Source organism: Rhinolophus sinicus, linkage group LG01 (assembly GCF_036562045.2).
Source record: "Rhinolophus sinicus isolate RSC01 linkage group LG01, ASM3656204v1, whole genome shotgun sequence".
NCBI lineage: Eukaryota > Metazoa > Chordata > Mammalia > Chiroptera > Rhinolophidae > Rhinolophus > Rhinolophus sinicus.
The window spans coordinates 121,671,234-121,743,322 of NC_133751.1; the positions used below are offsets into that span (position 1 = coordinate 121,671,234).

General features: G+C 36.0%; 1 protein-coding gene and 2 pseudogenes across 1 annotated transcript; 2 read left to right on the plus strand and 1 right to left on the minus strand.

The window, feature by feature from the left end:
- Window positions 1-3,302: 3,302 nt before the first annotated feature.
- On the plus strand, window positions 3,303-4,765 carry LOC109456140 (PRAME family member 27). The gene is given in 4 exon segments (XM_074327571.1): window positions 3,303-3,442; window positions 3,444-3,961; window positions 3,964-4,539; window positions 4,542-4,765. Coding segments are annotated over 4 exon segments (1,458 nt in total).
- A 27,980-nt stretch (window positions 4,766-32,745) lies between these two features.
- Window positions 32,746-33,233, minus strand: LOC141567253 (large ribosomal subunit protein uL23 pseudogene; annotated as a pseudogene).
- Window positions 33,234-52,626: 19,393 nt separating this feature from the next.
- LOC109456141 (mitotic spindle assembly checkpoint protein MAD2A) lies at window positions 52,627-53,244 on the plus strand (annotated as a pseudogene).
- The last annotated feature ends 18,845 nt before the right edge of the window (window positions 53,245-72,089 follow it).

The following is a 72,089-nucleotide window of genomic DNA, read 5'->3' on the forward strand; positions in this document are numbered from 1 at the left end:
TAAAGTACTTGTAACAAATATAAACTTAAATATACAATGCAATTTTTAATAATTGAGGTACAGTTAATTATGATATATTGTATTCATTAAATATAAAGGTTATGAAGTCTATATAAATAATACATTTATATGACATGCTAATAAAAATTATGATTTTACATACATACATAAAGCCTGATACAGAATAGCAAAAATAATTTTGTCAGGATTTTAGTGATGATTTATCATTTTAAATATTTTAAATTTTTTCTTGAACTTCCAGTTTTAATGGATCATTATATGAGTAAGAATTATGTATTTTAAAACCTAATGTGCCAATTTGAGATGGGAGGCAGAGGGTAGAGATATAACAAGATTGGTCTGGCCAGTAGTTGATTATTTGTAAACCTAGGTAGTGCATACATAAGCATTTATTTTACTCTTCTCTGTGCTTATGTTATGTATAAAATTTTCCATAAGAAATATGTAAATAAATAAAATTGAATGGTTTAAGTTGTAGCTTTTCTAAGCAAACACATAATAGTAACTGAAAGAGCTATGCCTCTGAAATTAAACACCTTTTTGTCTTAATTTACCAATTATTAGTTTAGCTATGTGAGATTCATCAAGTTATTTATTCTCTCAATCTTTATTTATTCATTGGAATACAGGGAGATAGTATATGATAAAGACTTAGGATAAATTACACACACACACACACACACACACACACACACAGTAAAGGTCCTTAGCACCAGTCATGAGACATTAGATATCAATGAATATTAACTCTTCTTTCTCTCTCTATCTAGCTCTCTTTTATCTTTCCCTCTCTTTTTCATTGGCAGTTGTCCTAAACTAGTCAAAATAATTAAAATATAATTCATCCATTCTTTTTAAAAGTCTAGAGAAGCTCATGTAATTCAATTTGAAGTAAATTATAATTGGATTTTTCTCATTAATTATCAATAGAAACAAGATGAATAAAGTACATAGCCATAAATTACTGTATAACTTTACTAATAATAACAAGTAGTATTTATTGAATACTTGCTATATGGAGGCAATATTGGTACTTTGGAAGTACTAACATATGGAATCCTCCAAAACAACCCAAGAGCTAGCTGGAGTTAATAGAACAATTGACCCTCTTTTACAGATGAGGAAAATTGAAAGGTTAGGTAACCTGGCTAAGTTACAGGTATAGAGGGAGGTGATGGGACAGTATTGGCCTCTAAACTGAAAGATGATAGCTACAGCCTGTCAGGCAAATCTGGCTTATCACTTGTTTTCCTGTGAGCTATGAATTAACAATTATTTTTGAAATTTTAAATAAATGAGCAAAAATCAAAAGAAGAAGAATATTTTGGGATATGTGAAAAGTATGTGAAACTTAAATTTGTGTCCATAAGTAATGATTTATTGGAATAAAGCCACACCTTTTCATTTACATAAAGTCCAGGATTCACGGTCATTTTTGAGTAGTTAAAGACACCACCGTTTCTTTAAGGCCTGAAAAGTCTAAAATATTTACAATCTGGTCCTTTACAGAAAAAGTCTGTCAACTTGTGCTCTAGGCAGTCTGACTCTAAAGCCAATTGATTAAATCCTTTATTCCAAACTGACCCACCAAGTTCTAACATAATTTATCCTTTTGAAATTTATGTACCAATTGAATAATTGAACAAAGAAGAGGAGGAGGAGCCTAAGTAAAAATTGTGTGGTGTGGATGCCCCCCTACATTTTCAGTGCTTGTGGCAAGTCTGGTGTAATGTTCTCTTTCACAGAGAAGTAAATACCCAGATTCAACAGTGAAACTACCATTTCTAGTATCAAAGTTAAACCATCTTTCACTAGGAAAGTGCCTGATGTTGTTTCAGAAAATGTTGCTTTTTGTTTCTGCTGTTTTTATTTTTAATTCAGGAACTTTAGATATAAATAATATAGGTAGATATAGATGATATAGATATAAATATAGATGTAGACGTAGACGTAGAGGTAGACATAGAGACATAGACATAGATATACAGATATTATTTGTATGTTTCCAAGTGGAAAGAGAAATTTGCATGACTAGTTAGATTTACCTTGAGGACAAGAACATTATAGGTAGCGAGATTGCTTCCTGTGCAACCTGTTACTTTCTCTTCCTTTGTTTTGTGTGTTGCAAATGCAATCACCATAGTTAAATGTGATTTTCATTTGAGTGTCCTGAGGCAAAGCCTTTAAAAATGTTCTCCTTCTGTTCACTCATAGAAGCCTAATGGAATGGATGCCACCTCTTGGGGAAATCCAAGATCACTTTGAGGGTTGTTTTTTTTTTTTTTTTCTGTTGATTAGCCAGCTCTGGAATGTTAAACAGCCTTTGATCTAGTGACAGCTGTGTACATAGGAAAGGGGGAAAGTAAAAACAAACAAAGAAAATAAACTTTACTCACTTTTAAATGAAACATATTGGTAGTTTCGTTTCTTCACCATAGCTCAAATATTACTGTTAGTGACTCTGCTTCCTTTTAGTATCTTTGATGGTTTCAGCTGAATGGCTTAGAGTTCTTGTGGGGACAGAGCTCCAGAAAGTAGTTTCCAGGCTCTCGTCTTCACATAGAAAGGTACTGGCTCAGGTAGTAAATGGCCATCAACTGTGATTGGATGGCCATCAGCTGTGGCTAGTTGGCCGTCAGCTGTAACCAGTGAGCCATTGGCCACTAATATAACTGCTGTGGCTACCCTAGCAAAAAAATGGGGGCTAGCAAAAAGATGATGGATGAGCTAGCAAGAGCGGATTGCAGAGAGGCGGATGCCACCAGCAAGAATATAGTGATATGACTCCCCTACTTATGGCTCCGTGGGTGTTCCTTTTTGGCCTCACCGTATCCTGCGTGGGGAGCAGGAGCAGAGACCCTGCAGGCCTCCCTGCATGACAGTTCTGCTTCATGTTTTTAAGATATTAATATTTGTTTTATTTGCATCTCTATTTTGATTTGATCCTTTTACAAATTCTGTGTGGATCTGCTTTTATGTACTCTGTAACAAGTCTTGTGAGTAAGGCTGCATCATTACCCTGTTGTTTCAAAACTACCAAATACAACTGTCCATGTTCAGATCCTGCTTCAATGCTCAAGAGTAAAAACAATCTTCTGACAGATTGTCCCTAAAAATGAGAGAAAAAAACTATCTGGTACTTGAGCAAAACAGCATTTGCTGATAGAATACTCTAGCTCTGGAGTCACTGCTTGGTTCCCTCCCAGGTCTTAGGCCTGAGCACCTAGCCAACCGCCTCAGGGCAGATGCTTCTGCAGGATTCCCTTCGGAGCAGACTCAAGATGAGCATCCAGACACCACCCAGACTCCTGGAACTGGCGGGAAAGAGCCTGCTGAGAGACGAGGCCTTGGCCATCGCATCTCTAGAGTATTTGCCCATCGAGCTCTTCCCGCCGCTGCGCATGGAGGCGTTCTGTGGGAGACACAGAGTCCCTAACGTCGATGGTGCATGCCTGGCCCTTCGCCCACCTCCTTGTGTGTGTGTGTGTGTGTGGGGGGGTGCCTAATGCAAATGCCTCAGAACAAGCTACATTGAATGGGCTTCACATCCTGCTTGCCCAGAAGGTTCGCCCCAGGAGGTGGAAACTGCAGGTGCTGGATTTATGAAATACTGGTCAGAACTTCTGGAGCATGTGGTCTGGAGTGAGGGCCTAGGTGAGCTCACTGATGGGACCCGTGGCTGAGGCCAGTTCCAGGATGAGGAAGCACTTGGCCCCCTTGGACGTATTCATAGACCATAGCTGCAGTGTCAGGACCCGGGATCAGTTCTTCACCTACCTCATCTGATGGGCCAAGCGGAGAGAAGCATCACTTCACCTGTGCTGTAAGACGCTGAAGATTTTTGTGGTGCCCATCGGGATTATTAAGAAGGTCCCGGCTATCGTGCGGCTGGACTGCATCCAGGAGGTGGAAGTGAATTGCACCTGGAAGCTGTCCACCCTGGGGTGTTTGCTCCTTACCTGGGTCAGATGAGGAACGTGCACACACTCTTTCTCTCCCACATCCACATGCTGACCTCCGAGGAGAAGGAGCAGGAATGGGATGTCTCCCAATTCACCTCTCAGTTCCTTAGGCTGCACCACCTCAGGAGCCTTTATATGCAATCTCCCTCCTTCCTCGAAGGCCGGCTGAACCAGATGCTCACCTACCTGCAGACGCCCCTAGAGACCCTCTCAATAACTAACTGCCTGCTTACTGAATCACACTTGAAGCATCTGTCCCAGTCCCCAAACCTCAGTCAGCTAAAGGATCTGGATCTGAGTAGCATCACCCTGGCCAATTTCAGTCCCAAGCCCCTCCGAGCTCTGCTAGAGAAAGTTGCAGACGCCCTTCAGGACCTGGACTTAGTTTATTGTGGGATCCTGGACTCCCAAGTCAAGGTCATCCTGCCTGTCTTGAGCCGCTGCTGCCAGCTCAGGATCTTCAGCATTTCTGGGAACCCACTCACCATGGCCATGGTGGAGAAGCTGCTGTGTCACATGGCCCGTCTGTGCATTTTAAGCCTAGAGCTGTACCCGCCCGGCTGCAGAGTTACAGCTCTGAGGGGGCTCTTGAGATGCGGAGATTTGCCCAGATTCAGGATGAGCTGACAGAGATTTTGAGGGACTTAGGACAGCCCAGGACTGTCTGGCTGACCACCAGACCCTGTCCTCACTGTGGCAACAAGACATTTTATACCCCTGTGATAGCCCTGCTTAGAGCAGTGCACCTAGTAAAAACTTTCTTCTGGGCACTTGGAAACTGAAACCTAGGATCGAGGTGCATTATAAAGGGAACACACGCCCATGGTTTCAGACATATGCTCAGTGCAAATGGAAAAAGGAAGGTGATCCAGCTGGGGTGCAGGATTGTAGGGGGAAATGTTGACTAGGGAAGTTAATGGGACCTTAGGGGACAAGTGTCCTAGAGAGTCAGAAACATGAGTCTGAATTGCTGGAAGGGGATCCGGGCTTGAGAGGCATAGGTGGGAGTTATCCTGAAGTAGATGGTTGTAAAGGAATGTCACAAATAAAGGAAACTTCAATGGAAAAAAAACAACAACAAACAAACAAAAAAACACTTTTGCTCATGTTTTCTTAATATGCTGGTATATTCCTGCTTTGGGTGTCTCATTTTTGCATTGTTTACAGACTGATATAGCTTGTGTCCTATGCCTCACTCATACCTGGGTCCTTCAAATGACTTTTCACAATATACTGCTTATTCCTAGATTGGAGATGGGAAAATGGTTTCATTGTGGATGTCTGCTTTGATCAGTTGATAATGACTTCTTAGTATATTGTGTTGTGAAAGCTTCTGAGATCACAACTGGACTAAGTAGAAACATTCCATTATTATTATTATTATTTTTTGATGTCTGCCAGTATCAAGCCTTTTGAAATAGCAGAACTCTATCCAGACATTTGTCAGTCCTGTCCAATAGAATGTTTTGAATTTTCACGTTCTAGTTTTATTCATTCTTTTGTTTTCAGAGAGAAGAAGAAAACCCTCTTGTCTTCTAAGTTTAGAATTCTTAGGATACAAGAATTATTTTTCTATTTCTTTGATGTTTTCCTCTTGCCCAATCTAATTCCTAGTACTTAGGGCATACATGGCTCTGCACAGAGCAGAAAGTTAATGAAAACCGAATGAATGGGAACACTTCTCTGAGGCAATAAATGTGCAGCTCGAAAAGGAAATATTAATAACTTAAGGATTACTGGGGGCATTTATTCATCACTTTTCATGTTTTCATATGGAATGTATTATTCATGGTACCATTAGGAAACAGCATACACACAAGTGGGGTTTGAGACATAACAACTAAATCCAATACATGATTCTAGACTGGAGCCTGTAGTAGAGTTAAAGGACCGCTCTGAAGGCATTATTGGAATAACTGAAAAATAGAATTAATATGAACTGTAAATCACTGTTTCAATGCTAAATTTCCTGAATTTAATAACTGTACTGTGGTTGTGTAAGAGAATAGGTTTATTGCAAAGAAGATATGTTAAAGTATTACAGGGAAACAGTTTATAAAAACTAATTTTATAAATATCTATCCATATATAAGTATGAAGGGAGGATATGATAAAACAAATATTGTAAGACAATAAAATTGGTGAATTTAGATACAAGAACAAGATTTGTCTGTATCAATTTTTATGTTTTCTATAATTTTGAAATTCTTTCAAAAGTAAAGGCTTATTGAAAGGTGGGTAGAAGTGAACAGAGCTTAAAGAAGGGATTGACATGTTGAAGTGAAACCAAAAAAGGGAGCAAAACACCCCAGTAATAACAATGGGAAACCTACATAACCTCATTATCTGAAGGTCCAGTTGGAAGGAGCTTTACCAGATGAACCCAGAGAGAACTGTTGTGGAACAGAGGAAGGCTGCCTGATGGGAGCGGTGGCCACATGCAGAGAAATGGAAGCCAGCTGAGAAGTAGCTGAAGAAACAAATACCATGCTGTTTGCTTTCCTGTCCTCTCTCTTGCTGGCACCTCCCTCTGGGTGAACTCATCCAAAATCTAGAGGGTAGAAAAGCTCAGCTGGTACATCTCACAGAGATCAGCCATTTAGGACACATAAGAGGTTGAATTGGGTTGGAGAGTGGGACTTCAGGGAACAAAGAGACTGTCTAGCGCATGGAGTGGACACTTGGCCTCTCGCATTCTTTATTCCTTCATGAGGCTGGAACAACAGAGCTTGTATGACTCTGCCTTCCTCTTCCTTTGTGTCTGCCAACCTGCTAGAGGGTATATCGTCATCTACCCTCTTGGCACGTGCAGTCATGTGGTGCTCAGAGCAGGGCAGGCTGGCCTCGGAGAACGGAGGCCTGCGCTTCCAGGACTACTTATGTCAGAGTGGACACATCTGCTTAATTTTGGAGTCGAGGAGTAGCAAGCCCATGTGCCTGCTGATCCAAACCACATTCTGCATTTGATCTCTGCCCGATCTTTCTTCTGATCGTTTTGTGCTTTCTTAACTGTCTCAAAATTCAAGTATAGAGATGTTCGTAAATATTATCAACTACATTTTTTAAGACTAAAGTCCCCATAGCAGTGTTTGTCAAATGAGGTGACTTTGCTCCGCAGGGGGCATTTGGCAACATCTGGAGACAGTTTTGGTGGTCACCACTGGACAGTGCGTGCTGCTAGCGTCCAGTGGGTAGAGGTTGGGGGTGCTGCTACACGTCCTCCAAGGCACTGAACAGCCCTTCACAATACGAAGGTATACAGCCCCAAATGTTGACAGTGTTGAAGTTGAGAAACCCTCCCCTAGTGTTTAAGAAAGAAGAGCTGTTTTGAATAACATTGTCAGAGCTCAGTATCTCATACATTTTTGCTGGGAAAAATAAAGATGGGAATCAATAAGGTCCAAATCTAAAAAATCTACTTCCCATGGAACTTACTTTCTGGTGAAAGCAGATAGGAAACAAACAAACAAACAAAAAACCTATATGTATATGATAAAATTTAAAAAGTGATATGGACAAAAAATATATTTCTATGAGGTGTGCCAAGTGAGGGAGTGGCAGGGAGAAATAGATGTTTGCTATTTTATACAGTGTGGTTAAAACAGCCCCATTAAAAAGGTGATTTGTTACTTTTCTAATTTTTACTAGACTTTATTGTTTTCGAGTTAGAAATTCCATGTTCAAGTGCCTTCTGTCCCTCTATTGACATAAACAAAGATACCATATACACATGCAAAGGAGAAACAATGATTCTGGGCCTGCCTACTTCAGATTTCTCAAGCATTTGGTATTCTTTCATTGATAATGCATTCATGTATTTTTTGGTTTCACTTTTATATTTTGTAAGATATTACTGTTTTTCTCTTTTTCCTGGTTTAAAACATTAGAATCCCTAAAATTATATCCCTGTATCTCTTGACATGCCTTCCTGTAAATTTCTAGATATTACACTGATCTCTAATATTAATCTAACTTAATGTCTAGACTGTGTTTTTCCAACTATGTTGCAAATACCTAATTTTAAAAAAATGGATTGGGTATAAACTAGAGTATTACCAAAAATGGTATAGTCATTGCTTTGGACTATTTATGATAAAAGTTGCTATTATTTCAGAAATTTTCATACATACAACATTTTTTCTGAAGGACTGGAAATATTTTACATGGTCATTTGTGTGTTTACTGATGGCACTTTGAGACGGCATAGTTTTCATTATGAAGAGTAAGAATGCAAAATCAGAAAGGATAAGAAAATTCTAATAGTAAGCTGTGCAAAAACTGAATTTATATAGAAAATCTTATGTATTCAACTACAAATGTTCCTTTCATAAATATGGAATTTATAACACCCACAATTCAGGCTTTTAAAAGCTACCAATAATTGTATATGTGGGTAAGTAAGACAGGAACTGTAGCAAGTTGAATTTCTGTTATATATATGGAAGGAGGGATTGAAGTCATATTTCAAATGTTAAATAAAATTTAGCAACTCCAAATGTTTTACTTTCTAGATTGCATTTATCCTGTGTTTCACTGTTTGAAGTTCTTGTCTGTTGGCTGCATTCAAGAAAATTTTGTTCAGTAGTCTTCCTGTTGTGGATGCTGTGCTATGCTGCTCAGATGATTCTTCAGAAGTGAAAAACTGACTCTCCCAGTTTCTGGTAATACAGCCAGAAGACAGCTCTCAGCTAATAAAATCAAACTTACTCAGATAAAAATGTTAATTTGGAATCATGCTTATTATTATTCAAACTAGTAAAATTTCCAATCACACATTAGCTGCCAGGCTAACCAACATGATAGTTAACTAAAGGATTGACTCAGGAATGAGAAAAAGTTTTGTTTTAATTTTTTAATGTGGATGTTTATTTTATATTCTGAATGCAATACCTTTTCTATAGTAGATACACAAATGGTAGTTGCTTTTCCTTTCCCTTAGAGCAGTAATTGTCAAACTGCAGTCCAAAGTTGAAATCCACCCCACTCGGTTTTTTAAATAAAATTGTATTAGAATAAAATAATGCCTATTAATTTGTATGAGGTGTCATCAAAAGATACTGTGAATGTTTAAATTAAAAAATATATATATTACAGTAAAAGACAAATTGCCTTAATCCCCTTCAGAATACTCCCCTTCTCTTCAAACACACTTATCCCATCATTCTTGCCACTTTCTGAAGCAGTTCTGGAAGTCCTCTTTTGTGAGTGTCTTTACTTCATCCTCCATCATGACAACGCTCCGTGTCACACATCGCTCTTGGTATGGCAATTTCTGTGAAATAAAAACATTACGGTGAGTCCTCATCCATCTTATTCACCAGATCTGGTACCGTGCGACTTCTGGCTCTTCCCTAACATCAAAATGTCCATGAAAACGTTTTGAATAGATTCAGGACATCGAGGCAGCCGCAACAATGCAACTAAAGATACTCATGAAAAAGAACTTCCAGAATTGCTTCAGAAAGTGGCAAGAACGATGGGAAAAGTGTGTTCAAAGCGAGGGGGAGTATTTTGAGGGGGATTAATGGCAATGTGTCTTTTACTATAATATATATATTTTTAATTTAAACATTTACTGTATCTTTTTATCACACCTCGTATAGTGTTTGTGGCTGATTTTGTGCTACAATGGCAGAGTTGAGTAGTTGCTACAGAGACCATATGGTCTGCAAAGGCATCTATCTGGCCCTTTACAGAAAAAGTTTGCAACTCTTTCCTTAGTACATTATGTATGTGTTTTCATTTTTTTTATTAATTAAGGAATAGTAAACAAAGTCAAGTTTGAATAAGTTAAACATAAAAATAAAAGCAGTTTTGCTTTAGTGCTTCTTTTTTCTCTTTCATGATAAGAAATCACACGTTTAAAAAAAAAGAGCAAAGTCTAGTTATACTTAAAGAAACTCAGTACATAAGGGCAGTGGAAATATCTTGAAAAAAATGCACATAGCTTCTGGTAAAGTTTCTGCCATGTTCCCTTCACTCATCACACTGGAGCCTAAGGAACACTTTTCTCGCTTGCATTTTGTTCTTTAAAACTAGACCTAAATATAAAAGGTTTGAAAAATACCTTTTAAGAAGAATGCATAGAAAAATATTTCAAGACTGTAGAGGAGGGAAAGACTTCTTTAACATGACAAAAAAGCATAACCATTAAAAATAAAAAAATATTTTGAATAATTTTATTTCATAAAAATTAAGAATTTCTGTTCATAAAAACATGCCATTAAAAACTGTAACTGTAAGTCTCACACTGAGAACATTTTTACGAGGCATGTATCTAACAATGCAGGACACTGAGGGTCCTTATGACTTTGATCAAATTTAGTTTTAAACCCTAGCTCTAGAAATCATCTCTCACTCCATACCCCTCAGAAACCTAGCCTTCTTCCTGGATAATCAGCAATCACTGAGACAACAGAACACAGTAGTTGACTGATGGTCACATTATCTGGCAGGCTAAAGATAACATCTTGACCTAAGTCATGTTTCAGATCCTGAAACTTAAGGTGGAAAAACTCCCTGGCTACTTTCCCATGAGATAAGACAGAGGGACTCCAGAAATGACCTCAGAACTGTCCTCAAGAAGAGAAGAAATGACTTGTTACCCTTACCTCACCTCTGACCAATCAGCTCTTAGCACGCTCCGGACTTCTAACCGACAATGTCTTGTGGTTTTACCCTATATAATTTGTAACCTACACACCATCAGGGAGTCAGGTCTTTAGAGCATTAGCTCTGTGTCTCTGTATTGGCCAAGTCTATATTAAACTTTTTTCCCCCTACACTACAAACTCCTGCTCGTGCATTTCTTTGGGCAACTGTACACAGGGAGGAGGACTCATGGAAAAACATTGGGGTTCTGGTAATATGCACTATTTTTCAGAATATGTAAAGAATTGCTATAAATAGTTTTTTAAAAAGCAAAACAAACACAATGGTCAAATGATAAACAGGCTCTTTATAAGTGTTTGAAAAATGTTCATTATTATACTTTGGGAAAATGCAAATCACATCTATAATGAAGTATCACTCACATACTCACCAAACTGGCTACAATTAACAAGACTGACAATATCAACTGCTAGCAAATTTGTGGAGCAATTGGAATACTTCTAAACAATTGGTGAGGGGGTAAATTGATCCAACCATTTAAAAAAACTGATAATATTTATCAAAGTTGAACATATAACCTATGACATCATAATTCTCTTTTAAGGTATATATATCCAAGAGAAATTGGTGCATAAATCACCAAAATACATGCACAAGTGTGTTCATGCCAGCTTTATTAATAACCCAAATGTGAAAAGAACCTAAATATCCATCAATGGAACATGGATACATTAATTGTGGTTTATTTTTATAATGATACACTACACAGCAACAAAAGGAATATATCACTTATATATGCATTCACATGGATTTCACAGTCATCATGTTAGGCAAATACCTCATGCAAAAGAGTGTACACTGTATGATTCCATTATATTAAGTTCAAGAGTAGGCAAAATTAATTAATGATAGAAGTAAGAATGGTTACCTTTCAAGTAGTTGTACACTGGTAAGGTGCTTTAGAAACTTTTTGGGGTAATGTATGTTTTATATCTGGATCTTGGAAATGGTTGAGTGAATATATACACAAGGTGTGATCAAAAGATATAGTGAATGTTTAAATAAAAATATTTATTACAGTAAAGACACATTGCCATTAATCACCCTCAAAATACCCCCCCTTGCTTCAAACATATTTATCCCATCATTCTTGCCACTTTCTGAAGCAGTTCTGGAAGTCCTCTTTTGTGTCTTTGCTTCATCCTCCATCATGATAGTGCTCCATGTCACACATTGCTTCTGGTATATGGTTATTTTTGTCAAATAAAAACATTATGGTTTGTCCTCATCCAACTTATTTACTGGATCTGGCTCCATGTGACTTCTGGCTCTTCCCCCAAATCAAAATGTTTCAGGATATCAAGGCAGCCAAACAGCACAACTAAAGACACGAAAGAGGACTTCCAGAACTGCTTCAGAAAGTGGCAAGAACAATGGAATAAGTGTGCTCGAAGCAAGGAGGAGTATTTTGGGGGGGACTAATGGCAATATGTCTTTTACCGTATTAATTTTTTTGTTTAAACATTCACTGTAATTTTTGATCACACCTCATAGGTGAGAAAATTTATTGATTTGCTAACATGATGCATTGTGCTAAATGTATTTTAAGCCATGATTTTAAATAGTAAAAAAAAATACAAAGCCAATTTAAACACAAAAATGGCAAATAAATTTCTAATAATTACCCTGAAAGTTCTAGAACTAGAAGAAATCTTAGGGGTCATCTCTTTTAGTGTCTCACAATTCATGCTGTGATTCAGCCTAGGACTCAGTACAAGTGCCTCAAGGCCCAGGTGACTTGTAACCAGGATCATCAGACATGTAGGCCTCTTCCTACGCCTTTAGTTCTTCTTCATTTTTCAATTTTTTTTCATTTTTATCTACTTTATATGTTGGACTTCCTTATAAGATTTAACAAACTGTTAAAAGAAGACTGAAAATCACAAATTTATTTAAATATCCTGGAGGTCTTTAGATACAGATTTAGACATGCTTAAATATACTTAACATGTTTCTATAGCTGTTGATTGTTCCACTGTCTCCCCTAGCAAGAAATCTGCATACGAGGGACCGAATGCAACCAAATAATGTGGGATTGGAATGAGATGAGGGTGCTTTAATAAATTATAAGTACATGCAGAAGGAGGATAATTATCAAAATTATCTCTTAAGGAATGTTTTCGATTAATCCAGGGAATGGAAACAAAGGGAGAAGCAGAGTCAGAGACTTGATATAAAGATCTAAGAAGTGAGATTGAACATTAAGTTTAAAAATCAATGGATTGGTGTTAGTGAAAGAAGGTATTTATATAACTTTAATAGACCCTTTGCATTCATGGTACTTATATTATGCCTCCATCACTTGAATGATTACAAAATTCCATTAGATGGATAAATTATTTGGTGGATGTGTACAAAGAATTATGTAAAACTGATATATGAAAATAAACTATTTAGCTCTTGAATAAACTAACCTATTTTTAACCAGCACCAATTCTGAGTAGAATTTCTATTTCTCAATGTATGATCTTAATTGAACCCATAGGTGACTATTTTATTGGCCAGGATAATTTGAAAATTGTACACTATAGTGCTTGATTTGAAGATTCTTTAAGGTCTTCAGACATATCCATTGGAAATTTTGATGATGTCTTGTAATGGAACCAACATACAAATGACAAAGATTTGAGCCATTATGAATTGTTAAGTGAGTTTTTGTCTATATATTTTGGTGGTGGGGATTGAATCAAGTATATGATGGACATCTGATGATAATGCCTTTTCAACTTGCTTTTTTTAGAGTGATAGCAACCTGGAATAGATACAGCTCACAGACAATTCCAAAGCTATTAGCTGTAACCATTTAGAGGTTATTTTCTTTATAACCATTACTCTATATAAACATAGATTGCATCACCAGCTCTTTGAGTTCCAATAAGCAGTTGCCTTACCAGTCGATAGCCACTGTATTTCTAAAGTAGACATGACAAATCAAAATATATGTTTTAACTATGTGGTAGCATAACAGAGTTGAGTTGATTTAAATAGGACAAAATGTCATAGATCATCTTGTCAAATCTTGTAATCACAGTAATGCATCAAATTTGGAAAATTACGAAGAAAGAAAAAAAAAGCTTCATGGTTTCATAGCCTGTTCTTCATAGACAGATAATAAGAATTTCTCTAATCAAGTAAAAAATTGCAAGTAGAATACTTATGTGCATATGACCAGTATAAGGTTAAAAGATTCTTGCCACCGGTATGTTTTGTCTAGACATTGAATACTCATCTCTACTGATAGACTCTGGCTCAGACACAATATTTTAAGGCATCTCTGTGGTTCTTGTCCAGCATGCTTATTCAGCAACTCTGGAAATACTGCTCTGGGAATGCATTATTTCTGGAAATATAGTTGGCATCATCCAGAATGCTGATTCAGCAAATTGATGATAAGCTGTGTGAGGAAATGTGAGAATTTATTGTTGCTTTTAAGATGAGGGCTAAATCTTTGGGATGAGGTAAGGTCGATAGTTTGCTTGCTATTGGTCCATTTGTGCAGTGTACTGGAGATTCAGGATATGATAGTTTAGATAAATGTGGTTACATGCTCAGGCTTCTTATTTTAACTATTAAATACGTTTTCTGGCTTAGCTCTTTGTTATTTTCAATTTCACTTTTAAATAAATCAGAAATCATATTATACTTTTAAGAAGTATAATATGACAACCATTTACAGTACTTAGTAACCGAAACATACATTTCGTGTTTCTGATAAAAGCATAGGATGCTAATTTTACCAATGCCGGATTTCCTCAGCATAACTGTAGCTGTAATTTTGAGCCACAAAACACAGAAAATACCTTTGACAGATGATTTTATGTGAATATAGTTTGTGGAAATTAAGATAAGGAACAAGCTAGTGTGTTCAAAGCGATTGGAAAAGTCATAAAAGATATGGGTGGGATTTTATGGTGTATCTTCTAGAAATATGCAATTAATACCAAATTTTAAATTTAATTTCAAAGAAAAAAAAAAAAAGCTGATGCCCCCAAAATACACCCCATATTACTTAGTATTATTTGAGGCAAGTTAAATTAAATTGATATTAACAGTACAAAGAACTATTTAAACAATCAAAAGATAGATGATATAGTATAAGACTCAGATACCACCAGGTTTAAAAAACATGTTTAAGAGTCAAATTCAACAACTACTTTTCCTTGATCAAAAGAATAATGAGTTGGTAAAAGACCAGGGAGAACGAGAATATACTGGTTAGTCCAGCTTGAAAATTAGAAAACCTGCTAGAGACCTTAGCTGTGTAAAGTGATGAGTCATTAGTAGGAAAAGATGAGAAGCTAAATAAGGTATGTTTTCAAACACTATCTTGTAGAGCATTGCAAATTAACAGTAATATGAAGAGCCTGGGGACCTCTTTTAACTTTTTGAATTTAGAAGCTAACTGGTTAAGTGGAGAGTTAGAAAGCTGATTTAAAGATAAGATATAAAAATTAATGCTGGAGAAAAACTGAGAATTTTAAATGTTAGGCAGAAAGATTATCTACAGTCTGATTTAGAGATGACCTTCAATGTTTTTGAGAAACCGGCAGGAAGTGAAGAGCAGCAGAATATACCAGCCCAAAATATGCCTCTTTGTCATAAGGGTTATTTTGAGAAACTGCAGATATAGGAGAAGCTCTGCAAACAATAGAAATTCCTGTAAAGGAAATTTACAGTTATAAAGAAAATTTCCATTTGTAAGGGAGTCTCTATCTCTTTACCAGAAAGAAAAGGAGATTCTTATCCATAGAGAAGGCACTGACTTAAATCTGCATGACAAACTTTATCCTTGTTTACCATGCTTTTCCTGGCACCCTCTCATAAATGACCTCCCCCCTCCCACAATATCTTTCTTTTGTATTAGCTGAAGATAGTACTTAAAATGGTGACCTGGGCATCTAGGGAGTTACTCAGTTTCCCTGGGTATTTCCTATGTGTACTTGCGGCATATGTGTTAATAAACTTTTGTTTTTCTCTTATTAATCTGTCTTTTGTTACAAGGGATCTCAGCTAAGAACTCAGAAAGGTAAAAGGGAAATTATTATTTATCCCCTACAAAAGGAAAAACATTGAGAATATACAATGTGATTAACCAAATTATGTTTCAGGGAAAGACTATTGTTATAGTAGCTATTTTTAGCCAAAGCATATGATCAATACCTTATATTCCTTCTGTTATCATTTAACTAACAAAGGGAGAATTTTCAGTGCTTTTGGTGGAAAGACAGATATAATTTCTACCTTTCTTCGTGTTACTAAACTACTTATTGAATCATCTAAAACAAGATTTTTTTTTCTTTTGGTAATTATTATCCAACCCAGCACTGAATCTACAATTAACTGGATATGAAGTAGGGATATTTTTCTGTGAGTCCTCAAATGAGGTAAATGATGTAGGATCTGTAGATAGTTTCTGGGTGTGGGCCGGGATCCTGTCTTGTGAGAGTGAAGAATGGACACACGGACTAGAGAGAGGCAAGGAGTTGTAAAGGAAGATAGTTTATTAGAGGGAGGAGAAGAGGTCACAGCTCCTGAGTGGGAAGGGGTACCCAAAACTGGGGTGACTGAGGCAAAAGCTCTTGTTTTTATACCTCCCCTTGCCTGTTTGGGGGAGGGTACTAGAGTCTTCTAATTGAATTCATCTATTAGGTTTGTCCTGTTTGCTCATCCTGAAGGGATTAACAAACAAACCCATTCCTATCTATCAGATCTGCTCCTTTGTCTGGCGTATCTTTGTCCTGGAGTGAAGGAGACATTCCAGAGCCTGGAGTTTCAGGATATGGCTGCCTTTTTGTTTATTCCACCAGGGGTCTTCAGGTCTACCTAATGACATGCTAACTAACCTGTCTCAAGGTCAGTAAAATCAAGACCTAGATCATGAGGAAAACAATTTCTGAAAAATATTTCACATTTATCACCTGTCTATCTACCTATCATCTATCTATCTATCTATCTATCTATCTATCTATCTATCTATCTATCTATGATCTTTCTTCCTCTCTAACTACTGTCTCTAATTATTGTACTTCTAAAATATATAAAATATTTTATCCATTGTCAGAATTCAAACAAAAAGTGTAAGTTGAGAAATACTAGTTGAGATTAGAAGTTTAGGAATGAATATATATATATAATTTTCTTTTTCCTTTTTTTTTTTTTTTTTTTTTTTTTTTTGAGAGTACCATTTATCATCAAACAAAAAGCTATCTTTTTCAAAGCACTGGATAGGATCCATTTGACCCACCAGTCAGCTAAATAAGATCTATAACAGTCATTATTTTTGAGATGTGGATATCAAATCCTTTGCCATTTAGAGAAAGATACAATTTTATGGTTGTCAAGTGAGAAGTGATTTCAACTGGACATAAATAAATGTGTTTATGTTTTTACTGAATAAGAAAACAAAGTAGTAAAGCATTCTCATTTTAATGTGTTTGATTATCTTGTATTTGTAAAGAAAGATTTTCAAACCATCAATCCTATAATAATTATTCAGTGTCCTCACAACATGTTATATATTTATGCCCCTTCTTAAGGCTTTGTTCTTTACTGCTGGTATAGTTGACAATAAAGCACTTCATTCTGGTTAAATAAGTAGAAATATTTTCACAAATCTTTAATTTGTTTCAAAACAACAATCTTCCGTACACTGGGCCATATAACCAACCTTAACCAGAGAACAAAAATAATTACAATTATTATCTACTTATGTAACAGAAGACTGTTTATGAAGTTTCTGGTATGGAATTACTCTTCTAAAATATTTACACTCTTTCAGCACAATTTTAAATATTAAATCCAACTTTATTTTGGTTTAAAATTTGAACACATGCTAACATTTGTACAGGTAAATGTGGTGGATGAAATTCTACTATACAAGAAAACAGACTTAGGAGAGGTTCTAGTTCCATTGGAATAAGAAGTGAGTGAGGAAGACCAAAATGGCGATATAGGTAAACTCAGCCTCCTCATCCCCACACAAAGGTCAATGATTGGATAGCAATTCTCAAACAAAAACAGCACTGGGAAACCTCTAGAACCCACTTAGGAAATTTTAGCAACACAGTAGAACATAGAATCTGAAAAAAATTGAACAAGGAAAGTAGGAAGACAGTTGCAGTTTTGCCTGCACCATCCCATCCTCCAAGCTGGTATTGTTTAGCATCAAGAAGGAATTTCTCAGCTAGAAAGAGTTTCCCTTCCGAGGGAAAGAGAGCAGAGTGAGTTGTCAGCTTCTCCCTCCTTCCAGGCACTGTATGAAAGTCCCTTTTCAAATTCACTCCACCCAGACTAAAGCTGAGATGTATAGGATTAAGAATAAGAAGAAAAAACAGGGGCTATTATTAGCACACATGCAGCAGGAGTCATTGGTTCACAGAGACCTACTCTGTAGACAAACTCAGCAGATTTTACCACTGATTAAGCCAATGGCCAGCACAGCCCCCATTGCCCCCTGCAGATTCTGCCAGCCTTTGCCCCGCAGGTATTCACCTTCATTGACGCCAGATTCCTGAGTCTCTTCCCCAATCCCTCCTTCCCACCCTGCCTTCTCAGGAGCCCAGGAATCATACCAGCAGCCACACTAGGACTCTGCGGCTACCTAGTGTAAGAAGCCAGTCGCTTGAATCCCTTCCTATCTCTCCAGAGCGCAGCAGAGTTTGCTCAGACCTCTGTGGCTGTGCAAGTGATGACACCTGCCTAAACCCTGGCAGTTGTTCTCCATGGCTGTGCCTGGGCTCAGGGTTTGCCAGCTGTGCATCTTCATGCCCGCAGGCTCATGTCCATCGTCAGTCTCCACTGCAGTGCACATGCTCAGGGGAAAGGATGCTGCTGTGGGAGAGCACACCAATAGCCAGGGCTCCTGCAGCTGCTTGTGGGCCCAGATCAGGTCCTGCTTCTGTCGCTGGCCAGCCCCACTGTGCTCACCAGCAGTAAGCCCCTCTTTATACCGGCACATCCTCAGCCCAACACCCAACATCAGCCTCCACTGCCATGTGCATTCTTGGAGGAAGAGTATGCAAACACAGGACAGCATACTGACAACAGGGCCTCTGCAATTGTAGGTGGCCCTGACGCTTGCTGCCTGCCATGGCTCCCATCACATGTGCCTGCAACCAGCTCCCACCACTAATAGGCATCTGCAAGTGGGCCCTGCTGCTGAGTGTATACACACCATTGTCTCTGGTCACCAATTCTGTTTGCCCTGATTCCTAGCCCCTGGCCCTGCAGGTGCTGCTGAGGACCCCAACAGTCTTGCAATGACTACAGACTCCTCATAGTGCTTGCGAAAAACCACACAGTTGTTGATGCTGTGGATCCTAACAGCCTGAGCTGAAGAGACATCATGTCTCCCAAATCTGGTGTCCTGCAGCACTAGACTTGGGGTCGGAACATGCTCCGACATGCTCCCATTGCTTCAGGTGAAAGGCTTCCTTTACTGAAGTCATAAAGTCTGGAAGAGATGACTGTTTCTTCAGAAATGCACAGCCAACTACGCAAGGCTATAGATGGGAAAAGATGACTCCACTAAAGGAATACAGTAAACCTCCTATAACTAATCCGAATAAGATCCAGGAATTACTTGATAAAGAATTCAAAATAATTATTTTAAAAAATCATTAGAAAGCTATAAGAGTACACAGATAAACACTTTAACAATATCAGAACCATAAGAACAAAATGTGAATTCAACAAAGTGATAGGAAATAAAAAAGAACCATCAGGAATTTTGGTACTGAAGAATGCAATGACTGAACTGAAGAATTCAATAGGGAATTTCAACAGCAGACTTGAACAAGAAGAAAGAATCAATGAGTTAGATGAAAGATCAATTGAAATCATCCAACCAGAGGAACAATAATTAAAAAGAATGGAAAGGAATGAAGAAAGTCTATATAACTTATGGGAAATGAACAAGGGAAATGATGTACATATCATTGGAGTCTAAGAAGGAGAAGAGAGGAAGAAAGACGTAGAGAAAGCTCATTTAAAGAAATAATGGGGCCGGCCCGGTGGCTCAGGTAGTTAGAGCTCCGTGCTCCTAATCTGAAGGCTGCCAGTTCGATTCCCACATGGGCCAGTGGGCTCTCAACCACAAGGTTGCCAGTTCAACTCCTTGAGTCCTGCAAGGGATGGTGGGTTCTGCCCCCTACAACTAAGATTGAACACGGCACCATGAGCTGAGCTGCCGCTGAGCTACCGGATGGCTCAGTTGGTTGGAGCGTGTCCTTTCAACCACAAGGTTGCCGGTTCAACTCCCGCAAGGGATGGTGGGCTGTGCCCCCTGCAACTAGCAACGGCAACTGGACCTGGAGCTGAGCTGCACCCTCCACAACTAAGACTGAAAGGACAACAACTTGAAGCTGAACAGCACCCTCCACAACTAAGATTGAAAGAACAACAACTTGACTTGGAAAAAAAAAAAAAAAATCCTGGAAGTACACACTGTTTCCCAATAAAGTCCTGTTCCCCTTCCCCAATAAAATCTTAGAAAGAAAGAAAGAAAGAAAGAAAGAAAGAAAGAAAGAAAGAAAGAAAGAAAGAAAGAAAGAAAGAAAGAAAGAAAGAAAGAAAGAAAGAAAGGCAATAATGGCTGAGAACTTCCCAAACCAGGAGAGATATTTGGACATCCAAGTTCATGAAGCTAGTAAGTCACCCCAGAATCTCAATCCAAAACAATCTCCTGCAAGACACATTATAATAAAACTGTCTAAAATCAAAGACAAAGAAAAAATTTTTAAAGCTGCAAGTGAAAAAAAAAAAATTCATGCAAGGGAATCCCAAAGGCTTATCAGTGGATTTCTCAGCAGAAACCTTACAGACCAAGAGAAAATGGAATAATATATGCAAAGTACAGAAAGATAAAAATCCTGCCAAACAAAAATAACTTTATCCAGCAAAGTTGTCCTTCAGAAATTAAGGCAAAATACAGACTTTCCCTAAAAAATAAAAGCTGAGGGAATTAATCACCAATAAACATGCCTTACATGAAATTCTGAAAGGCGTCTTCAAAAGGATGCTAATTAGTTACATAAAAACATACAACATACTGGTAAAAACAAGTATATAGTCAGACTCAAAACACCTTAATACTGTAATATGGTGATGTGTTAAGCACTTTACTATAAAGATTAAAGGACATTATTAAAATAGCACTAGGTTCAATAACTTGTTAATGGATACATAATATAAAAATGTAAATGGTGACATCAAAAGCATAAAAGGGGATCAAAAGAATAGAGGTTTTTTGTCTGTGATCAAAGTTAAAAATAGACATATATATATATATATATATATATATATATATATATATTTACATTAAGTGAAAGCAATTGGGAAAAAAATAAAAGGTATATAAATAGAAAATGAAGAAGAAAAACTATCTGCAGAATCATCTTATACATATGATCTTATATATAGGTAATCCTAAAGACCACCAAAAAATTGTTAGAGCTAATCAACAAATTTAGTCAAGTTGCAGAATACAAAATCAAACTACAGAAACTAGTTGCATTTCTATACACTAGCAAAAAATTATCTGAAAGAGAAATAAAGAAAACAATCCTATTTACAATAGCATTAAAAACAATAAAATGCCTAGGAATAAATTTAACCTAGGAGGTGATAGGTCTATACACTGCACACCATAAAACTTTGATGAAGTTAAATTGAAGAAGACACAAACAAATGCAAAGACATCCCATGTTTATAAGTCAGAATTAATATTGTTATAGTGTCCACAATACCCAAGCTATCTATAGATTCAATAGAATCATTATCAAATTCCAATTGCATTTTTCACAGAAATAGAAAAAAACAGTCCTAAAATTTAGATGGAGCTAAAAAAGACCCTGATAGCCAAAACATTCTGAGAACAAAATAACAAAGCTGTAGGCACCACGTTCCGTCTTCAAACTATGTTACAAAGCTATAGTAATCAACACAGCATGGTACTAGCATAAAAATTGACATATAGCTCAATGGAACAGAATTGAGAGCCCAGAAATAAACCCTTACATATATGATCAACTAGTATTTGACAAGGGAACCAAGAATACTCAGTGGAGAAAAAGATAGTCACTTCAATAAGTGATGCTGGGAAAATTGGATATTTCCATGTAACATAACGAAACTAAACCCCTATCTTTTACTACTCAATTTAACAAAAATTAACAGTATGGATTAAAGACTTAAATGTAAGACCTGAAGCCATGAAACTCCTAGAATAAAACGTAGGGAAAAATTCTTTTACATTGGTCCTGGCAATATTTTCAGAATATGGTTTCAAAACCACAAGCAATAAAAACAAAAATAAATAAGTGGAACTACATGAAATCATCTAAAAGTCTTCTGCACAGCAAAAGAAACAATCAACAAATGAAAAGGCAAGCTATGGAAAGAGAGAAAATATTTGCAAATTATATATCTGATAAGGAGGAGTTAATATTCAAATATATAAAGAATTTGTACAATTCAATTGCAAAAAACAATCTGATTAAAAATGGGCAAAAAACTGAATATTCTTTTTTTTTTTTTTTTTTTTAAACAAGGGAGACATACAAATGGCTAGCAGGCACATAAAAAGACGCTGGGCACCCATAATCATCAGGAAAATGCCAATCAAAAACCACAATGAGATATTACCTCACACTTGTTAGAATGGCTATCCTCAAAATGATAAGACATAACAAGTGTTGGCAAAGATGTGGAAAAAAGAGAACTCTGTGCATTGTGGTGTGTGAATGTAAATTGGTGCAGCCCCTATGGAAAACAGTATGGAGTTTTCTCAAAAATTAAAAATAAAACTGCCATATGATCCTGCAATCTCATTCATGAATATATATACAAATAAAATGAAACAAGATGTTGTAGAGATACATGCATTCCCATGTTCACTGTGGCACTATTTACAATAGCCAAGATATGGAAACATCCCTAGTGCCTGTCTATGGATGCAAGAATAAAGTACACACACACACACACACACACACACACACACACACACACAATGCACCATCCTTCTGTTAGACATACAAATCCATCCTTTTTTATAAGAAGGCAGCATGGTGTAGGAAAAAGACATCAAATTGTGAAATACAGAACTTGAATTCTAGTCCAATTACCATTGCTAACTAATTACATGACTTAGACAAGTGAACTGTCCTCATTGAACTTTGTTTTATTTATGTTAAAAAATAGGTTCATAATAAATATAATTGCTTAAGAAATTATTGGATCATATAATAGTGAAAATGGAAAAGCACAACAATTCCCTTTCCATATAGTCAAACACTTATATCCTTCCCAGGAATGGTTATACTTTCCTTAATGATTCTTGATTTTTCATTATAATTGGATAGCATTTTTATACATATTAACCCATTTTATACAAATGTAGCACCAGGGAGATAGGCAAAAATAATGTCATATTTGCGTATTATCTTTGACTTTATGTAATACCTATTCATGATTTCATTAGAGTCTTATTACTGTCCAGTGAAATAGACAGGGGAAATATTATTCCCATATCTTACAACTGAGGATACTGAGGGTCAAATATTTTAATAGAATGATATGTCCAAGGCTGCACTTTGTAACATGAAGCAAAACTGAAGACAAAGAATACTTTGTCAGTGTAAGTGCTCTTTCTTCATATCATGCTGCTATATATTGAAAGATAAAATAATCTAGAGGTTTTACTGATTCTCAGTTATGAGTAGGACTCAGGTGCCCTGCCTCCTAGATGAGCACCCTTCTTAATTTTTAATAAACTTGATTTTTCTACCATTATTTAATGACAAGACCTTGGGAACATTATAGTATCTTTTAGAGCATTATATTTTAGTTCTATAAAATAGAAACACTCACATCAATCTTGCAGGGTTCTTATAAAAATTAGTGTTAGTATGAGGAAGGCACCTTTTATGGTCCTGACATAGAAGCGCAGTGCTATAATAAATATTACTACTTTATTATTATAGTGCCTAGCTATTTTATATTGCTTTCATGGATGCTGAGACAGTCTGACAGTCACTGGTGCTCTGCTTCTTGGGCATATTCTGTCAACACTGTTCCTTGATCCCCTCCCCAGATATCTATGGCCACTTGTACACACATATCTATGAACTGAGACCCTGTCATTCATGTCCTACCCTGGTGGGACATTCCCAAGTTGTCTCCTGTGGGAAATAGTCTTTACTGGTGAATCAGAGACATACCCGTGCTCTCAAATGCAGTCTGGTCACCTCCATGATCCAATACCCTTTGCTATTTGCCATGACTATGTATTACCTGTGAACTTCCTAATCTGAGCATACCTGATATTTAATCTTGGCTTGTGGGGAAAAAACAAACAAACAAACAAACAAACAAACAAACAACGCTTTTCAGTCAGACAAAGTCAGTATCAGATGCTAACTCTGCCACTCAATAGCTATGTAATCTTGGGTATATATTAATTTATCTGCTTCTCAGACTTTTTTTGTTAGAATAATTTATATAATAATCCTTCTTTAAAAGGTATGTTAGAATTCAATTCAAGAGAGAACGTGTATAAACCTTTTGTCACAGAGTAGGCGCTGAGGAAATGTTATTTCATTTAATCTTACTTCTCCCTTTGATAATTGGGTGTCTTCTTGTTACGTTTTGTTCTTCTGGGTTTTTGAACACTCCTGTGTGTTCCCAAATCTGATAGCTTTGTTGTCCTCAGGTCACAAAGCCTGCCAGGGTATTTCTAATCTTGATTGTGATGAACAACAATTTATATTTATTGAATGATTACTAAATATCAGACATGGCAATAATTTTATTACATGCATTAAGTTTTTAAATACTTTTTACAACCGCTTAACTTATGGACTGCCGTTATTTCATTATATAATTGAGGAAACTAAAGCTTAGAAAGTTAAACAAATTGCTAAAGTTTAAATAGTAAATAAATGGCAGAGCCTGGACACCAACCTACCTGTGTTTGGAAAAAAAAATAAAAAAGTGTGTGTTTAAACTACTAAGCTAAATTACTTCCTGTAGCAAACATGCGCATTCTTCCCCACTCAAGTTCTGAAACCTGCTCAGGGACCCCTATGACATGTAAGGCCATATCCTGTGCACAATACTTCACTTTAAGACAGAAGCTAGGTAACACAATGCCAAAGATGCAGTAGACAGAGCTCCCTGATTTTGAAAAGAGAAACACAGGGTGAGCTTGACATCCCCAATTACCATATGAAAATGATTAATGACCAAAGATGCCTAATAGTCCTTACCTGGGGCTCATCACACCACATATTTTGAGAAGTCATTTATTAGTCATTTAGAAACATCACTAGAACAGCATTAGCTAGAAACACAGAGACAATTTCAGAACAAATGTATTATGCTGGCTTTGTAAGTTGAGATTCCTAAATTGCTTGGTTTCCCCCATTTATCATAGGCACTGGAGATGTTTCCTCCTCTGATGTGCAAACATCGAACTGTTCTCTGACATCCCCAATGATCATTTGTTGTCTTTATGTCATTGTGCAGTTTAATTCCAGAATAAACCAAACAATGAAGCATCATCCCAATTCCTATAATTTGAGGAAGTAAAACAGTCTCATTTTAGCAGAAAGAAAGCAAGATCAGGAAGAAACTTTGTATATTGAAAGTTAATATAGAGAAAAAAGTATATGTAGGATGATGTGTGTGGGGTGAGGGTGGGGGTTGTTAGAAATTATATAAAGTTGCGCCCCCCCCATCATCCACAGAGCATACATTCTAAGACCCCCAGTGGATGTCTGAGACCACAGGTAGTACCAAACCCTATATATATATATATATATATATATATATATATATATATATATATATATATATATATATATATAATGTTTTCTTCCTATGCACACTTGTACATACCTATGACAAAATTTAATTTATAAATTAGGCACAGTAAGTGATTGATATAAACAACTAATAATAAAATAGAACAATTAAAACAATATACTGTAATAAAAGTTATGTGAATGTGGTCACTCTTCTCTCCCAAATTATATTTTACTGTGTGTACTGCATGGATACGCTAGACAAAGGCATGATTTGCGTCCCAGAGAAGACAGTGGGATGGCCTGAGATCTCATTATACATCTTAGAACAGCAAGCAACTTAAAACTTGTGAAATGTTTATCTCGAGAATTTTCTATTTACTGTTTTGGGACTGGTTGACTGCAGAGGAAACTGAAACCACAAATAAGAGGAAACTACTGTACCTGATTCTCCTTTGCCAATTTGGTCACATTTGATCTATTCAGTATGTTACATATTAAGATTACTTTGAAACTCTAGAGTTAACTATCAAGACTAAACTATATATCAGTCAGTGATGTATTAAGACCTTTGAATAAAGCTACATAATGTGTATATTGCTTTAAATTTTACAAAATACTGCTTTATTTTATTCATCCGTATCCTTAGCAACCGGTGCATAATATAGTCTCAGTAAGTGCTTCTTGAATAAGCATAATAACTTTTTCACACATTATTCTACTTATTTTTTTTATAACAATCCTGTGAAGTGAGTATTATCATCACTTCCTAGTTTTTTTGGATAAGTAGGCTGATTAAGATAATAAGAGTTGCTTGGGAACCCAGTGGCAGGTGAAACAGAGCATACCAGGTGTGATTTTAAAATACAGTGAAAGTTTAATTTAAAAAAAATTACAATAAAAGATGAATTGCCATTAATCCCATTCAAAATACTCCCCTCACTTCAAACACACTCATCCCATCGTTCTTGCCACTTTCTGAAGCAGTTCTGGAAGTCCTCTTTTGTGAGTGTCTTTAGTTGCGCTGTCCTGACTACCTCAATGTCCTGAATTGATGCAAAACATTTCCTTTCATGGTCATTTTGACTTTGGGGAAGAGCCAGAAGTCACACAGTGCCAGATCTGGTGAATAAGGTGGATGAAGACACACCGTAATGTTTTTATCTGACAGAAATCGCCGTACCAGAAGCAAAGTGTGACATGGAGCACTGTCATGATGGAGGATGAAGTAAAGACACTCACAAAAGAGGACTTCCAGAACTGCTTCAGAAAGTGGCAAGAACGATGGGGTGAGTATATTTGATACACGGGGTAGTATTCTGAGGGGGATTAATGGCAATGTGTCTTTTACTGTAATAATTATTTTTTATTTAAACATACATCGTATTTTTCGATCACACCCCAAACTAAATTCTCTAACATCAAACTAGGTGCTTTCTATCACACTTTGCAGCTTCTCCTCTCTGGTGAGAATATGACCTAATCTATAAAATATTAGACTGCATAGCCAAAATCCACATAGAAATAGCCTTACTTTTCCATTCTAGAATTTCAGTGTAAAATATAATTTCCAGATACTCTTCCTTATTTTCTTTCATATTGACTAGTCACAATATTTAATATGCTTTCTCTTTTCTTTGACTTTATCCTTTAATTTTTTTTTTTGGTTTGTTTTCAGACAAAGCTTTAGGAACATCCAGTGTAACAGGCATGCTAAAAACAGGATGAAAATTCTTTGTAATATGACTTGGATAAGAAAACTTCTATCTGGAAACTCACTTAGGAAGAAAGGATTATTAAGAACATTGGATTGTTCTCAATTCAATATTCCAAATGAAAATGTGAAAATTGGAATATATTGTTTTAATGTTAGAAAAATCCTTGAAATAATATTCAAATGGCTCCTTATTGTATTTCAGTTACAGCAAATCCACTCTAATTCATGAAGTCATACTTTCTGATCCAATGAATTACTGAAAGTTCCAAACATTGTATAGGTACTTTTTAATAAACACAAAGTATTTGTTTAAGGATGCAGGTATGATGAAAGACATCAATTTGTGAAGCTTAGGATATCACCAACATAGAAGACAGGGGTGTCTAGTTGCACTAATGCAAGACGCTTGAGAACACTGAGTAGAAAAATAATTTCTATGAATATATCTGTAATTAGGTTGGTGGAAATTTTGATCACAGTAAAGAGTAGTTGGTAAAAATAATCATTGTGCCTTCATACACGCCCTGAATTTCTACTTACCCAAAATTTCTTCCATCAGGGTTATCCGTACTGTTTTCTTACTTAATAAGGAGAGCCAAATATCCAATCATCTGTCTTTTTATGTTTAGGTTTATCTTGCCCCAACGGTCTTGCCATAGGTACTTTCAAGCTAAACATACCACAGATAATCACTTTTTTAGGCTCCCAACCTCATATGCTGGAATTAACTCCACAGCACCCTTGGAGAATGGTTGCACAGCCTTTGTTTGAATATACCCTGGTAGAGAATATCATTAGCATAAAAAGTGGTGTATATTAATTTTTTGTTGTTGTTGAATATGCTGCCTCTCTGAAATTTCTACCTATTTGCCCCAGAGGAGTTCAGAACATGGCATCCCAAAATATGTGACTTTGACATATTAATTATTTTGAACTGAGGGCATTAGAGAAAACAGCTAATGTGGGTGGAAGTTTTCTCTGAACTCTCTTTACCTCTCTAAAGTCAGATCCTCCAAAAAAACTCAATTGTCATCAATTGCCTCCTCAGGAGTTTCATCAACCAGGAAGGCTGACTCTTATTGAAACCTAGGGTCCTTATGACTTTGATTAAATTTAGTTTAAAATCCTAGCTCTAGAAATCATATCTATATACCCCTCAGAGACCTAATCATTGACCCCTGAGGCAGCAGAAGACAGTAGCTCTGATCTGACTGAAGGTCACGCAGTCCGAACCTCTGGCAGGCTAAAGATACCATCTTGACCTAAATTATGTCTCGGCTACTGAACCTAAGGTGGAATGACCCCCTGGTTACTTTCCCATAAGATCAGACAGAGGGATGCTGGAACAGACCTCAAATATCTCCTCAAGGCCTGAATAAATAGTTTATTACCCTTTCCTTACCTCTGATCAATCAGCTCCCAGCATGACCTGGAATCCCCTAATGCATGATGTCTTGTGATTTTGCCCTATGTAATCTGTAATTTACATGCCATAGGGGAGTCAAGTCTTAAGCATTAGCTCCCTGCCTCTGGATTGGCCAATTCAATATTAAACAATTTTTCTTTCTATACTGCAAACTCCCACTTATGTATTTCTTTGGGTCAGTGTTCACAGGCAGATGGACTCAAAACATCGTGTCCCGGTAACATTATCATAGAAGAGGAGACTAGAAGTTGACATTGTACCCAGACAAACTTTATTACAAACTATCACATCTCACATCTATTCTTCTAAGGGCCCATTCATCTTTCCTAAAAATCATTTAATCTTTCCTAAATTGCCTACATTCTCCCTCACTTTCTCCTATTAAAATGATTAATAAGCTCCCAAATCTCACTGCTTTTTTGGGTATTCACTCATTTTTTTTCCTGTTAAGCCCTTGTACACATATATTTAAAAAGAGTAAATTAATATACCCCTTCCTCTGTTAATCTGCCTGTTGTCAGTTTGTAATATAAACCCGACTATCAAACCTAGGAAGGTAGAGAAAAGAAAATGTTTCTCCCTGTAGTCTGAACTCCATTCTTCTAAGAACACAGAAGTATTTTGTGTTTTCCTTTATGGGATGATGGGAAAAAAAAAAAGAAAAAAAAAACATATATATATATATATATATATATATATATATATAAATTACTAATGCTTGTAAAAGCACTTGAAATATCTCCTGGCACCTAGCAAGCATCTGATAAAAGTTAGCTATTATTATTACTAGCTGTCTGACTTGGAGCAAGGTACAAAGTGTCCCCAGTCTCCAGGTTCTTCTGTTGTAAAATGAAGATTCATTCTTCATTCACTCTAGAAATATTTAGGAGTCTAATAAGTATCAACCCTAATGTGGGGTGTTGGGTGATACTAATAGATATTTCACACTGATTTTAGAAGGCCTGTGTGAGGTAATGAATTGAGGTACTTAACACCATGCCTGCTGGTTGGTAAGGATTCAGTAAATGTTAGCTGGCGATTGGGAATGGTAGTAGTGGGCATGGAAAAAATAGGTATGGCTGGGGTATGAATTCAAGGGAAATAATTACCCCCAAAATCCCCAGGTCAAGCAGAGATCCAGGGAACAAATCCAAGAAACGGCAAAGGACAACTGTGGAGTTACAGAAGAACATGCAGAAAATGACTTTTTCCTTGTCATAGAGCATATATCACACCTCAACTTCCCAGTTTTTGGTAGCAATTTGTTGCAGAAATCCAAATAGAATGTAGGGAGAGATAGAGATGGCAGAAACTGGACATTCTGAAAGGGTAAGAACAAAATTAGTGACAGTGTAGTTGAACATATCTTAGTACACAGGCAAAACAAACAAGTAAACAAAAAGCAAACAGCAGCAACAACAATAAAACCAATGACGTGAGAAATCTGATCAACACAATGCAGTGGGTGTTGGTGGGGACTGAGTTCTCTACACTCAAGGAAAAAGAAGGCTGATGAAAAGTGTAAGCAGAGACTCCCAGAGGGTCAGGATCCAAGGAATTAAGAGCAAGAATAAGGTCATGCCACTCTTGGACACTGGAAGAGGAACAAAGGCAGACACTAAATGGCATAAGTAACAGCAAAACTTGGGTGTTGCAGAGACAGAATGCTCTGGAACTATGCTTTCTTATATCCCTTGTGAATACTACCAGAAACAAGGACTGAAACCTGCAATTGAGAGGTTATTTTTCTACCTTCAAATATTAGAAAAGTGTAGGGGAAGGAATTAGTGACCAACGCAGAGGCAAAGAACAGGGCCACATTCAAAATGAGGCAGGGGAAAGGAAATATTATTTTAGCACCACCTGTGAGATATTCAGACTTTATTCATTCATCTTATCCTGGTGTCAGCTCTTGGGTTGGCCACTGTACCCATGAATCCCAGGTCTCTGTTAAGGCTTCTATATCCTCCATGGTGGTTAAGACAAAGCACATTTGGACAACAGAGGAAGGGGTGCATGAACTAGACGTGAGATGGGAGGGTAGGAGGGGTACAGCTTCCTGTTAAATGAATCAATTTGAATGAATGAATTTGTTGAATGAATGAATGAATGAATGAACCAAGTAAGAGAAGTGGGAAATTGCTCTTAGACACTATTGTCTAACGGTAAGATTAGAAAACAAACTACCATGGTGCTATCTGAATTCTGGTAGAAGAAATTATTAACAATTTTTTTTCTCATGCAAGGGTTATACCGAAATAGATGTTAATTACCAAATAAACATGTGCTGTCATATATATGTGAAGTCTTAAAATCTCTCATTCATACAAAGAACCTCTTAGTAGATAACACTTTAGATGATTTGAATCACTAAATTTAAAAGAGAAAAGTGAAAACAAAAATGTGACTTTACTATCACAGGAGCACCACTATAATCTCTTTATAAGACTAGCATCCAGGGAGAGATGTAACATCTGTGATGTAGATTAATCGTGCAGTATTTTTTAGCATCCAAAAAGTGGTGATAGTACAGACACACTTAGAAAATGTCAAATCCTGCCAATCTCAGAAACCTCTTAGAAAATTCTCTATTATTACATCTAAATATTAACCATTCAACAAATTCATCAAAAGAATGTTGGCTAACACACACACACACACACACACACACACACACACACACACACACAGAAATCTTAAAATAAAATTATTTTCCATTGAAATTCTGTTCCCTTTTAACTCTTGTATAACACAAAATTGGGGGACAAGACCCACAGTCCCAGCTTAATTAAATCTCAAGTCCTGGATGAATCTGTCTATCATCTATCTATCTATCTATCTATCTATCTATCTATCTATCTATCTATCTATCTATCTATCATCTCCTTCATTTTTCTGGATGTTTTGTCAGTCTCAACCCCACCCACATGCAGTGGTGCCTGAGGCTCCCCCCATCATTGTCTCTCATATGCTCAAATGTATGTGTACATCTTTGTTGGAGCCATTAAGTGGTACAACTATTAATAATAGACACCTGGGTCATAATGTTAAGGAATTTCTTTTTTAGTGGGAGGAATGTAAAAGAATCAAAATTATTGGCAAACACTCCCATCCCCCTTGATTTTGTATTTCTGTTCTCCCTGTAGTTTTGAGCATTTTGAGGCCCTGAGAGTCACAATTTGAATATGGCTTACACTCAGGGAAGCATAGCCCCATGTACCATACACTTGCTCAGCCTCGAATGTGGAAAAGCAGAAGAGAACACTCTTGGCCTGTGTGTACTCAACCTGGCATCAGAATTGTTGACTTTAAACAAATAAATAGCCACATATATTTCTTCAGCAAAATGGGTTTATTTGGGAATAACATGTGGTCTAATCATGAACCACATGCACCAGAGAAACAAAGGGAAAAACACTATTTTACGGACTTGGCAGGGGCTTTTGGAAACAAGGAGTCCATGGAAGGAAACTGAAATTCTGAAGTAGAGTAAGTAGAATGACTTTTTTTTTTTTTTTTTTTAAGATTTTATTGGGGAACGGTGTGTACTTCCAGGACTTTTTTCAAGTCATGTTGTTGTTCTTTTAATCTTAATTGTGGAGGTCGAAACTCAGCTCCAGGTCCAGTTGCCAGTTGTTAGTTGCAGGGGGCGCAGCCCACCATCCCTTGCGGGAGTCGAGGAATCGAACTAGCAACCTTGTAGTTGAGAGCCCACTGGCCCATGTGGAAATCGAACCGGGGATCTCGGCATTAGGAGCACGGAGCTCCAACCGCCTGAGCAACTGGGCCGGCCCTAGAGTGACTTTTCATGGGCTGAGTTATGGCAGTCTGCTAGTGGATGAGCTGTTACTGGGGAAGAAGGAATCTTATCTTCCTCCTGCTGAGGTAGTCAAGTAGTATCACTTCCTGTTTGAGATGCAAGGTACTTCTCTTCCTGTTGGGTCAGTAGTGTGTGTTGAGTGATACCTGTGTGAGTGTTCTTTTCTAGCTTTCTAATTCCATTTTTTCCCCCATAACCCTGTTATTTATTGTGTACAAGTATGTACCACAGTATGGCCTCCCTCCCCAGCACAACCAGAAATCAACATAAAGAAACAAATATATAGTGAAAAACTTTTGTATTTAGAATTAGCCAGCTGGACTCAGTTTAGATGATCCCAATTTTGTTGGCAACATCCAAAACATCATAGTCGGGAGCCAGTCGAACATATGCCTTCTTTTCTCCATCAGGCCTGATCAGGGTGTTGACCTGGGCCACGTCAATGTCACAGAGCTTCTTCACAGCCTTTTGGATCTGGTGCTTGTTGGCCTTGACATTCACAATGAACACAGTGTATTGTTGTCTTCCATCTTCTTTATGGATGAAGGGGTAGTCAGGGGAACTTGGTGATGGCAGAGTGGTCAGGCTTGTTTCTCCTGGGGGTGCTCTTCCAAGGATATTTAGGCTGCCTTGGGAGCCACAGTGTCTTCGGCCTCTTGGAAGGTGGGTGACGTCTGGATCTTCCTTTTTTTTTTTTTTTTTTTTTTTTGTGGCTGTGGATGCCTTTCAGGACTGCTTTCTTTGCCTTCAAAGCCTTTGATTTGGCTTCGGCTTTGGGAAGGGCAGAGACTTCCTTCTTCGCTTTTCATGCCATCTTCGTGAAAAGGCTCTAACTCCATTTTTAAATGAAGTTTCTGTTCATTAAATTTTACAAATAGTGAATTTCTAAGTGCTCAGGACCAAACACCAGGTAAAAATGATTGTGATGTGCTATGAGAAATACATACTCCTCTGAAACCTGCTCCAGAGAGTTTGGGGATTCAGAACTGCTAACATTTTGTAATCCTTCTATTTAAGTTTATTTATTTATTTATTTATTTTGAGACTCAACATGAAAATCTTTCCCAACTTACCCTGATCCTTCAATCATTGCTTAAAACTACTTTTTACAAAGGGTAACTATAGTGATATTACTCTGTCTTCAAGTTATAGCTCACAAAATGATAGCCCACTTGGTTCCAGAGGTAAAGATAAAACCAAACAAACCAGAAAATATAGTTTTGACTTCATTCGATCATAAGAGAAAACACTGTTGCCATTGGAGTCAAGAAATAAAGCAATAGTACAGAAACATTAACATTTGTGTGTTTTTTTTTTTTGAGTAAAAGAATGAGGACAGTAGAGTTCTCCTCTGACAGTGACACTATGATTTGGCTTCATATAGACTCATTTCACGCTGGATTTCTGACAGATTGACAGGTTCTGTATTTTGCTTGAAAAATCTGAGCCTGTAGAGTCTTTTGATGGCATGGTTATGCTCCTTCTCTGTGAAACATCGTTCCTCCCAAGGCAGTTCCTGCTGGTGACTTGATGCAGGTGTTTCTGTATTGTGAGTGTCTCTACAGGGTGACCTAGCTAAATTAGTGGCCTGGGGATGAATGCTATAGAGGGCTCCAGGAGACAGTAGGACACCCTGCATTCTGGAACCATAAGCTGAGCTGGGTAAACATTCACAAGCAAGAGGACGAAATCTTCATGGAGGCAGGTCATAGTGGAGAGCACAGCCTTCATAATTCAACCAGTACTATCACACATAACAAGCATAGTGTGCCCACTGGCTGGTGGGCTGATAGGTACACATTTTCTGATATAATCTAGACAATGAAGTGTTTGAAAGATTGTTTTAACATGCAACCCCATCCAGGAACAGAAAGAAAAAAGGACCCAGAGATGGTCCCTTCTGCCAGTTTTGATTGCATCTTACTGAAATAAACTATTTGCCCATTTCTAAAATAAACTGTTAAGTCGTTCTGGATAGAATGTTTGTTTCATCACTCTTTTTGGAGCAATTCTAGTATATAATAGACATCCACAATATTATTATTTTACTGATCAAACAAAAAGAAAATAACACATAAAATAATTCAAGACAAAGGGAAAATAAATTATTTGGATAAATGATATGGAGATAAATAGTTCCCCATATGAAAAAAGATTGAGCTGGATATTTTCCTTAGGTGAAAATGGATTCAGCTAAATTAAAGATTTAAATGAAATACTATGGAATTAAAACACAACTGGAAAGAAAGGTCAGGATATAATTTGGGGACAGAAAGGCTTCAAGGATTTTCTACACATTGAAGCACTAACAGACATAACAATGAGAGAAAAAAAAGTAATACATTTGCACAAAAATAAAAATTGCAAGGTAATTGAAATAATCAATAAGTAATAAAGGATAAAATAGAAAATACAGCATATATGAAAGATCAAAGGTTAATACTTTCAATTTACCTTTGTAAATTAAGCAAATATCTGAGTAGAAAAACAGGTAAAAGGACACGTAATTTTCAGAAAAAGAAATACAAATGATCAATAATTATGTTTTAAAAATGCAATCTCTGTAGTAATCAAATAAATAAAATTTTAAATAAAAACTTATTGTTACCTATTAAATTACAAAAAAAAAAAAAATTGTTAAAATACAAGATACCCAGTGGTAGTAAGAACACAGTGAAATGGGCTATTTAATATGCATCTGGTAGGAATGTAACCTTTTGTGAAGGCAGTTGCCTGTTGCTCAATTAGGAATTAAATTGTCCATAGCAAAAGCTAAAGTGGTAGGGACTTAAACAATTTAGGTATTTTATTTTCTCACATAATGAGAAAGCTGGAGATGGAAAATCCAGGGTTAGTATGGCAGCTCCATAAGGACACATTCTCATTCTCTCTCTCTCTCTGTTCCATACTTTCTTTGTGTGCATGTACGTCCAGCTATTCCTAGACTGTTGTTTATTTCCCATATGCAGTTGCTCAAACTCCAGCCCTGTGACATTTTGTCACATTCCGATGCTAAAAGCAAAAGGGAACAATGCCAAGAAGGTCAGCGTTCATTTAACAGAACTTTTCCATAGGCCCATCTTCAGTTAGGTCTTACTACCCGAGCTATGTACCACATGCCAGTCTACAGGCAAGGGCATGGAGCCAGACACAAACTCATAGGATAATTAGTAAGAGAGAATTAAATTGGATAGACAATTAGCAGTCTCTGTCATAGTACATACCCAAAGCATCAGTATTTCAATATCACTTATCAGTTCTATAATCAGATATGTTTTTTAAAAAACACTTTTACTAATATTATTCAAAATAGTAGTTGCAATAGTGAAAGAGTAGAAACAGTGTAATTGTTCAATAATAGTGGGATGGTTAATTTAATCAAGTTATGCCCACACTATTCATATACTAAAATAAGGTTTACAAATATTTCAGCAAATAAAGCTCACAAACTGTATAATGTCGTGGGGAAAAACACTTAAATATCTATCTTTATCTCTATTTACACCTATATAACACACAATGCCACTCATATAACAGGGTTTATGAGAGATTTGTGAGATTGTAGCAATTTTTATTTACTTATTTTTGCTTATTTATGTTTTCCAAATATTATACAACAATTGTATTATTTTGATGTCAAAAGTGTATGAAATACTTTCTGATAAAAAGTCAATCTTTGTAACAGGTACAGTTCAATGAAAATTCTCAGACAAGAGTAAGAATGTAAATTGGTCACTTTTTGTGCAGGCATATTTGAGAACATTTATCATTAAATGTCATCCCTCTCACCTTCTTGACAAATTATTAGTCTGTTCCCTAGTCATACAGCATCCTCTAGTGACAGCATCAGTTCTGCCCTGTCAGACAAATGGCCTTTGGTTTAGTCCCACGACTTCCGAATATCAAACACTTTATGTCTGGTTTGCTTTTCAATTGTAAAATAATTTTATTTAACACAGCACAAAGTGTGTGATAAGTCAAAGCAATAATTACATTAATGTTATTAAGACTCAAGATATCTCAAAATAAGGGCAAATAAATACAAATACAAAGTAAAAAAATAAGCGAAATCAGTGTATTGTTAAAATTGAATTGAAAATACTATTATGAATTAATAATTAAAAACAAAAACAAAAAAAAACTTTTATCTCCATCCAGTTAAATGGCCCAGTAGCACGAGCATCACTAGTACTCAGATTTGGTATTTAATATGACTCCTTCCTAGAATAAATAAATAAATAATACATAATAATAAAGAACCTTCTTGAAAAATGGCTGACCCCAGTTTTTGAAAGTTACAAAGTGAGACTGAGATATCTAATTTTGCCAGAATGCAAGGGTAAATTTTAAAATCTAATGGAGAAACTCAGAAAAGATAGAAGTAATGACAATGTAAGGTTGTTTTTTTTTTTTTTTTTTATCTCCTTGAATCCACACACACACAAAAATATATATAGAAAAAACAGAGCAAAACTAAAACCAATGGATACCTCCAACAAGACTGTTTAACAAAGCATCCTCATTATGCCAAAATTTAAGCAGATGGGGCATAGTATTTATGGGAACATAAAACTCATTTAGTCTAAATTTCGATGGGAGAAGTAGGGAGAAACAAAGGGTGTCTGATTGACCTAAAATCGCCAGCATGTGCTTACTGGAAATCACGGCAGGTTAATGTGAGAATAATTGGTAAAATGGGAAGGGTTTTTGCAGTCTTCATTTCCCAAGCATCCTAAGAAAAGAAGAATACACCACCAATAATATAATGTTGCCAAACATATTGAACCTGAACCAATCAACTAATACCATGGGGATGAAATCCTGGAAACTTCTACAGGAAAAGTCACCTAATTTGTTCAACAATAACAAACAAATTTCAAGAGTGTGAAAACTCTGAGGGGCGGATTTATATATTTAAGGAGATTCAGGAGACATTGTCAATCAAATGTTAGGCATGGCTTTTATTTGGATCTTGATACAAACAAACAAGCAAAGTTTAAACACACACACACACACACATCATTTAAAAGATAATTAGAAATTTACCTATGGATAAGATGTTTACATGGTATTTAATAAATCACTGTTAATGGATTTTTAGGTATATAAAGGGGTTTGGTAGTTGTCCTGAGAGTCTTTGTCTTTTAGAAAGAAGCACACTAAAATATTTATGGATGAAATAAAATTATATCTTTGGAATTTGTATCCATAGGATATGAGGAGGGGTGTGTTTGAAACTGTAGAAGAAACTAGTTTGGACATGGGTGGATAATTGTTGAGGCTTGGTGCAGAGTAGTGTGGGATTCATTATTCTATTCTAATTTCTATATGTTTAAAATATTCAAAAACAGAAGTTAAATAATAACAACTGAGTTAAGTTAAAAAGGACACAACGACCTACATGAAGATAACTATCAATTTTGTATCATATGGTCCAAATTTTAAAAAAAATGAGAATAAAAAAATTAGTCAATTGGAACATTACACCAATGATAATCCATGAGTCCAAAATCTTAAACAGAGAGAGAGAAAGCTAGAAATTGCCATTTGAGGTGACAATAAAACCAATCCACTCCTTTGAATATTGGTAAGTAAAAGGAAAAGATAAAGCATGGTTCCTAATTTTAAATTAGGAGCTATAACCAAATAAGCCCTGGATGAGGGAAAGTTCTACTTTAGAGAATAATGACAGCTAAAGATGGTAAAACAAACAAAAAAGCATCATTTCACAATCCTCTTTAATGAACATATTAACTCAGAAAAGGATTATGAATGAAAGTCAAAACCATTACACATATAATTGGTAAGAAAACTGGAAATTCATATAGTGACACCAAAGTTATACAACATTTTATTTAGCTTCTGGTTGCAAGGGGGGAAATGTTTGAGTAAAATTGAGGGCTCAGGCTGTCATCACTTTCATCAAGTAGTGAGTCTTGGTGGTATACACGGTGGTACAAACCAGATATTATGTGTTTCCTGATGAGATGGAATATAAAGCATACAACATCACTTAGGGTGCATTTTAGCAAACTTGCTTAACTGAAATTCTCTAGCCTTCAGATCTAATTTTCAGATTAGAGGATCTGTGAAACACAAACTACTAAATTACCCCTTGAGGAAGGACCACACAAATGCAGAAGGATTAACCTTCTAGTAGGACATCAGGCCAGGTCCTGTCAACAAATGAGTGTCATGAAAAGTGACTTGCTAGGGTAAAAGAAGCTGAGGGAACATGGATATCAAATGGACTATGTGCTTCTGGAATGGACTCTCTTATGAACATACCAGTTGTAAAAGACATTTTGGGGATATTTGGGACAATTTGATTGTAGAATTCAGTGTAATATAAGAAAAAAATATATTGTCATAAAAAAGTGGAGATCATTAACTGAAGAAAGCATCTTATAAAACAGCATGTATAGAATAATTTCATTTTGGTAAAAAAAAAAATGCATAATCCTATTTAAGCATGAAGAAAGAATTTGTGAGGATATACCAAAAGGTAAGAAAAGTGACCATCTCTTGGTGATGAAAGTATGGTGTTTTCCATATTTTTTTTTATGGTTTGTGTTCTCAACATGCATGCAAAGCAGAATTTACATTTGTAATAAAATATTTTATGAAAAAAAAAAAATATTATCACTCCTGTATGACACATTAGTCTATTAAGAGACTATTTATCCAAAATGGTGACTAATGTTGGGCTAAGTAGATACTATGGAAAGTTGTATGATTATTTTGAGAGGATAGAAAGGAGACATTTGGACATGTGTAAAATCACAGTTCACAAATAGCAAAACATAAAACCAAATAAAAAGCAATACACATACAGCTGGCTCCAACTATGGTTTTCTTTAGGAATCTTTAAAGCATTAAGTGTCTCTATGACGTTGCTGAAGATGACATTAAATGTCAGAGGTTTGTTCGTATGCTTTTATCATGTCTTTGAAGACTGAGCTGCAAGGAAGGTAAATCCTGACATCCTCTGAATGGTGACAGATCATGAAATATTCAGGGTAGAGATGTCTTACCAGTACCTCCTTAATCTCGTTAACACTTTATGTTGGTTTTTATGACTGTGCATCTGGACAGCTTTCTGCTAATGGGAAGGAAATATCTGAACTTTCTGATTGCCAAAGCAATAGAAAAGAAATGATTTCATAGAGTTTTCCTCTTTGGGCTGTTTCTGTACATCTGCTTATATTATTATATTCCTTTATTTATACCAGGGGTGCCCCCAAAATGTATACACATGACTTGTATTCATCGTTTGTTATTGGTATATATTGAGTATTACAATTTTAGTACAGTTTTTTCCTTTCTTAAAATGTGTATACATTTTTTGGGCACCCTCTGGATTAATTTGTTTTTAAAAAGCTTGTTAATTGTGCATCTAGAATAAGCAAGTTGGTGGTAACATATCTTTATCTGCTGCTATAAATAAAACACCTCAAAAAATTAACGTTATGCAGTAAGTCTACAGACCTGTTTGCCTATAGAAAGAAAGTAAAAGTCAATTCTGAAGCCTGTATTTTCCAAACTAATATGTGAACCCCCGTAAATAATAAATATATCTTAATGGTCCCCTAAGACCTTTACCTTTGAAAAGGGAGACATTTATCAGCTTTCTACTCTTCCAGAAACATATATCTAAACTTCTTTTTCTGGAGAAAAATGCTCTCAGGAGGATTTTTGTAGTCTAGTTATGATGCTGGAAAATCATCAGACAGTGTCTTGCCAAGGAAAGTGCTTGCTCCCAAGTTTCTGAGATATCTGTAATAATGGCAAAAGGTTTTATTTTTATTTGGGTAAATTTTTAATATAAGGAATGCTGATGATTTTGAGATGTTGAAATTATATATCTATAATACATATATACATGTATATATCACATATATATTCATATACATATATCACATATATATGTATATATATATATATTCATATATACATACATTTTTAAAGTCACCATAACTTTACCATCTAAATTTTACTTAAAAAAAATCTTATTTATGCATGCTTTGTTGTCTTATTCCAGGAAATTATATGAGACATAGCCAAATATTTGTGTACAATAATGTTCACCGCAGCATTCTGATTATAAATTTTAAACCTCTGGATCTTCAGGTAGCATATTTTATAATAAAATAAGAACTAAATAAAATATTCCCTGATCAGGGAGTAGTTAAATACTTAAACACATCTTGATACCTGCATAGGAAGACAATATAGCCAATGGGGAAAATGAGGTGTATATATACATATCAGTGTTTCTCAATAAGCAGCAATTTTTGCCCCCTGGAGGACATTTGGTAATGTCTCGGAGACATTGTTGGTTGTCACAGCTAGAGAATGAAGGTCCTGTTACTGGTATCTAGTGGACAGAGCCCAGAGATGCCATTAGACATGCTACAATGCACAGGACAGCCCCCCACAGCAAAGAATTATCATACCCAAAATGCCAGTAGTGATGAGATTAAAAAACCTGATCTGTATCTATATTGACAAAGAAAATGTTCACTTTATATATTTAAATAAACACAAAGAACAAGCCAATATATTTTGTAAGATCCCATATTAGAAATTATATGTAATCACAACAAACCTACAATCTTTGTGAACACAAAAATGAGATATTCTGAACATTATGAAGTGCATTTTATGTGTATGATTTTATTAGGTATGTGTTGATGCACAAACTGGGCCCCATACACAGAGAGCAAGGAAAGAATAAGAAAGAGGCAGACTGCTACAGAGCGGTTTAACAAGCAAGGGAACTTACATACCAGGTTTGTCTGGATTGGCCGAAAAAAATGAGTACATCTATGCACCCGCCCACGAGAATCTGAAAAGTTTATGTAGAAGTCTTAAGTGTATTCAGTCACTTACACAGTCCAGGTGGTATCAACAACTTGTTGCTCTCAAGGCTGTGTCCTTGAAATGGCTGCTAGGATGGAAATCGTAGGTGGCACATACATTTCCAAGGACCAGGGAGAGGGTAAGGAGCCTCTGATTTCCTGGATCCAGCTGAAAGGTCAACCTGTGGTCACATTCTCCTAATGACCTCCTCCAACAGTATGTTTACTAATTAACTTCAAATAGGGAAACTATTTAAAAACTGGCCTAAGAACACTAAGTGATAAAACTGCAGTTAAGTCTAGACAGGATATAGAATTCATAGGTAATGTTTAAAAGTGCTATCTCTGAAGAAAGAATTAGAGGAAATATTTACTTTTTTAGAAATGTGTTTATTTTTATTAGTTTATCAAGTGAACATGGTTTTTAAAATAAGGTAGCACTTCATGGAATCTAATGGAAAAAGGGAATCCTTTTTCTCACTTCTCCTATCTCTGTGCCCCACCCCTAGAAGCAAACATTTTTAACTTGTTTAGCTATTTCTGTTGTATATTTACTTCTATTTTCCCAAATAATAAGGTCATGGCTTTATCTATGGACTTTGTACTATAGAATATTAGGATTGAAGTCCACAAATAATAAATACCATCTCTTAGCTTTCTATTGTAGCTATATTACAGTTTTAATGAAGTTGATATTATTGTCTTCATCATACAAGTAATTAATATTACAGGTGAAATTTATTTTCATTAACTTTGTGTTTTTTCTCAAGTTAATAATTAAGCAATTACATTGTTGGCAGCTTTTTCTTTTTAATTATCACTAATTTATGTCCAGATCCTCAACTAAAATATTCATCCTAATATTGCTACGTACATCAGGTAAATTAACTAACATTGTTTCCCCCTTGCAGTCATCTCTCCTTAGGTTCTTCTCGTCTCGTCCTCCAGTGGGTACTAACTTGTCTCTATGCCAGATGCAGGTCATTTATCTCAGTATATCCCTCCTCATTCACTTAGGGATTTCCTTCTTGTGGGGGCGGAGCCCCAGAGAGTAGTTTCCAGGCTCTCGGCCTCGCATAGACAGGTGCTGGCTCAGGTAGTAAATGGCCAACTGTGATTGCATGGCCATCAGCTGTGGCTGGTTGGCAGTCAGCTGTAACCGGTGAGCCATTGGCCACAATATAACTGCTGTGGCTATGCTAGGAGGAGAAGAGAGAGAAGGAATGGGGGCTAGTAAGAAGATGGCAGCTGGGCTGGCAAGCGTGGATGGCGGTTTGCGGACAGTGTGGATCCAGCCTCCAGTGAGAGTATAGTGCCGCCAGAGAGAATATAGTGGTATGACTCCCCTACCTATGGCTCCGTGGGTGTTCCTTTTTGGCCTCACCATATCCTGCATTCTTGTATGGGGAGTGGGAGCAGAGACCCCACTGGACGCCCTGCATGACAAATGGCGTAGCGAGCAGGGTCTCCCGCATGACACTTCTTCTCTCTCTTTTGTTGGCACCCAGCCCTATTCCCTTGACATCTGAAAAATTTTACAGTTTCTACCATGAGAGTTACTAGGAACCCTCTACGCATGGGTAGGGCTCATCAACTGTTGGTCCACAGAATGAGAGGCTCATGAGATATGCTTGTTTTGTTGGGGGAAATTCCAAATATTAAGAAATGCAGATGTCTTATCTCTCTTCCAATCTCCAGGGTCATCTTGAAACCTACATTTCAGGAGCAAAGAAGGAAAATGAAAATATACAGTTGAGTGCAGGTTTTTACATAAACTCCCTGTTTTCAATATGTGCCTCATTCTTTCCTCTATTTTCCTGGTGTCCCAGAGTCCACGGCCTCTTAAATATCTCTGTCTCAGCTTTCTTTCTGGATTCCAGGGGAGAGACATTGTTTTTATATAAACAAAATGCATTGTGTCCAAAAAGTAAACCTGTAGACCTTCTCTAGGATGAAGAAAATGATAGTTGCCTGGTGTAAAGTAGTAAAGTCATTAAGTATGGGGATCTCTCTACTCCTTAAAAGATTTTCAGGCAAGTCTTCCTTTTTTATTACTCCTAAAGGCAGTGTTTTCAGTTCATTCATTGTACTTTCTGGTGGTGTTCTCAATTTGTTGTACTTTCTAGTGACACAAATTAGCTTCCACTTCCTTCGTTCAACTTTTAACATTAACTCCGCTTGGTAAGTCACAATGGTTTTAGATTGAGGTTAACAATCACATTCAGGAGACACAATGAAGTTCATCTAGTACCAAGTTTACTGAGTTTTAAAAAAGTATAGGACAGGGAGAAAATGGTGCATAGCAATAGCTAGCAGATGTCTCATGATTCCCAGAGGCAGATTCCAAATTTCTCAGTCATTCCCCCATTGGATCCAAGTAGTCATGTGAGAAGAGCCTGAGGAAATCCATATACTTAGTGGTATCTTTATTTATATCTCATTAGTCATGTAGCACTCTCAGGGGTACTTGACTAGCTCTCATTCCCTAGTGAAATGGTATCTCATCAAATGCACATTACTCCTCAATTACAGTTTATTTATCACATTCAGATTACTCATCAATAATCAGTTACTTAATAAATAATCTCAACAACCCAGTACAGGAGCTTAGTCTGGTACAAAGTAAACTCAGCTAAACCTTCATTTATCTTGGAGACAGAATATTCTTCTACTTTCCTTACTTGGTCTTTCCAGAAGGATTTATTTAAGGGTCAAATCCTCAGATATCCTAAGGCTAGAAGAAGGACTACAGATTAGCTATCAATCCTGCCACAGGCACTTAATATATTGGAAAAGCTGAAACATAGGTTTGCTGCTACTTATCCATCCAATTTTTATCTTCTAAAACTTTTTTGACATTTTTCATCTGCCTTCCATCCTCTCCTCCTCAATTCTCATGTCCTTGCTGATTTAATTTCTCTGCTGTCCTTTTGTTGGGAATTAATGGAAGGAACAGAGAAGCATGTGAATATCTAATCTGTCACATTAAAATATAAAGTCTATATCAATGCTTTGGATATACGCATATTTTAAATGCAGAGGAAAAAGATTGAAAAAAATGTCTTGCAGGCATGTAAGTCATTTTTATATGGAATTAAAAATATATATATATTGTTTTTACCAGTCACCCAATAGTGGTTTTAAAGTGGTTTTAGGAGAAAGATATTTGGTTGACATGAAAACCCTTTATCTAAATTAGAATAACATAGGAGATAAGTTCTGTATATCTACAGATTGCTTAATAAATTGTGCGAGCATAAAATGAAAAAATATATATTATCAGCAGCTAATGTTGAAACATACATTTTTGAGTAAATTATATACAATATGATATAGGTTGTACTGTATTTGTAAACACCATTAGAGGCATGTTACTTATAATATCTGTTTAATGTCTGCCTAAAGAATAACTTCTGACTGTTAATATCTGAATTGTATAGAATTACACAACTTATAGAGGAAAAAAATATATTTATGCCTCATACTCTCAATCCAACATTTTAAAAGAATGAAGAACTTGGAAAATATTTGACTAGCATTCTAAATACAGTGAGAACAGACACGTTTCCCAAGAAGACATACAAATGACCAACCGATATATGAAAAAAAAAATGTTCAACTTCACTAGCTATTAGGGAAATGTAAATCAAAACCACAATAAGATACCACCTCATGCCTGTTAAAATGGCTATTATCAATAAGTCAAGAAATAACAAGTGTTGGATAGGATGTGGAGAAGAAGGAACCCTCATACACTGCTGCTGGGAATGTAAATCGATATAACCATTATGGAAAACAGTATGGAGGCTCCTCAAAAAATTAAGGATAGAATTATCATATGACCCACAATCCCTCTTCTGGGTGTCTACCTGAAAAATTAGAAAACATTTATTTATAAAGATATGAGTATATGTACCTATATGTTTATTGCAGCATTACGCACTGGCCAAGACATGGAAATAACCTAAATGTCCTGTGATAGATTATTGGGTAAAGAAGATGTGGTACATATATACAATGGAATACTACGCAGCAGTAAGAAAGGGTGAAATACTGCCATTTGTAACAACATGGATGGCTCTTGAGATTATTATGCTAAGCAAAATAAGTCAGCTGGAAAAGGACAAGAACCATATGATTTCACTCATATGTAGGATGTAAAACAGAAAGCAATAAAGGAACAAACAAAACAGACTCATAGACAGACAACAGTATGAGTGTTACCAGAGGGGACTAAGAGTAAAGGAGGATGAAAAGAGTAAAGGGGGGTCAAATATATGCTGATGAGGGAGACTAGACAGTGGGTGGTGAGCACACAATGCAATATACGGATAAAGTATTATAGAATTGTACTTAAAACTTGTATAATGTTATCAACCAATGTCATCCCAATAAGTTTAATACAAAATAAAATGAGAAGAAATAACATCTGAATCACCTATAAGAATCTTCAATTGAATTCCAGTAAGGGAAGATTGTGTTTGGATATAAAGTGTACTAAGAGGGAGCATAGCATCAGTTTTTGTGAAAGGCACTCTGCCATGGTATTTGTCCTGCTCTCCTTTCCATTGGTGCTTTTAAAAAATTCAACCTTTGTTAAATGCCCAGTGAGTCGCCAAAATGTGTTAGAGAAAATTATAAAGACAGAAGTAAAGTAAGTTTTTTAAAAAATGAGGTTACACACACACACACACACATGCACACACACACAACGTTTCTGTGTTTTAGTGCTATTTTAGAAATTGGAAGTTTGGGATTTGGAAGGTTGGGAGGTTAATTTCCAATGCATTATGAATTTCTTCATTTAAAATACTGACAAACAGGTTACTGGTTAGTACTTTCATCGAGAACAGATTGCTCATGTTAAGTGGGAAATGCCTTTGTTGTATTTCAATGAATACTAGTAACTAAAAGGTAAAACAAACTGCAAAATGAAGTTGAATTAAGTCCCAAAGCATACATGCATTTAAAAACAAAGAAAAATAGTACAAAACAATACATTTTCAATATATGTGAGGGAATTACTTTATATTAGCAAATACTTATTTCAGTGAAATCTTGTACAAACATGGAACAAAATAATACATTTTCTAGATCTTGAAGACTTCATCTTTTTCATCATGCTAGTTCATTGTTGTTCAACACTTTTTATCTTCACTTATTGCTTGATCTTACATGCTATTGTAAAAATATATTGAAAATCTTCTACTATAATTAAGGGATTTAAAAATTATCCTTTTAGTTACTGGTATTGTATATACTTCAACACTAAATATACCATATCAGTATTGTTACCATAGGTGAAAAGAATAGGGCCACGGGGGGTGTAAAGGAAGGAGGAGGTAAGGGGCAACAAAGAAGGGAGGACAAGAGGTCATACTCAAGAAAAAGTGCAGCTACCAGACTGGCCAGAATTAGATTTTGGGTGCCAAGAGCAGATCCAGGATGCCATCTTGTCCCTACAGATGAACTTCAGCTAATTGTAATGGATTATAATATTCTTAGCATTGCAATTAGGGAAAACCTCCACCCCCGTGTTGCCATGACAGTTCCAACAGAGCCAAATAAGGATAAATATCCCTCCTCCCCATGAGAAGGAGAGGTCAGCGAGGACCCGCCTAGGAACGCCTATAATGCCACCCCTAAGTCTTGACTATTCCATGCCTTCGTTTTTAGTGAAATAAGTTCCCAAGTCTCATTATTCTTTTGGCCAGCTGCTCTTCTCAGGACCTGCCCACTGTCACCATCTTGAGAGTGTACTGTCCTTTTTAAATCTGCTGCCTGCTTGGCTTGTTCGGTGCCTCCCTAAATTCTTTCCTGCAAGAGACATCAAGAACCTGTTCTTCAGCAACAGTATGAGATTTTTCTGTCATCTTGATAAATTATTCTTGTAATTGTTTTACAGGGTTTACTTTTTGCCTTTTGTGCTTAGTTCTTTTTGCTTAATTCTTTGTGCTTTTGGCCTTATTTACATTCTTTCTGATATTAATAGTATATCCCAAAGTTTTGTTTTTGTAATTGTTATTTAGCTAAAATATGTTTTTTTCTATCTTCTTATTTATGTATGTTTTGTGTGATTCACCTTCAGATGAGTATATGGTAAGCAATGTAATATTAACTCATTTTACATTATGCTATTTTTATCTAACTTGATAATCCATGTGCATTTAATGTGTTCACTAATATATAAATCAAATTTCTACTCATTTATTTTTTACCATCTGTATCTGCCTTATGTTTTATTGAGATATGTTTTCCTATTCCCTTTCTTTTCTTCTCATGATTTCTAGACTATTAATTGCATTTTTTTTATTTCTGTGATTGCACTTATTTTTAAGATTCACAAGTAATAAGCTTGTTCAAACAAGTCCATTGTTCGACCATCTATTCTCCTTCTGACAAGGGAGGAAGATCTTGACAGTTTATTCACAGAAAGCCCTGCATCTTACTGTTGTTATGTAGAGTTTTTGCTTTATCACTTTTTTAAAAAATACAAAATTATTTACAGCTTTTAAAAATCAATCGTGTTTTGTCAGTTTCTGTGCTCATGTTCCTAGTATCCCATCTCTGTCATCTGAAATCACTTTTTGTCTTGTTGAATTACAACAGTTCATGATACTTTTAAATCAAATCTGTGATTACGTATTAGTCTTTTGCATATAAGAGTGATTGTACTTTGTATTTGTTCCTGCATAATAATGTGGTTGAGTGTATGTTCCTCTTACTCCTTATATGATTTCACTTAGTATCTTCAGGCTTTTATTGCTGTTGGTGAAATGTATTATTAGCCTGACTGCAACCTTGGTAAATGATCTTGTTTCTTTTCTCTAAAATAATTAAAATTCTGTCTTTATTCGTCATCTTATGAGCTATTCCATTCCAATTGTGATTGGGGCTTCCCTTGCCCTATGAGTGTCCCAAGGTATATGGTATCAGAATGGGGAAAGGGGATGGTATTTAGGCCATGCTTGTGGCTAAGATGTACCTTTGCTGCTCCTGAAGCTGTTGTCTCATCCCTAATCTTCACACCCTCCGAGCTCGCAGCATGTCAGTGCAGAAAATATCAAAAAGGCCAGCTCTCCTATAGCATTTGCCATTAGGAATGTTCTTGGCTACCGTAAAGGCTTTCATATTATGTTCAATGAGTGCCCAGGCATGGATAGAATTTGAGTGGGAAACAGAATAATTCCCACAATTTTTCACCTCTTTTGTCTTCCCAGGCTTGGGAAATCCTTCTCTCTCAAGGTCAACCAGAGTTTCATTCCCCGATAGGCTAATCTAATAGTATTCAAAGTTTTCAAATCAGTTTTAAAATGTACTGATTTTAAATGTACTGATTTAAAAATGACAGTTTTAAAAAGTACTTAGTCGTATTTTTTTTTTTAATTAAAATTTACTGAGGTGACAATGGTTAGTAAAATTACACAGGTTTCAATTGTACAATTCTGTAATACATCATTTATATATTACATTGTGTATTAACCACCCAGTCAGTTCTCTTTCCATCACCATATATTTGATCCCCTTTACCCTCATCTACCATCCCCTCCCTCCCCCTTCTCCTCTGGTAACTACTAAACTATTGTCTGTGTCTATGAGTTTTTGTTTATTTGTTTGTCTTGGTTCTTTGTTGCTTTCAGTTTTATATCCCACATGTGAGTGAAATCATATGGTTCTCGACTTCTGTCTGACTTATTTTGCTTAGCATAATAATCTCAAGATCCATCCATGTTGTCACAAATGGCACTATTTCATCTTTTCTTATGGCAGAGTAGAATTCCATTGTGTATATGTACCACATCTTCTTTATCCATTCATTAGTCAAAGGACACTTTGGCTGTTTCTATGGTTTGATCACCGTAAATAAAGCTGCAATGAACATTGGAGCACATGTGTCTTTATGGATGTTTTCAGATTTTTTGGGTGGATACCCAGGAGAGGGATTGCTGGGTCATATGGTAATTCTATTCTTATTTTTTTGAGGAACCTCCACACTGCCTTCCATAGCGGCTGCACCAGTCTGCATTCCCACCAACAGTGTATGAGGGTTCCTTTTTCTCCATAGCCTCTCCAACACTTGTTACTATTTGTCTTGATGATAGCCATTCTGACTGGGGTGAGGTGATATATCATTGTGGTTTTTATTTGCATTTCCCTGATGATTAGTTATATTGAGCATTTTTTCATATGTCTATTGGCCATTTGCATGTCCTCTTTGGAGAAATGTCTCTGCAGGTCCTCTCCCCATTTTTGAATTAGATTGCTTATCTTTTTGTTGTTGAGTTGTATGAGTTTCTTATATATTTGGTATATTAGCCCTCTATCAGAGGCGTTGTTTGCAAATATCTTCTCCCATTTGGTTGGTTGCCTTTTTGTTTTGTCGATGGTTTCTTTTTCTGTGCAGAAGCTTTTTAGTTTGATACAGCCCCATTCATTTATTTCAGCTTTGACTTCCCTTGCCTTTGAGGTCAAATTCATAAAACCCTTTTTTTGAACCCAAGGTCCATAAGTTTAGTACCTATGTTTTCTCCTATGCAGTTTATTGTTTCAGTTCTTATGTTTAGGTTTTTGATCCATTTTGAGTTAATTTTGGTACATGGTGACAGATAGCAGTCTAGTTTCATTCTTTTGTGTGTGGCTTTTCAATTCTCCCGGCATCATTTATAGAAGAGGTTGTCTTTTCTTCATTGTATGTTTTTGGCTCCTTTGTCAAAAATTATACGTCCATATTTATGTGGGTTTATTTCTGGGTTTTTAATTCCATTCCATTGGTCTGTGTGTCTGTTTTTCTGCCAATACCATGCTGTTTTTATTATTGTTGCCCTGTAGTACAAGCTGAAGTCAGGGAGTTTGATACCTCCAACATTATTCTTTTTTCTTAGGATTGCTTTGGCTATTTGGGGTCTTTTGTGGATGCTGTATATAGAAAACCCTGAAGACTCCACCAAAAAGGTATTAGAAACAATAAACAAATACAGTAAAGTTGCTGGCTACAAAATCAACATTCAAAATCCATTGTATTCCTATATACCAACAATGAAATCTCAGAAAAAGAAATTAAAAAACAAACAAACAATTCATTTTGCAATCGCAACAAAAAGAATAAGATACCTAGGAAAAAACGTAACCAAGGATGTGAAGACCCTATATATACACTGAAGACTATAAGACATTTTTAAAAGAAATTGAAGAAGACACACACAAAAATGAAAAGACATTCCATGTTCATGGATTAGGAGAATGAACGTAGTTAAAATGGCCATATTATTCAAAGCAATATACAGATTTAATGGTATTTTTCTAAAGTGAGCTCAGCAAGCTCCCACATGATTCTAATATGCAGCCAGGAATGAGAACCAAATGTTCTAAATAAAAGCCTCCTTCAACGGTTCCCCAAATTTAGCAGACATCAGAATTACCTGTAAGGCTTGTTAATTTGCAAATCATTGAGCCTTACCCCCCAAGTGCAAGCAAAAGAAAACAAAATGAAATAACAAAAATACATTAAAATAATCTACCAACAATATTGATCGTTTGGATATGTAAATATAATCATGTCACCCTACCCACCCACGTAATTCAATAGATTTTTCTTTTCTAAATACCAATGTCATTGTCACTAACCCCTTTCAAATCATTCAGTGTATTCCTGTTGTTTTAAAGATCAGCATCTTTATTAATAATGCTTATGAGACCCCTGTGTTTCCACTCTGCCTCCATCTCTCATTTTCAAACACTGTGAACTTACTGTCCCTTAAACCAGATCTACCTCCCCAATTAGGGCCCAAGCTCCCCAGATTGGTCATATCACCATGTTAGTTGCCCTCCAAAAGTCCTTATTTTTTCTTAAATGTCTGCCACAGCAGTTTATGTATTTATCCATGCAATTGTATTCATTCTTCTCTATCTCTACATTAGTCTCCATGGCAATTCCCACCACTGCCGCAATGCCTGGCAAATAACATGTTCTTCACATAACCAAGACAGAATGAGCAAAGAGAAATCAAAACAGTTTAAATTTATCACCTTTTGAACCAAATACTGCACTCAACTAACAATTCTGATAGTTCTAGACTCCAGCATCTACATGACAATTTCTATATATATGGACTTGCATACATTTAAAAAAATTATAAGGCTTAGTGTACTTCAATATGAAATAAGAATCACACTCACTTTGGAGGATTGTTTTGTGAATTACAATGGAGACAATTGTACAGAAGAGTCATTAGCTTTGCTTTTTGTGATTCAAAGGGATAAAGATCAGATGAATGTTTGGATCTTACGGAATGAAAAAAAAATCGTCATACATTTTGAAGAACATTTTTGTCATTAGATCTGGCCAAAAAGAGAATGCAGTGTCTCAATAGACAGTGTGACCTCATCAGTGGAGGCATTTGAACATAAATTAGTCAGCCCCTTATGGAAAAATTGTAGCTGTATAGGTTACTGCTTGGGATACTTCAAAGGCTCTACATTTCTGTAAACTCGCAAATCAAATTCATTAAACAAAAATAACCCTCATCATTTGTTTATAGTCACAACATCAGTCCATCGACTTTCTTTTGTTATTTCAACTGATTATTTGAGCCCTTCAAAACCCTGTAGCTCTGCTTCAATACTCTAACACCTGCAGGCTCACTTCTATTGAAAAGGATGAAAAGAAAGAGGCCTGACAATTTACACTCTACATGTAAATATTGGTGTCAGGGAATTATTGGCTTTAAACCTTAACTCTATTGCTTTATAATCAAACACTATCCTTCAAGTATTGTTTCTTAGCTGCTCAGAGGAGATCTTTTTTTTTTTTTTTCCAAAGAAGAGACTCTTATAGTCAAGCTGTTATTATGTGAAACAAAGAAACTGACTAACACCATTGAGCCCTTCTTTGTATTTTGAATGGAGGCCGAGAATTATGGACCCCAAGGAAAGAATGTTTTAAAACAAGAATCATGGTCTTAAGTGTTATTTCTCTATTACTTATTTTGGAGGCTTAATTCATTTGTATAACAATCTTTGAGGGCATTCATATTCCAGGCAGAGAGTAGAAAAAGGAAGCAAGCAAGCTCTCTTGTGATTCTTTCAAGGGCACTGACCCCCTTCACAAGGGCTCCACCTTCATGACCCCATCCGACCCTAATTGCCTGCTAATATCATCACTTGGTGGGGGGGGGTTATAGAAGTGGGGGGTAATGTGTTTTCAACTTACGATTTTTAAGGGGACACCCATATTCAGTCCATAATAGTTGATAGGATGGATGTAAATGCTTGGGGGACTTTTGAAACCAGTGGAACCCTGCAGTTGTTGTCTGCAAGAGGGCATGTGCCCGGTCTCTGGGCCTGGCTATGGCACTGCAGCTCTCCTGGGAGCAGGCCTCGGCCTGCATGGAAACACCAAAATTGTGGCTGAGTTCTTCTCATTTGGCATCAACAACATTTTATATCAGTGTGGCATAGATCCATCTGAAACCTCTACTTGAATGCAGAAATATGGACTCACCTTCCTTGTACTTACTGATCCTGAACTCATGAAATACCTAAATAGTGTGGTGGAACAACTGAAAGATTGGTTATACAAGTGTTCAGTTCAGAAACTGGTGGTAGTCATCTCAAATACTGAAAGTGGTGAGGTCCTTGAAACATAGCAATTTGATATCGGGAGTGACAAGACTTCCAAAGAGGACAGAACACCTAGAAAAAGGTCTCAGGAAGCTATCCAAGATGAAATCCGTTGGGTGATCAGACAGATGACAGAGACAGTGACATTCCTGCCACTGTTGGAAGTTTCTTGTTCATTTGATCTACTGATTTACACAAAGATATGGTTGTACCTGAACAATGGGAAGAGTTGGGACCACAATTCACTATCAACTCTGAGTAAGCCATCTTCATTTATTCTCTATTACAATCTACAAAGTAAATACCATGGTGGCTGACACAATCCCTGTCAATGACTGCAGATGACATGAGAACAATAATGCAATTCTCAAATGTGCTTTTCCTGAAACAAAGTCAACTGCAGTTCATATGTTTTATTTCATTGGTTAATTTTTAGATGGGGAAACTTAACATACTTTATTGAACTGTGTATAATTGTTTCATTTTGGGGTACCTGTTTGTCTTTCCATAGAGTTGACAATTTTTTGCACACTGTTCAAAAGGGAACCAGTAGATTACATCAGCACTATACCTTACTTTGAATGTGGTAACTGTAGATGGAAAAACTTTTCCTATAAAGCTAAAATGCCTTCCTAAATCAGACCTTTTGGTCAAGTAGCTTGACATAGAATATAGGTAGGAAGATATTTAAATATGAAACAGTAAAAGAAGTCTGAATATTTAGAATCTTTGTTTAGGCTGTAAAGTAAATGATAATCCATAAATAATAAAATATGCTATTAGTTCTTTTTGCCATTTATTTCATTTGTACAGTTCCCATATTGAAAAATATCTCCAATTATTTGATTTTAATTTACATAACTCATACCTACAAAACTATTGATATTTCTATTGTTTAAATTCCAGTGATACTGAACTCTTAAAAATATAAAACACTTTTTGTGTTTTATAAAATCAAGCTTTCATGGCAATAATGTATGTTTAAAAAAAGAAAAATAAAATAAATGCTTGAGGGAGGTATGGGTAAGGAGCTAAGTCTACTTTACCGTGGGTTCTTAGTATCGCACAGCTATCAGGCTAGGGAAGAGAAGTGTTTCAGTAAGGATGATAATTAATTTATATGATAAAAATGATACAAAGGAAAGATCAGCTAGCATATTCAATTGGAACTCCTGCTTCTGTTTCTTAGTGTAAGGACAAGTGTGTCTGCCCACAGGCAGATAAACTAACAAGCAGTCAAAGTCTCCTGGCTCCCTGGGAACACTGCTTAGCAGACAGCCAGTTCTGTAAGCTGGCCGGCAGTCAAGGTCTCCCGACTTCTTGGGATGCTGTGTGCATGACAGCATGCCTGCAGGGCCTGCCAGGTGATCTCTCCCACAGAATATTCTGTTTTGCTGTACCTATATAACCATGCTCCTTCTCTGCCTGAAAGGAGATCGCTAACCCTCCTGCCGGTCACCTCCAGAGACTCTCACTGGTAAGTAAGTCTCCTTAAACCTATGTCTCCCACTTGGCCACCTGGTGTGTTCTTTGGGCTTGTGGCTTCTCAGGCACAAATCTTGGACCAACTCAGACTCAGTCTGAATACTCAGCCATTGTCTTAGTTTAACTTCCTTCACATCCATTCGCACACCAGCCGGAAGGGGTCAGGTCTCCTCTCTACATCCCTTGAAAAGAAATGCCATATTTCACTTGGACTTGAACCTGATTCAGTCGTCATGGTCAAGGACTAGCTGTCTTCTCAAGTCTTCATTGATATCTTTTAGCAAAATTTGTAGTTTTATTCTTAGGCTCTTAACAATTTTAGTCATGTTTATGGTAATCCATGAATGCTTTATAATTTGTTTCTATAACTAATGTATTTGTCTTTTAAAGAATATTTTATGGAAGTACAACACACATAGATAAATGTGATTTTGGCATCATATGAGTTATAAGAATCAGTGAACATTAAGGAAGTACACATATCTCTGTAACCAAGTAATCCAGAGAGAGAAATAGAATACGCCCAGGAAACAGAAGCACCCACCCATGTGATCCCTTAGTAACTGTTCTCCAATGCATGACAGCTATTCTGATTTCTAAGCCTATCATTTGCCTGTTTTCGAGATTTATGAAAAAGGAAGTCGACGATATGGTTGCTTTGGTCTTCAGCCTTCTTTTACTCACCATGTTTGATATTTATCCATCATTGTTCCAGTTTGTTTCTTTTAATTCCAAGAGGAAATAAAAATTTTAAAAGAGTTTATTCATGTGTTTTTCTTTGGATTTCTTGTTTTATGCATTTCAGATTTTAGCATTCTGAACTTATTTTATATTCGTTTGTATTTTATTGTTGTTGTCTCTCACTTGTACAATTTTGCATGTATTTCTCCTATAGTGTCTTGGAAAGTATAAGTACTTTAAAATCTGCTGGTGGTTATTTAAATCAATTTTTTTTCTAATTATCAATGTTAAAAAAAAAAAAAATATCAAGTTTAAGACCTCTCCTTAAATAATACAAGGAAATGATAATAATGTACTAATTTTAATCAGTAATAATGCTGTTTCATACTGCAATTTTGTGCCCAGCTTTTTGCTTCAAATTATTACTAATACAAAAAATCAATAATTACTGATGACACTTAAAATCTTTTTAAAAAATAACTGTGGCAGAAACTGGCTTATTTTTCACCCAACTTTTTTTGCTTAACTGCTATGCACAGAAGTAGGTTTCATTTCCAAGACAGGTATCATGAGAATTATGGCTAAAAGAATGCAGGTGGATATGATAGTTGCCTTCCAGTTATAGCCAATAAAAGCTTCAAGTGAATGACCAGTCTTGGTCTTTTACACTCATCCAGTAGAACACAGAGGACCCAACAGAAGATTCTGATACCTTAATACTCGTACATGAAGGAGTCCCAAGACAGAAGATCACTTAACAATCACCTTCATTCAATAATTTGTGAGCCAGAAACAAACTTATATTGTATTAAGCCACTGGGATTTGGCTTCCTCATGCCTACTGCACAGGTAGACTGCTCTGATTTATTACAACAATTACTTAAAACTAAGTACATCATTAAGAGGTTTCAATGCTCACCAACTGTTCTGTTATACTATGTTTCCTTTGATTTGGGATTTTTAATTATGCTTTAACCTGTGTTGACTTGAAAACTTCTTTGAAGAACATTATTTATAATTAATAACTGAGTGACATGTTTCTTTAACTTTGTATACATAAAATACTTTTAATTACAGTGAAATTTAAGTATCTACCTATTGGTGACAATTTTCAGACAGAAACTATCAAAATCTCTTCAGTATAGGTACTTCTGATTTTTGGGGGAAAAATCCTCCAGGCTTTTCCCAGAATAAAATGTATTTAGGAATCCAGGAAGGGGTGAGCAGAGAAGTTGTAGGTTAGTGCGGGGAGAGAAGTAGCACAGTGACGGAACAGACCAATTTTGAAGGAACTCTCACCCGTCCTTCTCACTCCAACTCTCCATTAGAGCTACCCAGCCTCAGGGATTCTGCAGGCTGGTTTGGTTTTCATCAGATTACTGTTTCACCTCCATGTCATTTCAGAAGGCTTCTACTATGTGTTGTCTGCTATAAATTTAATAAAATATTCTGAACCCTCATGGTTCATCTCCTTTAGATCTTCACATTAAAAAATACATTGATTCATTTGATGTAATTTCAGTGGAATTTTACAAGGGGGAAGACATAAACACTTCTTGTGTCTTGAACTAGAAGTCTCCTTGCTATTATTCTTAGCCCACAGAAGTTCACTCCTTTGCCACATGCCCACTACCATTACAGACACTCAAATATGTTATTTTGGAAGCTAATCGACATTAACCTTTTCTTCTTCTCTTTCTCTTTTTAAAAAATTTGTCTTATAGGCCCTTTTATAAAGAAATTTGAAAGTCTAAACCAATTAAATTTAGATTATAATCATTATTTAAAATTTGTTTTCATGTTTCTTTGCTTTTAGCTATTTAATTCTTTTCTAATTATTTTATTAATTAAATGCCCTTTTGATTGTTAGTCTCTTATTTAGTTTAATACAGGAATGGTGTTTAAGAATTGCATTATTTGGTGTACTTTTGAGAACTTGTATTTATGAGTTCTTTGTTTATCTTTCTGTAATAACTAAAGTTTGATTGAGTCTTATCTCTTAAGATCTACTACAATTATCTTTGTTCAAATCTCTGCGGTTAATACTCCTTTGTACTCTACCATGGACAAGGTTAAGATCAGCTTCATTTCTCTTTTACAGGCTAGTGAGTCATTATTTATATATAAGCATCTTACACTTCAATCTTAATATAACTAAATGAGCATCCCTTTTACAAGTTTTATCTGAGACTCAGTGACCATTTATTATTTTGAAACTTCTTATATGGAACACTTAGCTTCTACTGCTCTGAACTCTAGTATCTGTCGTCCATATATATTGCATGCTTCCTTGACATTTTGTGTTCTTTTTCATTTTATGGGTTGCATAAAATTTTCAACTCTGTTCTTTACTTAATTATTTGAGTATTCTATAGAATTTAGCTTTTCCAGTATATCTTTAAAAATTTAGTTTTGTCATTTTTGTGTATCCAAATTTCTTCCTTTCCTATAATTCTCCCTTTCTCATGTCTATTTGAACTAATTTCATGGAAGCTATATCATCTTGACTCTCTTTGAGGACAAAAATCAGGTATTTTGTAATGTTTTCTTCTGAATCCTTCTTCAGATACCTATTTAAGGAGAAAATTAGAATAATTCCTCATAGATTCAGTCTTTTCCTGTGTCGAGAAATGTTCTATAGTTTATTCATACTCACTGAAGAAAACATCTGTTTAGAATTGGTTTATAATGCTGTAGGAGTGGACTTGGATTTAGTCAAATTTATTTTATATTCTTTCCAAAGTACTTCATAGTGTGTCACAGGTCTAGGTTCTGAATATCTCCTGTTTTGTTCTAGAGAGAGATAAGGAAAATAGAAGGTGTCCAAACAGGATTTTTATTGTGATGATTGTTTTTCTATCAATGCGATGCTATTGTAATGGCAGAAATTAGAAATATTTCCAGATTTTGGTATTTGGTTTAATTATATATGTAGATTTTGATCCCAATTAAAGTTTTTTTTAAAGATACACATACAACAATTCAAGTTTTAAATATATATGTATATATATATACATATATGTGTATATATATACATCCATCTACATATATATGTGTATATATATATATATATACATGTATACATATACATATATAAAATGTGCTGGAATAAATGGAGAGGAGCATCTAAATATCTATAAATATGTGGTCATCATACCTGAAAAATCACATTTAAAAAAGTTAATTAAAGATATTAGTTTGTTATAGAGAAATTATAAGTAACTATTAGCACAGCCTTGGGCAAAGTGACGGAAGGCTTATGCCCAAAAATAATATCCTGGGAAAGGATTTCCGAATAATGTTTGGCTATAGGAATATGAGTAAATGAGAAGTGTCCACTTATGAAGTGGGGCTCCACATATTTGATTACTAAAAAAGGTATTTAAATTCAAAATGTGTTGGAATGATTGGATCAAAGTTAATTTCTATTGTAAGGTAATTTGTGAATCACTAGCTTCAGAATAATAGGGGCTATCAATGTTTAGAAATTTTAAAATAAACACATTTTAAAATTTAATATGTACAGTGAGTATGCTGAATAGATGAGAACAGTGTGCTTAGCAATTAGGCGTCAGGATTGTCTTAATTTGTCTTTATAATTCAAGGCCCAATAAGAATTCTGGTATGTACATATTAATCGTTGAGTTATTATATTAATATTTACTGAGAACAAATAGCAAAGTAAGAGAAAAATCATGTGCTTTGTTTTCAGATACATTTGGTTAAAATTTTGGTGCTATCACTTTCTAGCTGTGTGGCCATGGCCAAGAGTACATAGTACCTGTGTGTATGGCTTCTCATATATAAAATGTGAAATCAGAGATTAGTTCATTAGATTTTCTGAGATTAGAGAAGTTTCATACAGCCATGGTGGAACAGATCTGGAAAATTGAAGGAGGTCAATAACTAGTAGTCATTAATGTGACTAATTTGTTTTGCAATCTGTTTCTTTGAAAGCAGAAAAGTCATTTTCTTTCTGAAATAACAACAATTACAAGTTGGCTCATCATTTTATTGTACTTTGGGTTTAGAACATGTCAAAACTGCAGAAAGGCAATTTCATGCAAAACATATTGAAAGAAATAATGAGAGAGAAAAAAAAAAAAAAGGCAAATTGGCAGTATCTCCTAGTGATTTGTCCTGACTTTAAAAGTTTCATGTTAGCCTTGCCTGTCACTTTGAAATACAGGGCCCATTTTAATATCTGTCACTCTGTCAGTGCTCCAGAATGAATTTACACTCTGAAAATAGGTATCTTGTTTCTATTCTGTTGAAGTTAGAAATTATATTTTCAGAATCTCTGAACATAAGATTTTATCCTGGCATTACACAACCTCTAACTTACATGTGATAGATATTTCAGTGACAACATACTGGAAAGTACTTGCTAGCAATCATTCTGCAGTGTTTAGAATAATGTGATTTTTTAACTTCAGACAGCTGGTATTATGCATAGATCACACACCCATTTAAAAAATGTTGGAAGGATGATATCTATGTGGTACTACTAGAATAGTAAAACTGAAAAAAAGTAAAAGTTTAGGTGCTTGATAGGAGGGATTAATTGTTAAGAACAGCTTCATCCCCCCTGCCCCCCCCAGTAATTTTAAATGGGGAGAAATAAATAAAATGTCAATTCTTAATACAAATCAATTCCTCATTGAATAGCACAATAATCACATCTACAAACACACACAGACAAACATACACACACACACACACACATATAAACATGAACACATCATTTGTGAAATAAAGAATTCTGGAATCTGATATGCAAAAATAAAAAAATGCAATTAAGTCCCTTCTCTCTTTACTCATGAAGTTAGTTTTGACAGAATGAAGTTAGAGGAAAAGATGGAAAGGGAGCTCTAGAGAAAGAGATGAAGAGGAAAACAAAAGAAAGAAAGATTTCGTTTTGAGCATCTTGTGTAATTATGAAATACCTGTTAAGGGTCTTAATAGAATATTTTATAGGGTTGTTAATAATAAGAGTTTTTCCATGGAGTGAATATTAAGGATTTTAGGTCTTTTCTAGTATTATAAGTTCTGACAATTAGATTCGCAAACTTGCAACCATGCACTCACACTGGCAGCACTGTACAAATAGCTTCGTAAGGTTTCACAACCTTGGTCTATCAGTGTCTCACAGCTGTGTTCATGTCGACGTGTGGCGGTGTCTTGCTGAGTGGTGTTCATTATTGTTGTTGTATGTTTTTGTGTGCCATGATGAGAATGTCTGAGCTTGCATTAGGGCAATGAACAAAGATTAAATTTCTTGTTAAACTTGGCAAGAGTGGAAGTGATATCAGGGTCATGTTAGTTCAAGTTAATGGGGATAATGCCATGGATAAAACAGCAGTGTACACACGGATTAAACATTTTTCTGAGGGGAGAGAATTCGTCACTGATGAAGAGAGGTCAGGGCGGCCAGTAACCAGCAGAACTGATGAAAACATTGCAAAAATTAGTCGAATTTTGTGTCAAAATCACTGGGTGACTGTAAGAAACATGGCAGACCAAGTTAAAATCGATAGAAAAAGTTAGGACAATCTTAACTGAAAATCTTGGCATAAGAAAGGTGTGTGCAAAAATGGTCCCAAAGGAGCTCACTGATGAATGAAAGCAAAGGAGAGTCGAAGTTTGCCAAGACCTTTTGGAGAAGCAAAACAATGTTTTGGGCCGTGTTATCACTGGTGATGAAACATAGGTGTACCAATATGACCCTGAAACAAAGCATCAAAGTGCATAGTGGAAGTCAGCCAATTCTCCACGACCAAAAAATTTCCATCAGTTCAAATGAAGAGTCAAAACGATGTTGCTAACCTTTTTTGATATCAGAGGGATTATTCATTATGAATTTGTACCAACTGGACAAACAATTAACCAAGTTTACTATTTGGAAGTGCTGAAAAGGCTGTGTGAAAAAGTGAAATGAGAAAACCTGAAATTTTCACCAATAATTCATGGCTCTTACATCACAATGCACTGGCTTATACAGCACTGTCTGTGAGGGAGTTTTTAGCCAGTAAACAAATAACTCTATTGGAACACCCTCCCTACTCACCTGATCTGGCCCCCTAGGACTTATTTCTTTACCCGAAGGTAAAGGACATATTGAAGGGAAGACATTTTGATGATATTCAGGATATCAAGGGTAATACGATGACAGCTCTGATGGCCATTCCAGAAAAAGAGTTCCAAAATTGATTTGAAGGGTCAACTAGGCACTGGTTTCGGTGCATAGCTTCCCAAGGGGAGTCCTTCGAAAGTGACCATAGTGATATTCAGCAATGAGGTATGTAGCACTTTTTCTAGGACGAGTTCACGAACTTACTTGTCAGACCTTGTATACACAACAGAATACTACTCTGCCATAAGAAAAGATGAAATAGTGCCATTTGCGACAAAATGCTCTCTTACTCTTGTCCCATTCCCCACTACCCCTTTAACAAAGATCTGTTGCTAGTGGCTATTTCAAGAAAGATGTGGAAAAAAACAAAGGGCAAGAACAGCACTGTCCAAAAAAGATGATTTGTAAAGGTCTGTCTCCCGGATCCTCTGTCCTCAGCAATATAAAGCCGCAATAGAACATTTGATGGTAGTATTTTTATCTTCCTGATTAATTTGAATTATTTGGTATGGCTTTGCCAGATTTTTATCCTATTTGAACCCTCTACTGACACCTAAAATTTTTATTTTTCCACATATGTGAGGAAGTATAAAGCACAGGCCCAGATAGCAAGAATATTTTTTAAAAGAATAAACAAACTTAAATTCCAATCATGTTTAATGATATTAAGCTGATGGATATGAGCAAAATTTGAAGTTTGTGTATTATTAGAATTACTCTGGGCATCCTAGATAGCTAATTAAATGCTAAGATGCCATTGGCCATCAATTAATTTTTTTCATAATTCATTCCTTCTTAACTGTTATCCCTCAATGAGTCAAAGGGAGAAAATGTATTAATGACAAGTATGCAAATAGTAGTGAAAAACAACAAAAAACAAACAAACCTGTGGAACTTTTCGACATGGCATCCTTCAACTTGGTTTGTTTTACTTTTAATTATTATTTTTATTTCTTTTTAATTTTTTAATTTTAATTTTCTTATTTTTCAATTACACTTGACAATCAATATTATTTCATATTAGTTTGAGGTGTGCAGCATAGTCGTTAGACATTTATATAATTTATGAAGTGATCCCCCTAATTAGTCTAGTACCCACCTGACACTATACGTAGTTATAACCACATCATTGACTGTATTGCCTATACTGTACAATATATTTCCATGACTATTTTGTAACTACCAATTTGTACTTCTTAATTGCTATACCTTTTTCAACCGGCCTTCCAACTCCCCTCCCATCTGGCAACCATCAGTTTGTTCTCTGTATCTATTTTATTTTGTTTGTTCGTTTATTTTGTTCTTTAGATTCCACATATAATTGAAATCATGTTTTATTTGTCTTTCTCTGTCTGACTTAATTCATTTAGCATAATACCCTCTAGGTCCATCCATGTTGTCACAAATGGTAAGATTTCATTTTTTACAGCCAAGTGATATCCCATTTTATGTATGTACCACATCTCCTTTATCCAGTCAGCTATTGATGGGCACTTGGGTTGCTCCCATATCTTGGCTATTGTAAAAAGAGCTGCAGTGAACATAGGGGTGCATATATATTTTCCAATTAGTGTTTTGGATTTCTTCAGATAAATACCCAGAAGAGGAATTGCTGGGTCATAAGGTAGTTCTGTTTCTAATTGTGGGAGTTACCTCCATACCATTTTCCACAGTGGCTGCATCAATTTGCAATCGCACCACCAGTACACAAGGGTTCTCTTTTCACCACACCCTCGCCAACAATAATTTTGATTTATTAAAGATAGCCATTCTGACATGCGTGAAGTGATATCTCATTGTGGTTTTACTTTGCATTTCTCTGATGATTACTGATGTTGAGTATCTTTTCATATGTCTATTGGCCATTTGTGTGTCCTCTTCAGAGAAAAGCCTATTCAGCTGCTACCTATTCTTTAATTGGATTGTTTGCTTTTTTGGTGTTAAGTTGTATGAGTTCTTTATAAATTTTGAATATTAACCTCTTAGAGGATATATCATTGGTTAATATCTTCTCCCATTCAGTAGGCTGTCTTTTTATTTTGTTGATGGTTTTCTTTGCTATGCTAAAACTTTTTATTTTGATATAGTCAAATTTGTTTGTTTCCTTTTGTTTCTCTTTCCAAAAGATATATATCAGAAAAAAAAAAATATTACTAAGAACTATTTGGAGAGTTTAATGCCTATGTTTTCTTCTAGGAGTTTTATGGTTTCACATCTTACATTTAAGTCTTTCATCTATTTTCAGTTTATTGTTATATGTGGAGTAAGAAGGTGGTCCAGTTTCATTTTCTTACACGTATCTATCCAACAACATTTATTGTACAGACTGTCTTTACCCCATTGTATATTCTTGCCTCCTTTCTCAGAGATTAAATTAACATGTAGGTGTGGGTTTGTTTCTGGGCTCTCTATTCTGTTCCATTAATCTATGTGTCAGTTTTTATGCCAGTACCATGCTGTTTTCATTACTATAGCCTTGTAGTACAGTTTGATATCAGACAGTGTGATACCTCCAATTTTATTCTTTTCTAACATTGCTGTGGCTATTCAGGGTCTTTTGTAGTTCCATATACATTTTATGATTATTTCTTCTCATTCTGTGAAAAATGCTATTGGTATTTTGATAGGGATTGCATTGAAATTATAGATTGCTTTGGGTAATGTGGACATTTTGACTATGTTAATTCTTTCTATCCATGAGCACGGCTTCCATCTATTTCTTTCTACAATTTCTTTCTTCAATGACATAATTTTCTGAGTACTGGTCTTTTGCCTACTTGGTTAAATTTATTCTTAGGTATTTTTTGTTAATGCAATTGTATCTGGGATTGTTTTCTTAATTTATCTTTGAGATAGTACATTATTGGTGAATAAAAATGTGACTGCTTTCTGATTATTAATTTTGTATCCCGCTACTTTACTGAATTTATTATAAGAGCTAATAGTTTTGGGTTTTTTTTGGTGGAATCTTCACGGTTCTTTATATATAGTCCTATGTCATCTGAAAATAATGACAGTTTTCCTTCTTCTTTTACAATTTAGATGCATTTTATTTCTTTTTCTTGTCTGATTGCCATGCCTAGAACTTCCAATTCTATGTTAAATAAAAGTAGTGAAAGTGGACCTCGCTGTCTTGTTTCTGATCTTAGAGGAAAAGATATAGGTTTTTCACCATTGAACATGATATTTGCTGTGGGTTTGTCATATATGGCCTTATTATGTTGAGATATGTTCCCTCTATTACCACTTTGCTGAGATTTTTTAATCATAAATGGATGCTGGATTTTGTCAAATGCTTGTTCTGCATCTATTGATATTATCATATGATTTTTATCTTTCATTTTGTTTATGTGGTGTATTATGTTAACTAATTTGGGAATGTTGAACCAACCTCACATCCCAAAAATAAATTCCACTTGATCATGGTGTATGATCTTTTTGATGCATTGCTGAATTCGATTTGCTAATATTTTATTGAGGATTTTTGCATCTATGTTTATCAGGGATACTGGCTTATAATTTCCTGGGCTTCTTTTGTTTGTTTGTTTGTTTGTTTTTGTCTGGTTTTGGAATCAGGGTAATGGGGCCTCATAGAATGAGCCTGGGTGTCTTTCCTCCTCTTGAAGTTTTTGGAGTAGTTGGAGAAGAATAGGTGTACATTTTTCTTTGAATGTTTGCTAATATTCACTTGTGAAGCCATCCGGTCCAGGACATTTGTTTGTTGGGAGTTTTTTGATTACTGATTTCACTTCATTATAAGTAATTGGTCTGTTCAGATTTTCTGTTTATTTTTGATTCAGTCTTAGAAGATTGAATGTTTCTAATAATTTATCCATTTCCTCCAAATTGTTCAATTTGTTGATATATAATTATCTGTATTGTTTTCTTAAAATTCTTTGTATTTCTGTGGTGTCAGTTCTCACTTCTCTTTTATTTCTGATTTTACTTATTGGGTTCCTCACTCTTTCATTTTTTTTTTTATTTTTTTTTTATGAGTCTGGTTAAAGGTTTATCAATTTTATTTATCTTTTCAAAGAACCAGTTATTGGTTTTATTGATCTTCCGTATAGTTTATTTTAGACTCTATTTTATATATTTTTGCTGTGATCTTGATTATTTCCTTCCTTCTACTCACTTCTGGCTTTGTTTGCTGGTGTTTTTCTAGTTCTTTTAAGTGTAAGGTTAAATTGTTTATTTAAGAGTCTTTTTGTTTCTTGAGGTAGGCCTGTATTGCTATGAATTTCCCTCTTTAGGACTGCTTTTGCTGTGTCCCATAGATTTCGGGTCATTGTGTTTTTATTTTCATTTGTCTTTAGCTATCTTTTTATCTCATTGTTAACTCATTCATTGTTTAGTAGCATGTTATTTAGCCTCCTTGTTTGTGTGTGTGTGTTGTTGTTTTTTTTTCCTTGTAATTGATTTCTAGTTTCTTACTGTTGTGGTCAGAGTAGGTGCTTGATATGATATCAATCTTCTTAAATTTATTGAGACTTGTTTTGTGGCCTAACATGTAGTCTATCTTGGAAAATGTTCCAAGTGTACTTGAAAATAATGTATATTCTGCTTCCTTAGGATGAAATGCACTAAAAATATCAATGAAATCCATCTGTTCTAATATGTCATTTAAGGCCATTCTTCCCATGTTGAGTTTCTTTTTGAAAGATCTGTCCATTGGTGTCAATGAAGTTTAAAGTCTGCTACTATGACTGTGTTACTGTCGATCTCTCCCTGTATGTTGGTCAATATTTGCTTTATGTATTAGGTATTCCTATGTTGCCTGGTGTTTAAAAGGGCTAGGTCCTCTTGTTGGATTGACCCCTTTATCATTGTGTAATGTCCACCTTTGTCTCTTATAGTCTTTGTTTTGAAGACTATTTTGTCTGATATAAATATTGCTTCCATAGTTTTTGTTTGTTTGTTTCCATTTGTATGAAATATCTTTTTCCATCCCTTTACTTTCAGTTTCTGTGTTTTGATCTGAAGTGGGTCTCTTGTAGACAGGAGATGTATGTGTCTTGTTTCTTATCCATTCAGTACCCTATTTCTTTTGATTAGAACATTTCATCCATTTACATTTACATTGATTATTGATAGGTGCATAGTTATTGCCATTTTATTATTCATATTGTTTTTTTTTTCCTTTTTCCCCCTTTTTCTTATTAAAGAAGAAAATGTTAAAATATTTCTTGTAATACTGACTTTATGGTGATGAATTCCTTTAGCTTTTTCTTGTCTGGGAAGCTCTTTACTAGTCCTTCAATTTTAAAATGATTGCCTTGCTGGGTAGAGGCATCTTATTTGCAGGTCCTTTCTTTTCATCACTTTGAATATTTTGTGCCAATCCATCCTGGCCTGCAAAGTTTCTGTTGAAAAATCAGCTGACAGTCATATGGGAACTCCCTTGTAAATAAATAGTTGTGTTTCTATTTCTGCTTTTAGGATTCTCTCCTCATCTTTAATCTTTGCCATTTTAATGATGATGTATCTTGGTGTGGGCCTGTTTGGGTTTCTCTTGTTTGGGACTCTCTGTACTTCCTGGACTTTTATGTCTATTTTCTTCTCCAGGTTAGGGAAGTTTTCATCACTATGTCTTTTAATAGGTTCTCAGTCCCTTGCTTTTCTCTTTTGGTAACCCTATCATGTGAATGTTGGTATGCTTGATGTTGTACTAGATATCTTATTTTGATTCTTTTTTCTTTTCGTTTTTCCTATTGGGTGTTTTCTGCTACACTGTCTTCCAAATCACTGATTTGATTCTCTGCTTCTTCTAATCAGCTGTTGATTCCTTCTAGTGTATTCTTAATTTCAGTTTTTGTAAAGTTCATTTCTGACTGGTTCATTTTTATGGTGTCTATACCCATTTTTATGCTTACCATCACTTTATTGAAGCTCTTATTAAGTTCCATGAACATCCTTATAACAAGTGTTTTCAACTCTGTGTCTGGTAGATTGCTTACTTTCATTTATTTAGTTCTTTTTCTGGAGTTTTCTCCTGTTCTTTTATTTGGATATGTTTCTTTGTCTCCTCTTTTTGGCTGCTTCTCTCTGTTTCTTTCTATGTATTAGGTAGATCTGCTATGTTTCCATTCTTGCCTGGGTAGTCTTGTGTAGTAGGTGCCCTGTGGGGCCCAGTGATGCATTCTCTCTGGTCACCTGCACTGGGTTCTCCAGGTGTGTCTCTTGTATGGGTTGTGTGTGCCCTCTTGTTATAGTTGAGACTTAATTGCTGTTAGCATTGCAGTGGACTGGATTAACCCTTGGGGTAACTGGCTGTGAAGTTGGCCACACCCATAGCATATGAGCTGCCAGGTGGCAGCTGACCCCATGGATGTAATTTCCCCAGAAGGCTCTGGTGCTTGCTGAGACTATCCTTTGTGTGTGCCACTTATGGGGCTAATTGGATGATGCTCTGTTGTGATCTAAAGCTGGCTTCCTGTTATATTGGTTTTGGAGCCTCTTGGGAGCATCTCTTTTGCAGGCCAAGTTCAACTGCTGCCTGTGACTGGCATGGGACTACAAGGTGTTCAATTCACAGTTGATCACCGATTCTCTTGTACCTGGAGGTGTGTGAGAGAAGCCATACTGTGAACTAAGACCAGCTGCCAGCAGTACCCAGCCTGGGGCAGCTCATAAAATGTCTCAGGACACTCTAAGGCCTTCTGTTTCCTGCTGGCTACTCTAAGACTCAGGCACTGAAGGAGCCTCAGGTGAGGTGGGATTTCAGGGAGTCATCAGTGTGGGGTGAGTGGTGTTTCCCATTAATACAGATTCATATTTGTCTCCAGCGTGAGCCTGGGACCACTCAGTGAAAGTCTCAGAGCACAATGAGACCAGCCACGGCCTGCCTGGGGTCTGCTGACCCCCGAGTATTTTTCAAAAAAGACTGCAGCACAGGTCGAGCCTGGCTACTCACTACCCAAACTGCCTCCAGCACTGGGAGAATTGAGTGGGGCAGGGTCCCAGAGAGTCACCAGAGTAGAGTGAGCTGAGTTCAGTAGGCCAGTGCAGATTCAGATTTCGCTGTGTGGGGGAGGTCTCCATACAGGAAAGATAGCTCCCATCCATAGGCTGCACAAGAGGAGGGCTCAACACAGGGACAGTTGTGGCTTTCCTTTCAGCTCTCACCCTGAGGCCACACAACTCAGTCTCCCTGTATGTCTCTGGTACTTCCTGACCCAGTGTCCCTTTGCTGGAGCTCAGATTGAGTGCCGGTGAGAGAGTGAGTCTGTATGCAGGCCTTTTAAGAGGATGCCTGGGTTTCTAGTAGCCTTCTGTCTCACCCCCTCTGACAGAATCCCTGCCTTTTAACAGCCAAATGTTGTGGGGGTTCCTCTGCCCAGCATTGGTGTTTGGGACTTACTTGCCTTGTGTGTGTCTGGGACCACTGTCTCTTCGTGGGGGGCCTCTAAAGCCAAGATATCCCTCCCAATTCTCAACTGCTACATGTGGATGTGGGGCCAGCCCATCTCACATCTCTGCTCCTCCTACCAGTCTCATTGTGCCTTCTTCTGGATATCCTTATTTATAAGACTTCTGTTCAGCTAGTGTTCAGATGGTTCTCCAGGTTGTTTTATATTGGTTTCTTTTAATTTTTAGAATATCAATGGGCCAAGTACCTATTGGCTCTTGGCAATGCTATGATAATTACCAGCTGTCTATAGTTTCAATCCCAATAGAAACTCTTTATATTTTACTTAGAGAAAAAAAAAAAATCTGTCCATTTCTTTTGCTTCCAAATACCCTATATCTTTTTCTTTTCTTTTCTTTTCTTTTTAATATATACACCTGAAAAGGATAAGCTTGCCAAATTCCATCAAACTTTCAAAGAAGTGAAAATAACACCAGGAGGAGCTTTGGGGAGGAAGATATGATGCAGGCTTTTTGTTTGATGATTATTTATTTTTCCTCTCCTGAATATTTTCAGTCAGGTTTTCTTGAGCATGGAACTGTAAAGTGAACTCAGTAGGCAATGAGTTTAGCTGAAGTCCTCACAGTGACTTACATCAAACGCTTCTGCCAAAGGCACAGCATGGAAAGCCCCTCTGCAGTGATGGCGCAGACTCTGCTCCCATGAAGGTACAAATTTCCTCAGGATGGAGTCCTTTCTCATGATACAAATTATAGAGCTTCCAAATTTTTTCAGACTATAAATCGAGAGGATGCCTCTATGACTTCTATAATCGAAATGCTAAAATCTCACCATTACTCATTTTCTCACTTTTAAGATTCCTTGAGGCTTATTTTTCTTTCTATCAGATCTTACCTAAGAAAGGAAAGAGGACATAAAGTGAACTGAAAGTGGGAAGATGTAACCAACATTTATGACTTCTGTTCCTTCATTCCCTAAAGAAATTCTGTTCCTTCTGAAGGGTGTGACTTCCTGGATTATAGAATCAGTGTTATTTAGCTTTGTTTAATCCATTTCCTGAATGAAAATGATTTTCTCTTGACGTGTCAAAATACAAAGCCCCCATAATATGTTTCCTGACCTGTATAGCTTACTTTTTTACCTGTGTAATAACCCTCTGGGATGAACTTGACCTAGATGGCATGATTTCTGTGGAACCAGAATATGGGACATACAAATTGCTTAATAACACATGAATATGGGTGTACTTGTTCAGAATGTGGTGGAGAAGGCAGCAAACTGCAGGATATCTTGAAAGGACGCCCTAAAGTCATTTATAAGCTGAGTGGGGATCTAAGATATTGGATACACAGGATAAATTCAAGCTAAAAACAAACAAAAAACAAAACAACAACTATAACCAGAAAAAACAGAGCTAAGCCATCATTATAGCTGTCCTGGCGATCAGATTATGCAGGAGGTAGTTCTGACTCTTGATTGATGTTTTATTTGCAGCCTGAAGCATTTCTCAATGCAGGAATGTCTCATTGTAAAGAGATGAGTGTGAAGCAGATATCTCTACTACCTCCATATTTGGAAACTCTGGATGTGGACTTTGCCAAGCCATTGCATTCCCTTAAACAAGCCACATTGCTTTTACCTCCATGCTTTGCAGATCTTATTTCCTTCCATTCAATGAACTTTCTTCCTCAATCAAAAGGCATTATATATCAAGTCCTCAAAATGCAGCTAAAATCATTTCTACTCTGTGAAGCCCATTTGTATTTGTTTCTTGTGGATGCCTTAATAAATTACCACTAACTGGGTGACTTAAAACAAGATAAACTTCATTTATTTTACAGTTCCAGAGTCCAGAAGTCTAAAATTAGGCCGTTGGCAGAACCACTCTCCTCCAGGAGTTCTACTGGAGAATTCTTCCTTGTTTCTTCCAGTTGCTGGTGGTTTTTGTGTGATACATGATTTGTGGCAGCATTGCTCTAATCTGTCTGTCTTCACATGATAATCTATTCTTTCCTCCCTATAAATCTATGCCTCTATGTCTCTGTTTCTTCTTAGAAGGACACTGATGATTAGATTTAAAGCTCACTGTAATCTAGTATGACTTTATCTTAACCTACATCTTAATTACATCAGCAGAGAGCCTACTTTCAGATACGGTCATATTCACAGGTTCCAGGTAGACATGAATTTGGGGGAGACACTATTCAACTAAGCACATCTTATCAAAGTCTGCCTATTTCCTCAGAAGAATTCCTTTTTATTTTGTGTCACAGCAGTGCTTAGTATAAATCTTTTTGTAATTATTATACTGTACCATAATTTATTATGTCTTCCTCTCTACCAGCTTGACATTTCCTAAATACAGAACGTATGTATTATTTATCTGTGTAACCCTAGCTCCCTGCACAGAGTCTAGTTCACAGTTGGTGCCAAATAAATGTTTAATTGATTAAAATAAGTTCTTGAAGACTTCAAGAATAGACTCCACCACATATTCTTCCCCTTACTGAAGAGTCTTTTTACTTATAGCTACCCTAATATATACTGTCAAAATATGAGCACTGAATTTTTTCAGTAAATTTTCATTTTAGCAGTAATGATATTTCCACCACTCTCATTTATATCTTCATATGTAGCACTGTTTATTCTAGCAACATTTAGGTAATGATCTATAATATGTTTTATGTTATATATTTTTTTAAAAGGAAATCAATATTTCCAATGAATAAAAAAATGCATTCCTTGTTCATGTTTTTCCTTTGAGAAGCTATCTCTAAAATAGTTTCTAAAATAATTATATCTGTCCTATATTAAACAAAGGATACTAACCATTGTTTAATATGCTTTTGATACTCAAGGCCTTTATTATGAGGATACACTATTTTACTGAGTTGAAATAAAATGATACACTCAGAACTTTTGAATATGTTTTCATGTTTAGTAATTTTACATGGTAAAATAATAATTGATAGCATTCATATAGACCTAACTATATGCCAAAGTTTTAAGCATTTTTAAAATTTAGTCTTTATAACACAAGGATAAAGTTGGCCCTATTAATCCCATTTTGCAGAAAACTGAGACATACAATTATTAAGTGATTTACCCAAGGTCATGCAGCTAGTAAGTGGCTGAACAAGGAGCTGAAACAGTGTTCTGGTGCTAGAATCAGCAATTTAATAATTAAGTAACATCACCTTTGTCAGCTTTTTTCAGCACACCATCGACCAGCTGGTTCTGACTTTGACTGCCATCTTTCACCATAAAAACCTTGCCTTCCGCCATTGTTTATGGCTTCTGATTTGTCAGTGTGGTTGTGCACCAGGAGAAAATCAGGTTAACAAGTCCTGGAAAGCCCTTGATGATGGACCTTTCGCTGGCTTTGGTGACTGTATAACGTGTCCACACATTTCTCCTGGCAGTCCTGGGATGCGTGCTTTCTGGGCACCAATATCTTTCTTTGCTTTCATATGCAAATGGCTATACTCAATTTAGTAATTTCCATGGAAAATTTCTAAATGG